Source organism: Tiliqua scincoides, chromosome 2 (genome assembly GCF_035046505.1).
Source record: "Tiliqua scincoides isolate rTilSci1 chromosome 2, rTilSci1.hap2, whole genome shotgun sequence".
NCBI lineage: Eukaryota > Metazoa > Chordata > Lepidosauria > Squamata > Scincidae > Tiliqua > Tiliqua scincoides.
In genome coordinates, this window is record NC_089822.1 from 270771479 (window position 1) to 270842634 (window position 71156).

The 71156-nt window shown below is 51.1% G+C and overlaps 1 long non-coding RNA gene and 3 pseudogenes across 1 annotated transcript; 2 read left to right on the forward strand and 2 right to left on the reverse strand.

The window, feature by feature from the left end:
• The first annotated feature begins 33940 nt into the window (after positions 1 to 33940).
• Positions 33941 to 34054, forward strand: LOC136643172 (5S ribosomal RNA; annotated as a pseudogene).
• A 7071-nt stretch (positions 34055 to 41125) lies between these two features.
• Positions 41126 to 41241, forward strand: LOC136642344 (5S ribosomal RNA; annotated as a pseudogene).
• A 12608-nt stretch (positions 41242 to 53849) lies between these two features.
• Positions 53850 to 59680, reverse strand: LOC136640537 (uncharacterized). Its single transcript, XR_010793794.1, has 2 exons — positions 59220 to 59680; positions 53850 to 54070 (listed from the first exon to the last, which is right to left on the reverse strand). It is a non-coding gene; the product is annotated as an uncharacterized lncRNA (long non-coding RNA).
• Positions 56885 to 58998, reverse strand: LOC136641481 (17S U2 SnRNP complex component HTATSF1 pseudogene; annotated as a pseudogene).
• Positions 59681 to 71156: the final 11476 nt, after the last annotated feature.

Sequence of the window (71156 nt, forward strand, 5' to 3'; positions counted from 1 at the left end):
AAAAGGAGGGGTTTCTTGTGGATTTCGCTGCCTCCAGCCAGGATGGTGGACATTTCTTGAATGGCTTTAAAGGGGGAATCCAGGAGGAGAGGCCTGTGACTGGCTTTTAGTCATGCTGGCCGTGGACTGCCCCTGGGTTCAGCAGCAGCCACCTGCCTCTGTATCCACTCGGGAGGAGCAGTGCTGTGAGAAAAGCCCCTTATTCTCTTGCCGGTGGGCTTCCCAGAGGCAGCTGCTGGGCCTTTATTTATCCAATGAGGACGAAAGGACACACACACCCTGCAACATGTTCCTCCCTCCACAGTACTGAGAGAAATCACCTGGTGGTTTTGTGTGTCTACGGGGCAACTGCTCATTTCCCTCCTGCCAACCTCCTTACCAGACCTCTCAACAATTTTGTTCATGAAGTATGTGCAAGTCTTCTCTGGGTAGCCCAGACCTCCTGCTGCCCAAGCCAGGGCGCTTCTATACTGCCTGAATTTGGGTGGAACACATGTACCCATGGGAAGGAGAACAAGCAGGCACACTGCAGTGAGGGGGGCGAGAGAAAGGGGTTGCAGGGTGGCTTTTAAAGTTTAGAGGGAATGCCACATTTGCAAGGGAAGGGAAGGGAGGAGGAGGACTTCTGGTCTGCCTGCCCTCCCTTCCCAACCCCAGATGGCCTGAGTCTTGCTCACTTGTAGTGGGGGAGGAAGAATGTGGCTTTTGGCTGCTGCAGGCTGGAGGGCAGTGGGGGGCCCAAGTTCCCACGCCTCCCCCCACCTGCCCTTTTGCAAGCTGCCTCATAGCACATTGCTGCTGGCTCAGCCATTCGCTCACCCGCCCACAAGAGGAGGGATGGGGACATCGGCTGGTTGGTGGTGGTGGGGGGCTGTCCTGAGTGTTGCAGCTGGAGTGTGCTGCATGGAGCAAGCAGAAAAGGCCTGGCAGGCCTCTTTGCAAGCACTGAGCAACACCCTTCAGCGGGGGGAGCAGTGCGATCAGGTGCATGCCCCACTCCGCTCCCCTGCACTGGGCTGCTGTCCTCACACTTTTTATGCACGGGGTCTGGGAGCCACTTTGGGACAGCCTTCTATTAAGTGTTTCCTCGGGGGTAAGTCCAGGATGGGTTTCCCCCTCGTGTCTGGGGCTGGCCTTTCCCCCTTTGCTTCTGGGGTTTGCAACCCTGAAAGGAGCCTGATCAGACCCTTAGCGGGTTGGCTGGCAACCTTCAGTCTCAAAAGCCTCTGGTAGAAGCCTACAGCACCCGGTATTCCCAGGCGGTCTCCCATCCAAGTACTAACCAGGCCTGACCCTGCTTAGCTTCCGGGAGCAGACGAGATCGGGCATGTGCAGGGTAACCCTTAACTCCGAACTGAATCTCTCAGTGTCGTAACCCACAAACGATCCAATTACAACAGAAACATCCCCTGTGAAATGCTTCTTCTTCTTCTTCTCTGCAAAGCAGAAGTGGCTTTCAGGAAGGACTGACTTCAACAAGGGAGGGGCAATTGGGGAGGCGGACAGGCAGCAGGGTGGGGAAAGACCTCTACTTGGAACCCTTGGGAGCCAGCCCCCCCCCCCCAGTTAGGGAGATGATATCAGCCTAGAGAGGTCACTGAACTGGTTGACAGTTGACTCCATCATGGTCAGGGATAACTAATGCAGGTTAATCATCTGTGACGTCATCCTCCTTCGGACATCAGGTGCGCCTGTCTTATACCCATCCAGAGGACTGTGAAATGGGGCCACCCAAAGATCAGGTGGGTCTTTCTGCACATGGGGAGGGGGGCCCTCCAGGTATGCAGTGTGTGGTTGTGCATTCAAATCCTGAAAGGCTTCTGGTGCTCCTTCCATTAAGTCTCACAAACAGGTTTTCTCCAGCACACACCTGCGCATGGAGCCGCATGGGGTCCAGGGTGTTGCACTATTGACTCTTCTCACTATAATTACCCAAATCATGGTGTTTTATTCTCCTCAAGGGTGTTTTTTCCCTTATAGATAATATTTTGCTTCAAAAACAGACTGTTCCTGAGGAGACTGATGCAGAAATAGTAGCCGCGGACCTCTGCAGCCCCATGGCGGGGGAAAAGCTCAGTGATGGCACCCCCCTGCAGGCTATCACCGCCCCCCACACAGATATCCACCCCTCCACTGACCAGAAGCTCACGGAGCTTTGCGGAACCACAGCCCACTCCAGAGAAACCTCTGTGAGGTTCCCCAGCGCTATAAACTGTGCTTCTGACAAACCAGAAGCAGTTTCTGCCCCCGTCGGGAGCCTCAGAGAGGTTTCCGCAGGGTCTGGGGCATTTGCCCCATCAAACCCCATGGTAGGCACACAATTGATAAATAGCTTCTGGTCTCCTGAGAGTTCAGAACAGGATTCTGGCCAGGCAGGGCCTCTGCTGCTGCAAGGGCTCAAGATCACCCCCCACAGAGTGAAGCCACTGTTGGATTCCATCCATGTCAGCAAAGTCACTGCAGCCTCAGTCTGGCCAGAGGGTCTTGGCCTGGAATCCATGGCTGGAAGCAGAGAAAACAGTCCCTGCCCTGGGATGTGGATGGCCAAATCCTGCCCGGGCAGCTACAGCACCTACAACGGTGTCCAGGCCATGGCTCACTCTGACATGCTGCATTTTCACTTGGGTCCATTCTGGTGGGGATGAAGCATGGAGGCCAGCTCTGGGTGCGAGTGCAGAACTCTCAAGGGAGGACAAATCCTGCAGCCACTTGGACACCGGGGGGGGGGGGGAGAAAGCCTGACCATCCTGCATCCAAACCACGGGAAGGGTTTGACCCTCCCCAGAGAGAGAGCGAGCGCTTTGGATGATCAGCTGGGATGCCAAGAACCTACATGGAGCTCTGTGAGCTGGACTTCCACCCCCTTCCTCGCACATCCTCCATACACAATATAGTGGAGATGGAGATAGTGGTGTCCCCAAAATGCCCAGCTCACAATACCAAAATACCCACAAGGCCTGGCTTCCTAAACCAGGCTTCTCTGGTTTAGGCCCTTCTCTGACCCTTGTTCAGGAATGCTACTAGTCAGCACCAACCACCCTCCTCTTCAGAGAAATCTGGCTACAAAAGATAAGCCAAATACACAAAATATGGGCCTCCAAGGAAGGACAGATGGTAAGAGACGAAGGGTGTGAGACCCCGAAAGGACTAGGGTAAAGTGGTGTGATTGATTACCAAACCTTTGGTAATGAACGTCCTGTGTGTAAACACCCTGTCAATACACATTCTACTGTGCTTCCTACAGAACATTCCAAACAGATAAGGATGCTGATTTTGCTCTCTGTCTGATTACTTGGTAATTTTACAAGGATGTTTACCCCTCTTTCTTTGTGCCCTTGTGTACCCCTCCTATATTCAGAAGGCTCTATAAAAACCGTATCATTGTAACCCATTCTTTTTCCATCACCCCCTTTGCGGTGGTCCTGTTTACAAATGTTGTAAAAGCTTTTTCAAAGCCCTTTGAATTATCCTGTCCTGTTTGTTTGCCTCTCCGCTATCCAACGTATACTGCGACTGTTTGGGAACAGTGGAGATGGAAAGGTGCAAAAGTGAGCGACTAGATGTTTACTGGGCTGGGGCACCTTCCCTATGAGGAAAGGCTACAGCGTTTGGGCCTCTTACCCTAGACAAGAGAAGCCTGAGGGGGGACATGAGAAATACAAAACCATGCAGGGGGCGGACAGAGTGGATAGAGAGACGCTCTTTTTCCTCTCACATAACACCAGAACCAGGGGACTTCCATGAAAGCTGAGTGTTGGGAGGGTTAGGTCAGACAGAAGAAAATATTTCTTTACCCAGCGTGTAATTAGTTTGTGAAACTCTTAGCCACAAGAAGTAGTGATGGCATCTTGTCTGGATGCCTTTAAGAGGGGCTTGGACAAATTTCTGGAAAGAAGTTCATTACGGGTTACAAGTCATAGTAGGTCTGTGCAAGCTCTTGGATTTAGAGGCAGGTTGCCTCTGATTGCCAGATGCGGAGAAGGGCACCAGGATGCAGGTTGTGTCTGTTGTGCCATGTGCTCCCTGGAGCATTTGGTGGGCCACTGTGAGATACAGGAAGCTGGACTAGATGGGCCTTTAGCCTGATCCAGCAGGGCTCTTCATACACCCCACAAGCCTCTTTCTGGAGTCATGGGGACAGTGACAAGTAAGGTATCAGAGCAGGTGCTGCAGCATGGCTGGGGGGTGGGGGGTGGGATTGGAAAACTAAAAGGAAGAAACAGACCACCCAGAAGCAGAACTGCCTGCAGCTCTCCAGATCCACCTTTCAACCTTCCAAGACAGTGTTTTTCAACATTTTTCATCTCATGGCACACTGACAAGGCACTAAAATGGTCAAGGCCACCACCAGGTTTTTGACAATTGAAAAGCCACACCATGCTGCCAGTGGGTGCTCACATCTCCCATTGGCCCTATTAATAAATGACCTTCCCCCAAATTAGTGTGGCACACCTGTGGACCACTCGCGGCACACCAGTGTGCCATGGCACAGTGGTTGAAAATGACTGTGATAAGACAAGGAGCAACTCCAGGCCACCCAGCCACATAAGGAGTAAGAGGAGGATTAGGAACGCCTGCTGGGTGAGGGGTCCAGAGCCAATGGGAGCTGTCTTTTGAAAGATACCAGGCTGAATACAGGGGAAGAGGAGGAGGCCAGGAAAGGGTCCCTTGGTCTGTACATGCGCGCGCTCTCTCTCTCCCTTCTACAATGTGGGGATAATACGTAATTCCCCATCCTTAGAGGGTGGACTTGCTGCATATAAAGTGTGTTGTTGTTGAGTTATAGGGTTGTCCTCTCCTGTGAGGTTCATCTACTGGAATCAGGGACTTTTCTGTGGTGGTGCCAACCTTGGGGGATGCCTTCCCCCCTCCCCGTGAAGGCTGTAGGTCCTTGTATGGCCTGGTCACGGTCTGGTCCTGCAAAGAGGGTTTTACGAACGGTCTGATTTAGTCATGATTGGCCGCTGGGGAGTGGGGGGGCAGTGAGGATGGGTGGGAAGAGATTTGCCTGCTCTGGGTTTCCCTGCACTGCTCTTGATTGATTTGAGATAAATCAATAAGCACCAGAACCTAAAGATCATTAGAACCAGCTTGGTGAGGCTGCTCTGAACTTCTCTCCGTTTTATCAAGGATTTCCTGGAAAGGCAGGAGGACAAAGAGAAACACAAAACATAAGGGGGAAGAAAGGTGACATGGAGAGCGCTTACTTGCAGGCGGTGGGATGGGAGTCACTGAAAGGGTTAGATTGAAAAAGAATATTAAACCCCTTTGAGGGGGGTCTTCAGAGGGTCAGACATACCCCCTGCTCCCCACATCCTGAACTGCCCCTCAAAGCACAAACTCTTCCAACTTCTCTCCAACTCTCCAGTTGTCCAACCACAGCCTTGTATTGTGGGAAGTTGCAAACTGTCAAATCAGCGGACTTCAGAACCTCCCCTCAGCCCCATAAAATTTACTGACTGGATGCCTGATGATGCACCAACTGCCCCTTCAAAGCTTGCTGTGACCCCTCTTGGACAGAGACAGTCTGGCCACATTCATTATTGATGTATTTCAGACATTTATGCTGCGTTTCCAAAAGCTCACTTACCAAAAGTAAGTGGATCACTTCTTTCCCAGATGACTGCAGCTCATTATACATGGGGCAGCCCTTGAAGGCTTCTCCACATTCCTACTGGTTCCAGTAACTGTGCTGGGTCAGTGACAGGAACCAGCTGTAAGGTGCTGCTCCTCAATGCTTTCAGGAACCATTCACAGTGATGGTCCCTGCCTAGGAAGCCCCTACTGGCCTAGGGCACCTGAAGGACTCTTTTCCCTCCCAGCATCTGCAGGAACCAGGCTGGGATCTGCCATTTCCAGGGATGCTGGATTTTGTCACCTGGGAGCGCCTGCTACTTCTGCGGTTTTCTGATGAGCTTCAAGGCTTACGGATTGTGGGTTGTTATCACATTATTTCCATACTTCACTGTGCCCTGAAATGTTTGTGCTGATGGGAAGCTCCAGATATAGGAATATTCTCCTCCTAGACGGGGGCTTCACTGACTTGTGACCCTCGTCCTCTGGACAACCACTCCCCCCTTCTCCCTGAACAATCCCATGCCTTTACAACAGCTGCCCCAGACCAAAAGACTGAGTCTCTTGAATTTCACAGGGAGTTAGAAAGAAGCTGTCAGTGTTGGGTTTGGCTTATATAATTATTATCTGTTGTTGCCTTGACTGAGGTGTGAGCTGTTTTATCCATTACTACATGATGGTTGTCTTACACAATGACCTATTATTGCTTTAATCAACTGCTGTGTTGCCTATTATCACTTCAATTGAAAATAGACAATACTGTCGCTTTAATTAGCAATATTTTGGGTTCAGGTACGAATGTGCGGAACGAGTGAGAGCTGCTGATGCTGGATTTGCTTCCAGAAGGCTGAACCAGGGACGGGCGCAGGGAGCTGCATGTCCTTGGAGGGATGGGGCAGGATGACCTCAGAGATCTTGGCTGGAGAGAAGAACTTCCTTGGATTAATGAGGAATAGTTGGGACTGATGTTGGGACTTTTCACGTTGAGGTGTTGACACTAAGAAACCTCCCTACGTGCAAGTCTCTGGCAGAGGAAGCACAGATGGAGCTGAGAGAGGGGACGACTCAAGGTCAGGCAGTGCTGTCACCGCCCAGAGCTAGGAAAAATCCCTATTCCTAAAATGGGGCTGCAAAGGATGATGAAAACAGCCAGTGGGGTCCAGGCCTGAGAGAGAAGCCAACCAGCCACCACAGGGAGGATGGTCACAATGCACCCCCAGCCATCCCTTGCATCTGCTGTCAACTCAAGCTGGACACAAACAGCCCAGTTGAATCACCACCTCATCTGCAAGTCAACATAGAGGAGGCAATTGTAGCCTTTAGAACAGCAGAGAGAGGTTGAAAGAGCAGAGCAGCACTGACTGAATGACTTCTGGGTAGAATTGAAAGGAGCGGAAAGAGCGAATCCTCAAAAAACAAGCCAGCAGGGAAGGCCTGTATTAAATAAGGTTGCATATAAAAGTCAGGCAGGAGGTCTGGTCTAGAGGGTAGAGCCTCCATTTGCCTGAAGATTAACATCCACAAGGTCGCCAGTTCGAGGCCACCGGCACCGTGCGACCTTGAAGCAGCTGACAAGCTGCAGCTGAGCTGTTCCATCTGCTCGGAGCGTGGGAGGATGGAGGCCAGAATGTTAAACCAGATCGGAGTGTAACAGCTTGAATGCGGTGGTTCTTGAAAGAGAGAACCTTCTTTCAATTTGTAAAAATCCCTATGTGGATTTAATAAGCCTGCCTGTGTAAACCGCCTTGAATAAAGTCTTGAATAAAGACCAAGAAAGGCGGTATATAAATACTGTATATTATATTATTATATTATTATATATATTATATTATTATTATTTAGACAGGAATACAGAACACAACAGACTAAAAATAATAAAAGCAGCTTCCTCAAACTTACCAAATCCCAGCACTCACCCAGGTAAGCATCTGTTTCGCCAAACTCCTGTTCTGAGTTTTGCCTAAATAACTTCTGCCCGCTTTGAACTAGTTCCCCCAGCTTAGCCACAGCTAGCTCTAGCGGCCTGCAAAAACTACCCCTGTACCCCAGCACCAAGCCAGAAGGAGACTGGGAGGTGGCTGGCTTGCCTGTGAGCCTGCAGGGTCCCTCCTTCAAGCAGCAGCCCTTTCGGATACAGCAGCACCACCTCAACTCTCCACCACTCAGCAGTCTCTGTTGGATTAGTCCGTTAGTCAGGGTGCCAGTTCGTGGCCCATCCTCCAGTCCATCAGTCAAGGTGCCAGTTCAGTGTTTGTCCGCCAGTCCGTGAGGTGTTCCAGGAAGTTGTTTGTTTGCCAGTCCGTGAGTTAGTGTGCCGGAAAGTCAGTTAGCCAGAGAGTCCGTCCGATAAGTAGAGCCGTAAGTCAGTCTGTGAGTCAACAGGCCAGTTTAGCCAGAAAGCCAGTCCATTCAGCCAGCAAGTCTCCCCTCCCTCCTCCACTCTGTCTCCAACTACAACCCACAAACTCTTCCTCCATCAGATGCTGCTTGTATCCCTGAAGACCTCATTGCCTCTAGTGGCTGCAGCTGTGCAGCACACCCTCTGCTGAAAGCCCAGGCATTAACCCCGTATTCTCCAGATTCACCACAGCAGAGGGCCGCTGCAGACACCACATCCAATCTCCTTGCCAGATCTTCTGTGATTCCAGTAAAGCATCTCTTACAGAATCTGGACCAGTCTTCCTCCTGTCTGGCTCAATTGGCATCCATGAGGGGAAGGATTAGGCAGTCACCCCCCTCCCACTTGGAGTACTGTTTTATACCTTTCTCCCAGCTAGCAAATAGGAGCTGCAATCCAGCTGAAGCTTGGAGAAGGTTGTGCAACTAGCTGGCAACTCACTCCTCCTCCCATATAGAAAGCACAGGAAGAGTCCATCAGCAATCAAGGTGTCCCTGAGGGAATTTAAACTGTGCAGAGCTAGGGGCCCATCCTATCCAACTCTCCAGCACTGATGTAGTCACAATGCAGCCAGGAGGTAAGGGAACAAATGTTCCCATATCTTGAGGAGGCCTCTGTGACTGCACCCCCTACGCAGGATGCAGTGCACACCCCTTTGGCCCAGCAGCACCAGCACTGGAAAATTGGAAAGGATTGGACCCCTAGTCTCTTTGCCAGCTGCTTCTTGGCACGGCCACAGTGATGCCAAGAGGGTTTGCATCACACGGTACGGGAGGCCAAAATATCAAGATTTTAAAAATTTGGGTGCCTAGTGGCACCCCCATGCACATCACCCGGTTCAGCCTGCACCCCCCAGTGAGGCCACTGCACAGCCATTCCCAACTCCAGATCACAAAGTCTTTTCTCAGCACGCTAATGAGCTGCTTTCCCACAGCGTAGAAAGTGGACACCGCAAGGCCCATCGGGCAGAGGCCTACTTTCTGCCCTTCCACCAGGTTGACACAGGGTGGGAGGGGGTAGGAGGGACTGAGTGAGAGCTGGGACAGAAGCAGTGAAAAGGTCACAAGCAGTAGCTGCAAGGCTTACGAGGTGACCCAATCCTTGGCAGCCCTACTCAGAATTAGTCCCACTGTAGCCAGTCATTCAATGAGGGTTGCCCCTCCCTGCTTGTCCTCCTATCCTCCTTCAGAGAACGCCAATGCTTTGTCCAATGATAATCCCTTCCTTCCTTCCTATCAGAGAGGGGAAAACAGAGCTCAGTCCTGTCTCCCCCTCCTGCTCACATTAACCCTTTCCTGCTGCACACCCTGTTGGAATGCTGGCCTCATGAGTTTCTTCACATCATGAAAACAGTAAGCGCCTCTAGTCACAGGCAGACTCAAGTCAGCAGGCATGGGAATGAGTGCCAAGTCAACCTGTGTCCCTGTTGCAGCTGCAATGGGTCCCTCCCCGTCGCTTGCAACTGCTCCCCCTCCAAATGGGACCAGAGCTATGCTCCGATCGCGTGTGGAGGGGGTTCTGAGAGCTGAGGAGGCTGCACACCTCTGATCTCTGGAAGGCTGACATCACTTCCAATATTGGGTCGAAAACCGGAAGCAACAATTTTCCATCTCCTGGAGGCATTCTGTGAGCCTCCCTGGCCCTCACGCAGCCTCCCTGGCCCTCAGAACCCCATCCAGTTTTGCCTGGAGTGCAGTTCCAGTCCCATTTGGAGGGACATCCCTGTAAGTTGTCCCCTGGGGTGGCACATCTTCCAGCCACACTGCTGGACAGTCCTGGTCTTCATGGGTCCCAGGTCTGGTTACATGAGTGTCCATCATCATTCCTTCTGGCGGGAGGTGTGGTTGACCAGAAGGACAGAGGATCGGGCTGCCCCCACACAAGGCCAGTATTTTTCCACTCTGGGGAACTCTCCAGGCATGCAGAAGAACATAAGAACAGCCCCACTGGATCACGGCATAGGTCACCTAGTTCAGCTTCCTGTATCTCACAGCGGCCCACCAAATGCCCCAGAAGATGCCCCTTCCAATGGCACAACAATACCCTGAACAGATCCAGTGCCTCTTCAGGCAGCTTTGCTAAGCTCAAGTGATGCCACTGCTGACCCCTGGCAGAGTCTGGAACTGCATTCTCGCAAACATGTTTTCTCCAGCTCACACCTGCGCATGGAGACACACAGGGAGTCCAGGTGTTGCACTGATGACTGCCCTCACTGTTATTACCCAAATCACGGTGTTCTATTCTCCAAAGACCAAGGAACTCTTTTTTCTTAAAGATCATCTTTAACTTCATCAACATAGATAGACTGTGTCTGAAGAAACAGCTGCAGAAATAGTTTCTGGTCCACAGAGAGCTCGGAATGGGATTTCAGCCAGGCAGGGCCTCTGCTGTGAAGCTTCATATCACCCCCTTCAGATGCAGCCACTGAAAGGACTTGCAGCCTCCACCTGGACTGCAGCCTCCGCCTGGCAAGATGGTCTTGGCTTCCAATCCACGACTGGTATTGGAGAGCAGATGCTGGGAGATGACTGCAGCAGGGGTGCCCAGACTGCTGCTGCTGCTCCTGGTCCCTGTGGCCTGGGGGGGCCTAAAGGCAAAATGCCCCCAGTCTGCGATCAGAGAGCAGAAGGAGCTGCTCAATTACTACAGGCCAGGAGACTACCTCCTCGGTGGGGCCGTTTCCACAACCCGTGTCTTCTTTCAGCCACGGCCCTTGACTGAGCATCCCTCAATCAGCTTTTCATGGTAAGTCAAGAGGGGCTGGTGATGAGGGCTTGGAGGCTGCTACAGCCCCTTCTGATGTCATGGCTTCCAGCCATCCTGAATTGGAGGGGGGCCTTTTCCTGATGTGTCATTGTCTTGAGTAAATCAGTAATCTTTCTGCATATGGGGGAAAATCTGGGAATGCATCCACACACTAAGGCACCATTTGGCGTGCAGTCTGCCACTTCACATCTGTAGTCCCCACACTTGGGGGGAGTCGATGTCGTCCCCACTGCTCAGTGGTGGTGGTTTGAAACTGCCTAGATCTGGGCTCCTTGTAGCAAGTCCACATCCCCACCACCTGCAGCCTGAGCAGTGAGTCAGGCAGTAGCAGTTCTCTGCAGTCCTGAACCCTCCTCTGCCCTCCCCTAAGAGGCTGCTTAGGGAAACCACATCACCAACTGACTCCCAATTTCTCCCCCTTCCCCCCAACCTCACAAGTCATGAGCCTGGCCAGGCAGAATGTTCAATGATGACTTAATTAATTCCCCTGCAGTCCTCAAGGTGCCACTTCAACACCTGAGCTGTCACCGAGCCCTGCAGGGCTTCGAAGTTGGGTGCAAATCCTTTGCACACAAGGCCATTGTGATGCCTGAGCTGGGCTCCCCTGACCACCATCCTGACCAATGAAATCTTCCCTCCAAAGGTGATGGCAAAAATCCCCCCACCCAGCCCCTAACAGAGAGAGCACCTGCTTTGCATGCCAGGTTCAATCCCTGGCAGTCCAGCCTTTGAAAGATCCCCACCTGACACCCTGAGGAGCTGCTGCCAGTCAGCGGGCAATGCAGATTTCAGGGGCCAAGGGACTGACTCAGTCCAGGCAGCCTTAGATGCTCACCTGTGCAGAGGATGGGGGTTGAAGAGGGGCCCTGCCCTGGCTTCCTTTTAGAGTGAAAAGGTTTGGTTACCTCACAGCATGGATGTCCAGCCTGACACACCTAAACCCACATATGGGAAACCCCTCATATTTTGGAACTAGACCTGGAGTAGCCACAGTTCTGACCCCCAGCAAAATCCAGACCTTTGCATCAAGAACCCAGCACAGTCCTTTTGTTTCAGGAAAGGATCCACACAGAACTGGCTCATCCTGTCCTTCCTGTTTGCCACTGAGAAGATCAACCGGGACCCCAGGCTCTTGCCCAATGTCACTCTGGGCTACAACATCTACAACACCTATTCTGATGCCCGAGTGACTTCCGATGCCCTTGTAGACCTGCTCTCCACTGGAGAGACCCGTGTTCCAAACTATAGCTGTGGAAGGCAGAGACGGCTGCTGGCAGTTCTTGAAGGGGCTGAAGCTGGCCTCTCCAGCCATATTTCAGCCATGTTGACTGCCTACAAAATTCCCCAGGTGAGAGTGGGTGGAGGGCACAGGCTGCGTCTCGTCCCACGTGGCTGCCTCCCATCCAAAAATGAGGTGGGGGCATGCAGTGTGCGAGAAGGCTGAACAGAGAAGCACTGCCTAGTTCCGTGGATGTGTCCTTGCAGTGGGTGGGGGCTTCCTTGCATCAGAATGAAAAAGGGTTTTGCTCACTGTTAACAAGCTGAGGCCACCAAATATGTGACCTGAAGATAAATCCAAACATCCATCTCTCCTTTCCCTCCCCAGGTCAGTTATGCTTTCACGTCTCGTGGTCTGAATGACAGAACTCGGGCCTCCTTTTTCTATCGGACGGTCCCCAAAGAGCCCCAGTACGTGGGGGTGGTCGGGCTGCTCCTGCACTTCCAGTGGTCCTGGGTCGCTCTGGTTGCTGCAGACACTGACAATGGAGAGCGGTTCATCAGGACCTTGACACCCGAGTTAACTCAGAGTGGCATTTGCGTCGCTTACTCCCAGAGCATTCCAGGGATAACTACACGTAATGTGGTGATCCTTAAGGAGTCATTCCTCAAGGAGAGACAAGTCAATGTGTTCCTTTACCATGCAGAGACCGATGCCTTCATAGATATAATATTAATTATACAACAGGCAGTTGCAATGTTAAAAAAACCCATAGTGGGGAAAATCTGGATCACAACAGCCTTTTGGGACATCAGCTTGGAGCTGAGGTTCAGTCGTTTATCTTTCCAGCACATTCAGGGTCTTTTTTCCTTCTGCATCCAGTCAATGAAAAGGACAAATTACAATGATTTCGAAAAGCTTCTCTTCACCTGGCAGCGGTTAGTGGAGGGGGATTTCACTGTGCCTTTCCGAAGCCTGTTCTGTCTGTGAAAGGCTGGACGAGGTGCAGAGAAAGACCGCAGCCCCTGCCTTGGGACGTGATGGAAAGAACCCTGGCCACGGACAGCTATGCCATCCACAGCGCTGTTCAGACCGTGGCGCAAGCCTTACATGCCGCGTCTTCGTCTCGACTCCGGCGGAGGGTGGTGGAGGCCGGAGGCAGCCTGGAGGTTCCGAGGGTGCAGCCGTGGCAGGTACTCCTCTCCCCACCCAGACAGTCAGGGCTACTGATGGGCCTTGGAACAAGGTCAGAAGGAAGTGCAATGGCACGTATCTTTCAGGGAAATCCAGTAGTGAATCTCCCTGCACAGGTCCTTCTCTCTGCCCCCTCCAAGTGGCTCCAGGGGACAGAGACCATCCAGCAGCAGCCCCCGGGCAGGGCCTAGGAGAGGGGATAAAGGGGGTAATTTGTACCCGGGTAAAAAGGGAGCCAAAGGAGGGGGCCCAGAAATTTCCTGGGATCAGACGTTTTCCAGTCTCAGCCAGACTCACTGTCCACATAGGATGCTGGGGGCATTGCCGTGGGCACGTGGCTGCAACTGTTGCCACAAGCCATACGCACCAGACTCAGGAACATTCCTGAACAGTGTCACATCTGCGAGGAAGCTGGCCTGCTACAGTGGATCCACTTCTCATGAAGGAGTGGAGAGGAGCTCAGGGACACGGCTGTGGGACTGCAGCTGCTGCAGAAGTCTGTTCTGGTGTAAACAGGACGCTTTTCTTTCTGGGGTGAGTCTGAACGCTCGTCTCCTGCAATGGTTTTCTGTATTGGAAGGATCTGAGAGAGACTTAGGAGGGGGTTTGGTTTTCCTTATTACTGTATCTAGTGGCCAATGCCGGGCAGGCAGGTAGACCTGAGTTCTGCTTCGGGAAGACTGGTAGACCTGGGCTCCAAAGACTGTTCTGTCTGTTGCCACTTTTCCCCTGACTGTTTGGCCCCCATTACCGCCCGCCACTCTTTTTCACTCTCTCTCTATCTCTCTCAGTCAAAGCCTGTGCCTGCATGGGAGTGTGTGTGTGGGGGGGAGGACTAGAGATCACACTTGTGGCCAGGATGCCTTTGCAATGATTCTCAAAATCCTTCCCTTGATCTGGGCAGACGGTGCTGCAGATCTACACATCTAGCTTAGCTCAGTTGCAGTGCAGGTCAGGCCGGCTTCATACAGGTTTCACACCTGAAGCAAAACATTCACATGCCTCTGTGAAGGAAAAATGGGGGGTGGGGCGGCCGGGGCATAGCTGTGCCTTGTGGAGAGCTCATAGTTCACTGCCCCTGCTTTCCGCTACCCTCTGTTTACTAGGGAAACTGGTAGTTGAGTCCACACCACAATCAAAGCCAGACAGAAAGAGAACACCTTGAGAAAGCCCCATTCATAAGAACGTAAGAAGAGCCCTGCTGGATCAGGCCGAAGGCCCACCTAGTCCAGCTTCCTGTATCTCACAGTGGCCCACCAGATGCCCCAGGGAGCACACAAGACAACAGGCACAACCTGCTTCCTGTTGACCTCCCCTGCATCTGGCCATCAGAGACAGACTGCCTCTAAAACCAAGAGCTTGCACAGACCTACTATGACTTGTAACCCGTAATGAACTTCTCCTCCAGAAATTGGCCCAGTCCCCTCTTAAAGGCATCCAGACAAGATGCCATCACTACTTCTTGTGGCAAAGAGTTCCATAAACCAATTACACGCTGGGTTAAGAAATATTTTCTTTGTCTGTCCTAACTCTCCCAACACTCAACCCTGGATGCCTGCTGGTGCAAGTAAGGCCACACAGGTGTTGGGAGGGAGGTGGGAAGAGGGTGAAACAAGTAGATGGCAGAACAGGAAGCACTTTCTAGACCCCATTTCCCTTCACCTGTCAAAGCAGTCATGCACCAGTGATATTGCTTACACAGGTCCAAGTTGACCCATGGCGACAGTGGGGGCTTACCCTGAAGGAGGGGAACAAATGTTCCTTTCCTCCAAGGAGGCCTCAGCATGCCCAAACTCCCTCCTCTCATGGGATTCAGCAAATGCCACGTTGGGGCTGCTCTGTTACCACATGGGGAGTTGCGGAGATCGAGTTGCCTGTGTCTCTCCTGGACTGAGTCAGGATTAAAGGCAGAGGCGTTCCTGGAGGGGGCAAGTGGGGTAGATCTGCCTCTGGGCAGCAGAATAGAAAACGGGGGTTAGAGAAACCAACCAATCAGCCGTTTTCATTGGCATCGTCCCTGACTCATAGGAGATTCAGTCTCTGTGAAGCACCCAACACGGTTCCCTGACCTCTGATGTTTCTCTTTTGTGCCAGCTCCATCCTTTCCTGAGGAACTTTGGGGTCTACAACACTTCCCTGGACGGCATGTATCTGGATAGGAACGGGGATCTGGCAGCCGACTTTGACATAGTGAACTGGGTGGTTTTTCCCAACAAGTCTGTTGTCAGAGTGGCAGTTGGGAGTCTGGCAAGACGACACAGCCCACCAGGCCTCCATGTCACCATAGGCCAGGGCGCCATTGAGTGGCCTGAACGGTTCAACCAGGTGGGGAAATCCATGATTTCTAACATCTAATAAAATATTAGATGCATCTTCTCAAGATTCAAAAAATGAGAGTCCTTTTCCTGCCCACATATTTTGCAAGACAAAACTTCTGACAGCAGGAGTAGAGCAAAGGCAGGAGCAGTGTGTGATAGGTAGGCAACAAGTGTGGGTTCTGGTGGCACCAAACAGGGCTAAACATGGCTGGGGCAGCCACAACTAAACCACAATGCAAAACAAGGCGGGGGGTCCCTGAGTTTGCAGTCAGTGACTTAAACTGGCAGCTGGAGAAGCTGACCTGCAACAAGTGGAAGAGCCTCCTCTGTTGACAGGGCAGAATGTCTTTAACAAAGTCTTAGACCCATATCAGTCCTGTTACAGTTTGGGTTGGGGAATGGAACTGCCTGGGTGTCCTTGGAGGACAACCCACAGCAGAATCTGGGTGGGCAAGTGTGTTCTGCAGTGGAATTCGGCACCATCAGCTATGATGCTATACGGCAGGGGTGCTCAATACTTCGATCGCGATTGACGGGTCGATTGCGAGGCAAAATGAGTCGATCGCAGGCTTCTCTCCTGTCCACGCATTCCTGGGAGTGAGCCCCTGGCAGGCTTGTGAGGCCAGGGAGTGAACCTAGGGAGTGAGCCCTGGGAGCCCAAGGAGTGAGCCCAGGGAGCCCAGGTAGTGAGCACCTGGCAGGCTCCTCCCTGGGAGAGGAGCCGCTGGCAGGCTTCTCTCCTGTCCACGCATCCCTGGGAGTGAGCCCCGTTGACTCTACTGGGGCTGACTTACCTTTCCCCTGTTTTTGCACTGGTATGTATGGAGATCTGCCCCCCCCCCCCAAATTCCATCTGTTGGTTCTGTGTGCAAGGGGTTTTGCACTGGTCTTGCTGTGATGTCTATATAGAGATCTTCCCTCCCCCACAACTTTCCCCTGTTTTTGCACTGGTCTGTATAGAGATCTGCCCCCCCACTTGTATTGGAAGGAGGGTGAGGAGGTAGATATGGTGTCAGCAGTGGCCCCTTTAAGTGTAAGGCCTGGGCATCCAGCAGAGTGTGCTGCATAGCTGCAGCCACTTGAAGGCAATAGGGCCCTCAGGGATATAAGAGCACCTGAGGCAGGAAGGGCTCCACTTATTTATGTGAGTCAGCCTTTTCCTACATGAAGATCATTAAGTCCAAGTACTGTTCCACCATGACTGATGAACATTTGGAAGTGTACTTGAGGCTGGCTGTCAGCAGCTACTGTCCGGACTATGCATCCTTGGCTGATTCACTTCAGTGCAAGTCATCAAAGTAAATTCAAGTAATTACAAAAATGTTTATAGTTAATTATGTTCTGTTGTGCAATATTGGCTCATGCGGTTATGCAAGGTACACCAACATACATTGTACACATAAATGTTATATGTTATGATGGCGCGAACATTGTAAAAAAACTTTGGTAGATCTCTGGGCCTTGCTGGGTTTCAAAGTAGCTCTCGAGCCAAAAAAGTGTGAGCACCCCTGCTGTACGGGACCACCTGGCCACTCTGGGGTTGGGGGCAGTGTGTGCTGCTGGTTCCAGACTTGCTGGAGAGTGGTCTGCATGTGGCAGCACTGGGGCTCTGTCCTTTGACCTCCTGAATCCCACAGGATCCTACCTTGTCAGGAGCCCATGCTGCTGAATGTCTTTGTGGAACTTCTGGGAGAGCCGGGATTTGGAGTGCAGCATCACCATGAGGATCAGGGAGGGGTCTTTTCCCAATTCTGCCCCCAAGCTCTGCCCTCAAGAACCGTCTTGGGTGCCTGCTAACCTCAGACTCAAGGTCCTGTTGGGTCCCCCCAACTGTGTGTCTCAATGCTACAGACAAACTGCTCCCCCACCACACAGATTCTCCTTGATGCGCCTTGTCTTCGTGCGTAGACCCTGCCTCAGTCGAGGTGTACCGCAAGCTGCCTCCCAGGATACAGCAAGCTGATTCAGGAAGGAAGGCCGCTGTGCTGCTACACGTGTGCTCGGTGCGCAGAAGGGACCGTCTCCTCCCATGAAGGTGGGGGGCTCCAGAGCGATGGGCTGTTCGTGGGGAGTGGGGCAAAGGTTGACTCAGACCCATTCTGTGGAGGTGTCCAGACAGTCCTTAAGTCAGAGCCCTTCTTGCTTTGTCTACCTTTAATAGCCATCATTTATCTCACAAAATGCTTAGCAAGAAATTACTCCGGACAGTAAACTGAGGCTGCAGGTGGGGGGGAGAAGTGGGGGCCGGACTGGACACAGCCAGCTGCAGGCTCTCCCTGTGGTTCAAACTGCATTACTGCCTGTTTGCGAAACCTTCCTAAATAAGTGACACGGCAGTAGGAGGTTGGTTGGGTTCTCTTTGGCCAGTACGTCAACCTGCCTCGGCCTGTCTGTCCATCCCCAGTGCTTTGTGCTCCAGCCCAGGGCCAGCCCGGACCCCCAGCCTCAGAGGCAGCCTGCCGAGTCCTGCCCTCCCACCTGATGCCCCACCCTCTGTGTGGTCCTCTGCAGCCCCACTTGCCCCTGCCTTTTCCAGGCCCTGGAGCGGGAGGAGAGGAGAGTGGGGAGCTTCAGTGTCTTCTCTGTTGTTCGCTCCTCCGCATTCCTCTTCCATTTCCTTCCTGCTTCTCAATCCCGGGAATGGAAGGAGGGGGAGGCAGAGCTGGTGACCCCTGCCCAGCTGTGCCTAGAGTGACTGCCTCGGTTGACATGCACAGACCAGCCCTGATCCCAGTCCTGAGGGTCGCTTTCAGGTACTGGTGACAATTGAACCTGCCTGTCTGCACTTCAGTCCCGTCTCCTTCCACGGAATGTCACCCTCCCTTCTCTCCTCTGCACGTTGTCGGAAGCCAAGGACTCCCCCAGCCTGGATCAGTTGAGGTCTCTTGCAAAAGTGCTCACCTGCAACAGTGTTCGTGGAATGAAGTCAGACACGAGGCTCAGTCCTGGGCCCAGCAGAATGTGTGTTCCACTTGTATGTTCCAGAATGTATGTTCCAGAATGTATGTTCATTATGTTTGTCATAATGAATGATGTGTGTGCACTTGTGTGTGTGTGTGTGGGGGGGGGGGAGCTGCATATTGCAAGGATCCCTTGATGGTGCACTGTATATTTTGGCATTCCTATCAATGGGGACCAGGCCACCTAGTGCCAGGGGCAAAAAATAACAGCATTGCACACTAAGCAAATTCATATTCCAAGCCAGAAAATTGCAGACTTCACAATGCTGTTATTTTTTGCCCCTGGCACTAGGTGGCCTGGTCCCCATTGATAGGAATGCCAAAATATACAGTGCACCATCAAGGGATCCTTGCAATATGCAGCTCCCCCCCCCCACACACACACACAAGTGCACACACATCATTCATTATGACAAACATTTGGTTAGTGAATAATAAACCCAACTCTCTCCATACTATTTTTCTATTGCAACAAAAGAGCAGAAACTAATCTGTGCAGGAAGGGCCCAGTTCTATCTCCGTTTATTGGTTTGCATGTGGCAGAGCAGCAGGGAAGTGAAAAAGTTTTGATGCTGAGCAGACTGTTGCTCCCCAAGGACGTTAGATTACATGAAGGAGCTTGGAATAGTTCCATTTGCAAATTCTCACTCCGGCAGTTAATTTGGCAATGACAGCTCCAAGAGGCCCACGAGCAGAAAAGAACAGAAATGAACATTGGCTTTGTGTTTGTCAGGAAAACCCGCTTCTTGAAACTGCACGGCCTCCAAAGCAACGGAATGTCATCACAAGTGGCAGTTCCACATGGTCAAAGTCCTCTTACCTGGGACACCTCCATGTGACTGCTGGTGACTGCTGGTGCGCCGAGTAGCGCATGGCCAGAGCACCTGTGGGAAGGCTGGAGCCTTCCTGTGTGTGTCGCTGACACCTGCTGGAGCAGGTCAGCCAGTGGGAGGGGGGAGCGGGCTAAGGGCAGGGAGGAATGGGGCCGGAGGGGGGAGCGAAGGGAGGGCAGAGTTATCGGACCCCCCCCGCTCAAGCTAGATGCATTGTGGGTGTTACTAGCATGGCTGTATTGGTGGGGGGGAGTTGATTGGGCTGACAGACTATTAGGGATGTAATGCAGATTAAATGATATTGGAGACACTGATTTTTTTCCATTTCAGATGCAGATCATTGTGAAAAGTGTCTGGAAGACCAGCATCCAAACAAGGCCCAGACTCAGTGTGTCCCCAAAGTCATAACTTACCTGTCCTACGAAGACCACCTGGGGGCCTCTCTGACGTCTTTCGCCCTGCTCTTCTCCCTAACCACGGGTTTTGTGTTAGGAGCCTTCATCAAACACCGTGAGACTCCGGTAGTCAAGGCCAACAACCGGGATCTCTCCTACGTCCTCCTCGCCTCCCTCCTGCTCTCCTTTTTGTCCTCCTTTCTGTTCATCGGCCGGCCAAGGAGGGTGACCTGCCTCCTCCGCCAAATGGCCTTCAGCATCATCTTCTCCCTGGCCCTCTCCTCTGTCTTGGCCAAAACCGTCACCGTGGTGGTGGCCTTCATGGCCACCAAACCAGGAAGCAGGATGCGGAGGTGGCTGGGGAAGGGCTTGGCCAACGCCATCATCCTCTCATGCTCCGCTGTCCAGCTCGGACTCTGCACCGCCTGGTTGGGGATCTCTCCACCCTTCCCAGAATCCGACAGGCACTCCCAGCCCGGCCAAATCATCCTGCAGTGCAACGCGGGGTCCGTCGCCCTGTTCTACGGCGCTTTGGGCTACCTGGGTTTCCTGGCCGCCATCTGCTTCACAGGGGCCTTCCTGGCCAGGCGGCTGCCTGGGGCCTTCAACGAGGCCAAGCTGCTCACCTTCAGCATGCTGGTCTTCTGCAGCGTCTGGGTGGCCTTTGTGCCCGCCTACCTGAGCACGAAGGGGAAGCACACGGTGGCTGTGCAGGTCTTCTCCATCCTGGCCTCCAGCGCCGGGCTGCTGGGCTGCCTCTTTTTCCCCAAATGCTACATTATTTTTCTGAGGCCAGATCTGAATAGAAAGGAACAGCTAATGATGAAAAGGAAAGATAGTGTCTAACTCACTGTTGGGCCAACTGCAACTTCCTAATGATCCCAAGCATAGAATTGGCCAATGTGCATAGACCACATTGGCCAATGTGCATGACTTTACACTTACTGACATTGAAGCGCATCTGTCATTTTGCTGCCCATTCTGCCAGTCTGGAGAGATCCTTCTGGAGCTCCTCACAATCACTTCTGGTCTTCAGCACTAGGAAAAGTTTGGTGTCATCTGCAAACTTAGCCACTTCACTGCTCAACCCTGTCTCCAGGTCATTTATGAAGAGGTTGAAAAGCACTGGTCCCAGGACAGATCCTTGGGGTACACCGCTTTTCACCTCTCTCCATTGTAAAAATTGCCCTTTGACACCCACTCTCTGCTTCCTGGCCTCCAACCAGTTCTCAATCCACGAGAGGACCTGTCCTCTAATTCCCTGACTGTGGAGCTTTTTCAGTAGCCTTTGGTGAGGGACCGTGTCAAACGCCTTCTGAAAGTCCAGATATATAATGTCCATGGGTTCTCCCGCATCCACATGCCTGTTGACCTTTTCAAAGAATTCTATAAGGTTCGTGAGGCAAGACTTACCCTTACAGAAGCCAGCCTGGTTCTCCCTCAGCAAGGCTTGTTCATCTACGCGTTTTTAAGATATTTTTTTCTCTTAATGTTTCTGGCCATAAACTCCTCAAGATCATCCTTGGCCCTGTTACAAGGCCAATCAGCCACTCAAATAAGCAACTCAGAATGACTCGGTACACAGGGATGAAGGTTCACAGGCTTTTATTTGAATTGTATACAGTTGGTCCACGGGACTCATGTCCAAATCATGGACCCCGTCTGAACGCTGGTCCTTAACTTTTATACCACACAATCCTTTGTCTGAAAATCTAGACTTCTCATTCACTGAAGGTTTGACTTCATAATTGGGGCTAATTCTTCATCGGATGCAGATAAGATACAATTTACATACAAGATGGAAAATAGGTGGGCAACTAGTGAGCAAAACCATTGATTGGCTCTTATTTACATACAGGTGTGGTTTCATCTTAACACTTTGCCAAAATTACACAATTTCCAAAAGTTTCCAAAACCAGTAGGGTTAGCTGTAACATTATTCCATCCAGCACTGACCCTCACTCACATTTATCAATCTAACTAGGGACCTCTTTGAGAAAATAGGTTTTCATACTATCCTCATTAAAGAGAACACACAAACACTTAAACATGGGTGTGAAGACCTTAATTTGACAGAACTTCTAACCCATTTATAATTCAAATTCTTCCTAATTCTATATAACTATTGTGATTAGTTACTTTGAGTACATGTATTGAGGGCTCTATAGTGGTGTATATAAGTGACTTTTCATATATTTTAACATAAAACAAGTCAAATAGTACTCTGCATATGTGATTTCTGTTTAACAAATTCTCAGACATTACATGTCAAGCAAACTGTTTGTGGCAACCCTCTTTCTCTTTGCACCTTAATAATAATAATAATAATAATAATGATCTTGGCAGACACCTGCAGAAACATTAGTTAGATAACCAGGACCATCCTTAAGAAAAAGTCCTTTGTATGAATGTCAAATTCATAATATAGGAATAATTAGGAATTATTATTGTATTTTTTTGTATTGGCAACCTTCAGTCTCGAAAGACTATGGTATCGCGCTCTGAAAGGTGGTTCTGGCACAGCGTCTAGTGTGGCTGAAAAGGCCAATCCGGGAGTGACAATCCCTTCCACACCGGGAGCAAGTGCAGTCTGTCCCTGGTCTGTCTCCCTGGCTATGGGCCTTCCTTCTTTTACTATTATTATTATTATTATTATTATTATTATTATTATTATTATTATTATTATTATTATTATTATTATTATTATGCCACCAGACATTCCAGTTCCCCCATCTTAGCTTCGAGACTGGGCATTTGCCTGCATGGGATCCTATTCTATAGTCCCAGGAGACCCACAGGACTTCAGGCGGCCTACAAAGAGGTAGGGAAACATATTACCTCAAGGCCCGCCTGATCATGCCCACCACCAATGGATATAGGATGTCCAGGGTGCAGCTACATCCGTACCAGTGGTGAGGTATAGGATCAGGACATCAAACTAAAGAATTAATGGCTATGGCAAGCCCAGTGCCATTGTACATTCGCTATTGCCGATCCTATCTATTTCATGACATCAGGAAAGAGAGGTTTGTTCTAACAGTATCTAAGCTGCTACGTTCCTAAGACAAATTCCCAACACAGTGTTCAGTGTGCCGATCTTTGATGGTCAGACCTGAAATAAAATGCTCAGGCACTATCTTTTGCTTTCATTATTAGCTGCTCCTTGGTGTTCAGATCTGGCCTCAGTGCTGCATGGCGAATCAGGGTTCAAAACAATCTCAGCAGACTTAGAATTGTGGTTATCTTCAAGCTTTATTCATTGCCAGCAATGGGCTTCTCTTGGTGGTTCAAAATGGGGAACACAGAGAGCTGTGGTCTCTCAGTGTCCCAGAGAAAAAGCAAACTTCCCATAGGTGTACATTGTTTAAATAGTAATTTGACTTCTTTGTCTCTAAATCTCACACTCTCATTCACTAGAAATTAATTAGCTCGTTTTACAGACATTTGGTTGGCTAGGTTGAGCTGACCAATAAGAAAAATAGAAATTTGCATAAACATGTCCAGAGGCGGCACTGTTCACCCAATTATTACTGTCTTTGCCTGTCTCTGCTTATTCTTCTATTGGCCTGACCTTGACCATCTCTTTAACATTCTTAGTACCAGGCTTCATAGGGGCTGTGTGCCAGCATTGTTTAAACTAAGTTTTCTCTTATATGTGTACTTTAGGAGATGTTAGCAAGGTATAGTAGTAAACATATATTTATTCTGTACAGGGAAACTAACTTTTAAATAAAGATTTCCTTTTTAGAACTCTTTTCCTATTTATTTTAATTAAACTTAACTTTTTCTGTCAGCTTTTAGGAGCTTCATTAATGTTTTGCTGACCAGTGGACTTTCAAGAATGTTGGCCAATTAAACAACTTCATAGACAATTTATTACTCATTATGCAGGTGTTTCTCTTATCTTAGAGACACAATGTTAGTTAGCTGGACTTGATTTACAAATGTCCTCATTAGTGAGACTAGATTAATGGCTGCTTAGCTCAAACTTTCTTAAAATGATTTGAGTTATGTCTCTTTCATGGTACTAAGAGATAAGTTCTTTAAATTATCTCATTTCCTGGCCGGTGCATCTTTGACTTCTCATTATTTTCAAATCTCCTTATGAGTTATGTTTCAGTTAAAACATCAAACAAGACTTTGAATCTTACAGAATTGGAATGTACTCCAACTAACTTTTATTCTTAACCTATTAAATTCACTTAAAATACCATACTTGTACTTTAAAGAATAGCTTCAGTAATTATTAAAGCTATTTTCCTGGTTTAATTATGTCCAAATTGCTCCTTTTGTCCAGTTTGACTTCCAAGCTTTTGGGGGGGTGTTCTCTGTTCAGCCTGGCTCCATTTATCAATTCAATTAACTTCTTGACAACTGGATCATTCTGAACTCATCATTCTGGCAGGCTGCCAAGAGCAACACCCTTCAGGACTGCCTGACCAGCTTCCACTCTCTGTCCTCTGAGCATACCCCTAAATTTGCCTTTGTTTATTTGTGAAATGCTTAAAACACTCAAGCTTATAGCATTTGATATGTTCTTAAGCATTATTGTGTACTTTATTTGTTTATTTGGCTAAAAAGGGAATCTTGTTGAATCACATTCTAACATTCACCTTAGCTTGTCCTATTGCATACTATTAAAACTGTACAAAATACAACTTTTGCTAATTAGCCACTCATCTTGACATATCAGTTCCTTTGGCAGTTTGCCTGGACATTCCTTAAAACTGGATATTCCTTTAGCTGGGGTCCTCTCTAATTATTTGCTAGCTGTCAAATAGCACTTTAATTGGACTGATTTATTGGACTAGCCAATAATTTCACCTACTTCCAACTGTCTCAAACAGAGAGAGGGCAGAAATGTATCCTGCTGTTTGTCTTATGGGATCATATATATAAACCTAACTAATTTACTCATAACATTGCATGAACAAGCATTTGCATAAATGATTAGTTTCAGCATTAGTAAACATGAGTAAACATTTAGCATTAAGTTACTTACAGTGGCCTGTTGCACAAACAGACCCTCTCAGAAAGAAATAGAGCAAAGTTGCTTCTCTGGGCCTGCTTGAGCAGAAGGCTGCTTCTGAGCAAACATATATTTTCTCCTTACATAACATAACATTTGGTTCATAAGCACTATTCAGCATTGATACATCTTGGCATCATACATACATTTGAACAAAACATCATGACATTTTACTGTATTTCCTTCTGGCCTAAGTTTGGCTTCTCCCTTTGGCCTTGCCTTATCAGCACAATGATGTAGCATTTGGGGAAAAAGCTACAGCCCAGCAGGCCAGCACTAGAGGCCAGGATGGAGAAGACCTGCACAGCCACCGTGTGCTTCCCCTTCGTGCTCAGGTAGGCGGGCACAAAGGCCACCCAGACGCTGCAGAAGACCAGCATGCTGAAGGTGAGCAGCTTGGCCTCATTGAAGGCCCCAGGCAGCCGCCTGGCCAGGAAGACCCCTGTGAAGCAGACGGCGGCCAGGAAGCCCAGGTAGCCCAAAGCGCCGTAGAACAGGGAGACGGACCCCGCGTTGCACTGCAGGACGATTTGGCCGGGCTGGGAGTGCCTGTCGGAGTCTGGGAAGGGTGGAGAGATTCCCAGCCAGGCGGTGCAGAGGCCGAGCTGGACAGCGGAGCACGAGAGGATGATGGCGTTGGCCAAGCCCTTCCCCAGCCACCTCCGCATCCTGCTTCCTGGTTTGGTGGCCATGAAGGCCACCACCACGGTGACGGTTTTGGCCAAGACAGAGGAGAGGGCCAGGGAGAAGATGATGCTGAAGGCCGTTTGGCGGAGGAGGCAGGTCACCCTCCTTGGCCGGCCGATGAACAGAAAGGAGGACAGAAAGGAGAGCAGGAGGGAGGCGAGGAGGACGTAGGAGAGGTCCCGGTTGTTGGCCTTGACTACTGGAGTCTCATGGTGCTTGATGAAGGCTCCTAACACAAAACCCGTGGTTAGGGAGAAGACCAGGGCAGAAGACGCCAGAAGGGCCCCCAGATAGTCTTCGTAGGACAGGAAAGTTATGGCCTTGGGGACACACTGAGTCTGGGCCTTGTTTGGATGCTGGTCTTCCGGACACTTGTCGCAATGATCTGCATCTGAAATGGAAAAAAAAATAGTGTCTCCAATATAATCTAATCTGCCTTACATCCCATAATAGTCTGTCAGCCCAATCCTCTCTTCCCCCCCCATTGGTACAGCCATGCCAGAAACACCCATAATGTATTTAGCTTGAGCGGGGGGGGGGGGTCCGATAACTCTGCCCTCTCTTTGCTCTGTCCTCCGGCCCCATTCCTCCCTGCCCTTACCCCCTCCCCCCTCCCACTGGCTGACCTGCTCCAGCAGGCCTCAGCCACACACACAGGAAGGCTCCATCCTTCCCACAGGTGCTCTGGCCATGCGCTACTCGGCGCACCAGCAGTCACCAGTGGAACACACATTCTGCTGGGCCCAGGACTGAGCCTCGTGTCTGACTTCATTCCGTGAACACTGTTGCGGGTGAGCACTTCTGCAAGAGACTTCAACTGATCCAGGCTGGGGGAGTCCTTGGCTTCCGACAACGTGCAGTGGAGAGAAGGGAGGGTGACATTCCGTGGAAGGAGACGGGACTGAAGTGCAGACAGGCAGGTTCAATTGTCACCAGTGCCTGAAAGCGACCCTCAGGACTGGGATCAGGGCTGGTCTGTGCATGTCAACCGAGGCAGTCACTCTAGGCACAGCTGGGCAGGGGTCACCACCTCTGCCTCCCCCTCCTTCCATTCCCGGGATTGAGAAGCAGGAAGGAAATGGAAGAGGAATGCGGAGGAGCGAACAACAGAGAAGGCTCTGAAGCTCCCCACTCTCCTCTCCTCCCGCTCCAAGGTCTGGAAAAGGCAGGGGCAAGTGGGGCTGCAGAGGACCACACAGAGGGTGGGGCATTAGGTGGGAGGGCAGCACTCGGCAGGCTGCCTCTGAGGCTGGGGGTCCGGGTTGGCCCTGGTCTGGAGCACAAAGCACTGGGGATGGACGGACAGGCCGAGGCAGGTTGACGTACTGGCCAAAGAGAACCCAACCAACCTCCTACTGCCGTGTCACTTATTTAGGAAGGTTTCGCGGACAGACAGTAAAGCAGTTTGAACCACAGGGAGAGCCTGCAGCTGGCTGTGTCCAGTCTTGCCCCCACTTCTCCCCCCCCCATACCTGCAGACACAGTTTATTGTCCGGAGTAATTTCTCGCTCAGCATTTTGTGAGATAAATGATGGGTATTAAACTTAGCAAAAGCAAGAAAGGCTCTGACTTAAGGACTGTCTGGACACCTCCTCAGAATGGGTCTGAGTCAACCTTTGCCCCACTCCCCACCAACAGCCCACCTTCATGGGAGGAGACGGTCCCTTCTGCACACCGAGCACACACATAGCAGCACAGTGGCCTTCCTTCCTGAATCATCTTGCTGTATCCCGGGCGGCAGCTGGCGGTACACCTCAACTGAGGCAGGGTCTAAGCTGGAAGACAAGGTGCGTCAAGGAGAGTCTGTGTGGTGGGGGAGCAGTTTGTCTGTAGCATTGAGTCACACAGTTGGGGGGACCCAACAGGACCTCGAGTCTGAGGTTAGCAGGCACCCCAAGATGGTTCTTGAGGCCAGAGCTTGGGGGCAGAATTGGGAAAAGACCCCTCCCTGATCCTCATGGTGATGCTGCACTCCAAATCCTGGCTCTCCCAGAAGTTCCACAGAGACATTCAGCAGCATGGGCTCCTGACAAGGTAGGATCCTGTGGGACTCAGGAGGTCAAAGGATAGAGCCCCAGTGCTGCCACATGACGGACGGGGCAGCAGGGGAGCGAGTAAAGAGAACTCCAACACACACACACCCCTCAGCAGCAGCTCCATTTTTTCCTCAGCGGGCGTTTTAAAGGGGGCAACTCGACTTGTCCATTAGAGTACTCAAGTGTGACACGGAGGCTTTATGAGACTTTATGAGACTTTTTCACAGGGGTAGGGTGGTGACTCGTCGACTCGACTTGAGTCAAGCCGCACTGGGTTTTCCCATCCCTGCAGTCCGTACCTTAGAAAATCCATGTGACACAGAAAAGTGTCACTCTGGTGGAAGGGCGGAAAGTAGGCCTCTGCCCGATGCCATCTGGGGCCTGGCGGTGTCCGTTTTCTATGCTGTGGGAAAGCAGCTCATTAGCGTGCTGAGAAAAGACTTTGTGATCTGGAGTTGGGAATGGCTGTGCAGTGGCCTCACTGGGGGGTGCAGGCTGAAGCGGGTGATGTGCAGGGGGGGTAGCACCACTAGGCACCCAAATTTTTAAAATCTTGATATTTTGGCCTCCTGTACCGTGTGATGCAAACCCTCGTGGCGTCACTATGGCCGTGCCAAGAACCAGCTGGCAAAGAAACTAGGGGTCCAATCCTTTCCAATTTTCCAGTGCTGGTGCTGCTGGGCCAAAGGGATGTGCACTGCTTCCTGCGTAGGGGGAGCAGTCACAGAGGCCTCCTTAAGGTATGGGAACATTTGTTCCCTTACCTCGGGGCTGCACTGCGACTGCACCAGTGCTGGAGAGTTGGATAGGATGGGGCCCTAGCTCTGCACAGTTTAAATTCCCTCAGGGACACCTTGATTGCTGAGGGACTTTTCCTGTGCTTTCTATATGGGAGGAGGAGTGAGTTGCCAGCTAGTTGCACAACCTTCTCCAAGCTTCAGCTGGATTGCAGCTCCTGCTGGGAGAAAGGTATAAAACAGTACTCCAAGCGGGAGGGGGTGTGACTGCCTAATCCTTCCCCTCATGGATGCCAATTGAGCCAGACAGAAGGAAGACTTTTGCAGATTCTGTAAGAGATGCTGTACTGGAATCACAGGAGATCTGGTGAGGAGATAGGATGTGGTGTCTGCAGCGGCCCTCTGCTGTGGTGAATCTGGAGAATACGGGGTTAAGGTCTGGGCTTTCAGCAGAGGGTGTGCTGCACAGCTGCAGCCACTAGAGGCAATGTGGTCTTCAGGGATACAAACAGCACCTGATGCAGGAAGAGTTTGTGAGTTGTAGTTGAAGACAGAGTGGAGGAGGGAGAGGAGACTTGCTGGCTGAATGGACTGGCTTTCTGGCTAAACTGGCCTGTTGACTCACAGACTGACTTACGGCTCTACTTATAGGACAGACTCTCTGGCTAACTGACTTTCCGGCACACTAACTCACGGACTGGCAAACAAGCAACTTCCTGGAACACCTCACGGACTGGCGGACAAACACTGAACTGGCACCCTGACTAACGGACTAATCCAACAGAGACTGCTGAGTGGTGGAGAGCTGAGGCGGTGCTGCTTGAAGGAAGGACCCTGCAGACTCACAGGCAAGCCAGCCACCTCCTAGTCTCCTTCTGGCTTGGTGCTGGGGTACAGGGGTAGTTTTTGCAGGCCGCTAGATCTAGCTGTGGCTAAGCTGGGGGAACTAACTAGTTCTTTAGGCAAAACTCAGAACAGGAGTTTGGCGAAGCAGATGCTTACCTGGGTGAGTGCTGGGATTTAGTAAGTTTGAGGAAGCTGCTTTTATTATTTTTATTCTGCTGTGTTCTGTATTCCTGTCTAAATGCCTGACTTTTATATGCAACCTGATTTAATACAGGCATTCCCTGCTTTCTGATGGCTTGTTTTTTGACGATTCACTCTTTCCGCTCATTTCAATTCTACCCAGAAGTCATTCAGTCAGTGCCTGCTCTGCTCTTTCAGCCTCTCTCTGCTGTTCTGAAGGCTAAAATTGCCTCCTCCATGTTGGTTTGCAGATGACGTGGTGATTCAACTGGGCTGTTTGTGTACAGCTTGAGTTGCTAGCAGATGCAAGGGACGGCTGGGGGTGCGTTGTGACCATCCTCCCTATGGTGGCTGGTTGGCTTCTCTCTCAGGCCCGGAACCCACTGGCTGTTTTCATCCTCCTTTGTGGCCCCATTTTAGGAATAGGGATTTTTCCTAGCACTGGGCGGTGACAGCACTGCCTGACCTTGGGTCGTCCCCTCTCCCAGCTCCATCTGTGCTTCCTCTGCCAGAGACTTGTACGTAGGGAGGTTTCTTAGTGTCAACACCTCAACATGAAAAGATCTCTCTGTCCCAACTATTCCTCATCAATCCAAGGACGTTCTTCAATATTGTATATTGTCAATTGAAGTGATAATAGGCAACACAGCAGTTGATTAAAGCAATAATAGGTAATTGTATAAGACAAGGATCATGCAGTAATGGATAAAACAGCTCACACCTCAATCAAGGCAAAAACAGATAATAATTATAAAAGCCAAACCCAACACTGACAGCTTCTTTCTAACTCCCTGTGAAATTCAAGAGACTCAGTCCTTTGGTCCTGGGTAGCTGTTGTAAAGGCATGGGATTGTTCTGGGGGGAGGGGGGAGTGGTTGTCCAGAGGACGAGGGTCACAAGTCAGTGAAGCCCCCGTCTAGGAGGAGAATATTCCTATATCTGGAGCTTCCCATCAGCACAAACATTTCAGGGCACAGTGAAGTATGGAAATAATGTGATGACAACCCACAATCCGTAAGCCTTGAAGCTCATCAGAAAACCGCAGAAGTAGCAGGCGCTCCCAGGTGACAAAATCCAGCATCCCTGGAAAAGGCCAGATCCCAGCCTGGTTCCTGCAGATGCTGGGAGGGAAAAGAGTCCTTCAGGTGCCCTGGGCCAGTAGGGGCTTCCTAGGCAGGGACCATCACTGTGAATGGTTCCTGAAAGCAGTGAGGAGCTGCACTTTACAGCTGGTTCCTGTCACTGACCCAGCAGAGTTCCTGGAACCAGTAGGAATGCTGAGAAGCCTTCAAGGGCCGCCCCATGTATAATGAGCTGCAGTCATCTGGGAAAGAAGTGATCCACTTACTTTTGGTAAGTGAGCTTTTGGAAACGCAGCATAAATGTCTGAAATACACAAATAATGAATGTGGCCAGACTGTCTCTGTCCAAGAGGGGCCACAGCAAGCTTTGAAGGGGCAGATGGTGCACCATCAGGCATTCAGTCAGTAAATTTTATGGGGCTGAGGGGAGGTTCTGAAGTCTGCTGATTTGACATTTTGCAACTTCCCACAATACAAGGCTGTGGTTGGACAACTGGAAGAGTTTGTGCTTGGAGGGGCAGTTCAGGATGTGGGGAGCAGGGGGTATGTCTGACCCTCTGAAGACCCCCCTCAAAGGGGTTTAATATTCTTTCTCAATCTAACCCTTTCAGTGACTCCCATCCCACCGCCTGCAAATAATCGCTCTCCATGTCACCTTTCTTCCCCCTTATGTTTTGTGTTTCTCTTTGTCCTCCTGTCTTTCCAGGAAATCTTTGATAAAACTGAGAGAAGTTCAGAGCAGCCTCACCAAGCTGGTTCTAATGATCTTTAAGTTCTGGTGCTTATTGATTCATCTCAAAGACATGTGTTTTGTCTCTCTCTTGAGAAGCTTGAAGTGGCTTCCAGGGAGCAAATAGGTTGAAAACAGCAGCAGGTCAATCAAGAGCAGTGCAGGGAAACCCAGAGCAGGCAAATCTCTCTCTTCCCACCCATCCGCACTGCCCGCCCCCCACTCCCCAGCAGCCAATCATGACTAAATCAGACAGTTTGTAAAACCCTCTTTGCAGGACCAGACCATGACCAGGCCATACAAGGACCTTGGCCTTGGCCATACTACAGCCTTCACGGGGAGGGGGGAAGTCATCCCCCAAGGTTGGCACCACCACAGAAAAGTCCCTGATTCCAGCAGATGAACCTCACAGGAGAGGACAACCCTATAACTCAACAACAACACACGTTATACGCAGCAATCCCACCCTCTAAGGATGGGGAATTATTATCCCTACATTGTAGATGGGAGGGAGAGAGTGCACGCATGTACAGACCAAGGGACCCTTTCCTGGCCTCCTCCTCTTCTCCTGTATTCAGCCTGGTATCTTTCAAAAGACAGCTCCCATTGGCTCTGGACCCCTCACCCAGCAGGCGTTCCCAATCCTCCTCTTACCCCGTATGTGGCTGGGTGGCCTGGAGTTGCTCCTTGTCTTATCACAGCCATTTTCAACCACTGTGCCATGGCACACTGGTGTGCCGTGTGTGGTCCACAGGTGTGCCACACGAATTTGGGGGAAGGTCATTTATTAATAGGGCCAATGGGAGATGTGAGCACCCACTGGCAGCACGGTGTGCCTTGTCAATTGTCAAAAACCTGGCGGTGGACTTGACCATTTTAGTGCCTTGTCACTTCCCTGCATCTGGCAATCAGAGGCAGCCTGCCTCTAAAACCAAGAGCTTGCACATATCTACTATGACTTGTAACCCGTAATGAACTTTTCCTCCAGAAATTTGTCCAATCCCCTCTTAAAGGCAGACAAGATGCCATCACTACTTCTTGTGGCAAAGAGTTCCACAAACTAATTACATGCTGGGTAAAGAAATATTTTATTTTGTCTGTCCTAACCCTCCCAACACTCAGCTTTTGTGGAAGTCAACCGGTTCTGGTGTTATGTGAGAGGGAAAAGAGCGTCTCCCTATCCACTCTGTCCATCCCCTGCATGGTTTTGTGTGTCTCAATCATGTCCCCCCTCAGGCGCCTCTTTTCTAGGCTGAAGAGGCCCAAGCGCTGTAGCCTTTCCTCATAGGGAAGGTGCCCCAGCCCGGTAATCATTTTGGTTGCTCTCTTTTGCACCTTTTGGTTGCTCTCTTTTGCACCTTTCCATCTCCACTGTTCCCAAACGGGCACAGTATATGTTGGATAGTAGAGAGGCAAACAAACAGGACAGGATAATTCAAAAAAGCTTTTACTATGTTTGTAACCAATATTTTTTTACTTTTGAACATGTCCACCACATGTGTTAAAAGGTTCCCTCTTGTTTCTTACATTTCCAACAACTACTGGACATACTTTTGTCGTACCCCTGCCCAGAAGGGCAGCGCCAGTTTGGTAGACAGGGTGGATTCTGTCCAGTGCCACTGAGGCCGAATAAGCAGACACTGAAAGGTGGAAGGCTTTGAAGGTTCTTTATTTAACAAGACATGTCTGTGACCTTTGAGAGCTTGCACACTCAAATTCAAAGGCAGTTCTTTGGGCTTTTGATGCCCCTTTTATACATTTCAGTTGTTATTCAAAACACAATCCCCCCAAAAGGGTGTTAACCTTCCCTGGTAACATTCCACTGACCTTCTCATGCACTCAGCGCCCGCCCCTCTTCACTGTCCTCCCCATGGCTCTTGACCCCCACCTTCCAACAGGGAAGTAGTCTGGTTTCGGTCTGCCTGTTGAACATGTCCTGCTATTTCTGTTTTTAGCTATGATGATGCTATTGTCTGCGGTTTTTGTTAGTTGTCAGCAAAGGGTCTTTTAATAATAAAATTTGCAAGGCAGCAAGTCTGGAGCTTTTCTCTTAAGCTCATACTTTGCCTGTCTTCGTTCTGCCCCCTCCCTCTGTCCTGTATTGATGGTTGTTACAGGTTACTTTGGGAGGAAAGAAGGGGGTCCAAGACAGGTAATTAGGTAACAGTTTCATACATTTTGGCTAATTTACTTGGTGTCACATACCAGTGATAAATCATCTTATATATATTTTCCTTAATGTTAACATTCAAGAGTAAATTTTATTTGTTTTATCCATAGTTTCTCCCATCTGTCCACTGAGAGTTCATGGCCCACATTTTTCTCCCACTGGATAATGCATTCTTTGACCTGTTCATGTTCTGTTTCAAATTTCAAAAGCAATTTATATATTTTAGATATTACTTGCTCATCTGAGCGACACACACTTGCGCAGGTGTGTGCTGGAGAAAACCTGTTTGTGAGACTTAATGGAAGGAGCACCAGAAGCCTTTCAGGATTTGAATGCACAACCACACACTGCATACCTGGAGGGACCCCCTCCCCATGTGCAGAAAGACCCACCTGATCTTTGGGTGGCCCCATTTCACAGTCCTCTGGATGGGTATAAGACAGGCGCACCTGATGTCCGAAGGAGGATGACGTCACAGATGATTAACCTGCATTAGTTATCCCTGACCATGATGGAGTCAACTGTCAACCAGTTCAGTGACCTCTCTAGGCTGACATCAGCTCCCTAACTGGGGGGGGGGGGCTGGCTCCCAAGGGTTCCAAGTAGAGGTCTTTCCCCACCCTGCTGCCTGTCCGCCTCCCCAATTGCCCCTCCCTTGTTGAAGTCAGTCCTTCCTGAAAGCCACTTCTGCTTTGCAGAGAAGAAGAAGAAGAAGCATTTCACAGGGGATGTTTCTGTTGTAATTGGATCATTTGTGGGTTACGACACTGAGAGATTCAGTTCCGAGTTAAGGGTTACCCTGCACATGCCCGATCTCGTCTGATCTCGGAAACTAAGCAGGGTCAGGCCTGGTTAGTACTTGGATGGGAGACCGCCTGGGAATACCGGGTGCTGTAGGCTAATACCATAGTCTTTGGAGACTGAAGGTTGCCAGCCAACCCGCTAAGGGTCTGATCAGGCTCCCTGCAGGGTTGCAAACCCCAGAAGCAAAGGGGGAAAGGCCAGCCCCAGACACGAGGGGGAAACCCATCCTGGACTTACCCCCGAGGAAACACTTAATAGAAGCCTGTCCCAAAGTGGCTCCCAGACCCCGTGCATAAAAAGTGTGAGGACAGCAGCCCAGTGCAGGGGAGGGGAGTGGGGCATGCACCTGATCGCACTGCTCCCCCCGCTGAAGGGTGTTGCTCAGTGCTTGCAAAGAGGCCTGCCAGGCCTTTTCTGCTTGCTCCATGCAGCACGCTCCAGCTGCAACACTCATGACAGCCCCCCCCCACCAACCAGCCGGTGTATCCATCCCTCCTCTTGTGGGGGGGTGAGCGAATGGCTGAGCCAGCAGCAATGTGCTATGAGGCAGCTTGCAAAAGGGCAGGTGGGGGGAGGCGTGGGAACTTGGGCCCCCCACTGCCCTCCAGCCTGCAGCAGCCAAAAGCCACATTCTTCCTCCCCCACTACAAGTGAGCAAGACTCAGGCCATCTGGGGTTGGGAAGGGAGGGCAGGCAGACCAGAAGTCCTCCTCCTCCCTTCCCTTCCCTTGCAAGTGTGGCATTCCCTCTAAACTTTAAAAGCCACCCTGCAACCCCTTCCTCTCGCCCCCCTCACTGCAGTGTGCCTGCTTGTTCTCCTTCCCATGGGTACATGTGTACCACCCAAATTCAGGCAGTATAGAAGCGCCCTGGCTTGGGCAGCAGGAGGTCTGGGCTACACAGAGAAGACTTGCACATACTTCATGAACAAAATTGTTGAGAGGTCTGGTAAGGAGGTTGGCAGGAGGGAAATGAGCAGTTGCCCCGTAGACACACAAAACCACAAGGTTATTTCTCTCAGTACTGTGGAGGGAGGAACATGTTACAGGGTGTGTGTGTCCTTTCGTCCTCATTGGATAAATAAAGGCCCAGCAGCTGCCTCTGGGAAGCCCACCGGCAAGAGAATAAGGGGCTTTTCTCTCAGCACTGCTCCTCACGAGTGGATACAGAGGCAGGTGGCTGCTGCTGAACCCAGGGGGAGTCCACGGCCAGCATGACTAAAAGCCAGTCACAGGCCTCTCCTCCCCGACTCCCCCTTTAAAGCCATTCAAGAAATGTCCACCATCCTGGCTGGAGGCAGCGAAATCCACAAGAAACCCCTCCTTTTGTCCATTCTAAATCTCTCACCCCTCAGCCTCACTGGATGAGCCAGCCTGGTTCTGGTATCGCGAGAGAAGAAAAGCTTCTCTCTCCACCAGACGTAACTGCAGGAGTCTCAATCATGTTGTCCCCCAACCCCAAAAGCACATAAGGAAAGTCCTCCAGCTCTCTAATCACGTGGGTAGCACTCTCTGGCACCTTTTCCAGATCCCCTTCCTCAGCCTCATTCTGCTCAAAGAGCGAGTGAAAAGGTAGACCGTGCGATATTGTTTCCTCCAGTGACCCTTGCAAGAGTGGACAGAGGTCAGGCAGATGAAAGAGGCTCTCAGAGGCTCTCTGGCCAACAAAACACCCCTGGAGCAGGACATTCTGCACATGCCTCTATCTTCATAGCCATTTTGATTCGTACTGTTGCAGGGAGGGAAGCAGGAATTCATCACAGGGGTTCAGACAAGAGCCCACTTTCAAGACACGTTAAGATGTTGGCTCCAACGGAGGAAGCTTCCTGTCAGTTTTTGCACATTTATAGAGTTGATCTTTGAAAGAATGCCTTGATTTAAAAATGCACTTCCTCTTACATGTGAGTCCTTCAGCATAGAGGTCTATGTGCCATTGGAAGGTCTTCCAAAGTTCCAGGCATTTTATTCATCACATTCATCCTTGTGAAGGTCCTTCAGTGAGACCCAAGAACTGCCTGAAGTACCTTCCAGATTCCAGATACTTATATGGCTTTGGCCCTGCATGGATTCTTTGATGCAAAATAAGACTTGTGCCGCGTCTGAAACTCTTTCCACACTCCAAGCACTGATGCAGCTTCTCTCCTGTGCACAGTCTTGGATGCCATTTAAGGTCTGGGCTGTGACTGAACGGCTGCCCACACTCAGAGCATCTGCAGGTCTTCTCATTTGGGTGGCTTCCCTCACGTGATTTAAGGCATGTGCTATGCTTGAAGTTTTTTCCACATTCCAAGCACGTATGTCGTCTCTCCCCTGTATGAATTCTTTGATGTAAAGTAAAGCTTATGCCATGACCGAAACTCTTTCCGCACTCAGAGCATTTATATGGCATCTCTTCTGTGTGGCTTCTTCGATGCGCTTTAAGCTGCACGCTGTGACTGAAGCTCTTCCCACACTCTGAGCATGCATGTAGCGGTATTGTCTGTCTATGGATTCTCTGATGCAGTGTAAGATTTATGCTCCGACTGAAGCTCTTTCCACACTCTGAGCATATAAAAGGTTTGTCATCAGCACGGACCCTTGGGTGCCATTCAAGGTCTGGGCTGTGACTGAACTGTTTCCCACTCCTGGAGTTTGTGTAGGACTTCTCTTCATTGTGGATTCTTTGATATGAGCCAAGATCTTCCCTCTGACTGAAGTTCTCTCCATACTCAGTGCATTCTGAAAGTCTCTCCTCCTCTGGAACTTCACGATGGCCACTCGGGCATTCTTGATTGCTAAAGAGTTTTGCAGTTAGGGGGGAGTTTGCTGCGGGGCAGTCTTCTTGGACTGGAATTCCATGGAATGCAGAAGAAATGGATGTCTCCCTCCTCCTCTGTCTTGATTCAGCTTCACTGTTCTGCTGTTCCCCCTCTTTCTCTCTCCCCTCCTCACCACCTGAAGGAACAAAGCAATAAACAGATGAGGGATGAACAATGCGGGGTACAAGCCATGATGTGTATGCGCAACCTCCTGATTTTAGAAATGGGTTATGTCAGAATGCCAGATGCAAGGGAGGGCACCAGGATGAGGTCTCTTGTTATCTGGTGTGCTCCCTGGGGCATTTGGTGGGCCGCTGCGAGATACAGGGAGCTGGACTAGATGGGCCTGTGGCCTGATCCAGTGGGGTTGTTCTTTTGTTCTTAAACTACAATTCCCAGGAGGCCTTGCAGGTCTCTTGTTATCTGGTGTGCTCCCTGGGGCATTTGGTGGGCCGCTGCGAGATACAGGGAGCTAGACTAGATGGGCCTATGGTCTGATCCAGTGGGGTTGTTCTTTTGTTCTTAAACTACAATTCCCAGGAGGCCTTGCAGGTCTCTTGTTATCTGGTGTGCTCCCTGGGGCATTTGGTGAGCCGCTGTGAGATACAGGGAGCTGGACTAGATGGGCCTGTGGCCTGATCCAGTGGGGCTGTTCTTACGTTCTTAATGCCTCGTACAGGGGAACAAGATCAATTCACTGCAGTGTGAACAGAAGAGTCTGTAGGGAAGCAGATACCAAAAATGACTGGTGTTACTTGATAGCCAATGTGGTGAAGTATAAAGAGCTCTGGATGCACGGCCTGGAAACAGATGCCCATGTCCCCCGTCCCCCCCGGCACTTCCTGTTGAAGGAGCTCAACACCAAGGCTGAAAAAGAGCTCTGCATGAGGCCTTGATGGGCTGCTCCCAGTTAAAATGGAGAATACCAAGCAAGGTGGACCATAAGAACAGCCCCACTGGATCAGGCCATAGGCCCATCTAGTCCAGCTTCCTGTATCTCACAGCAGCCCACCAAATGCCCCAAGGAGCACACCAGATAACCAGAGACCTCATCCTGGTGCCCTCCCTAATTTTGGGTGCCCTCCCAATACCTTATTTTGTGGTATGTGTAGGTTGGACCCAGCAGTAAGGATCTGGTTTCAAGTCAGAGTGGCATCTTTCATGGAAAATAAATCTTGAGCTCTTGCTGAAGCTCCCCCCCCCCCCAAACACACTCAGTATTCATCTGGTTTCTCCCTAAGGTGCATTCTTCAATGCATATTCACAATTTGTAGTTGCACTTCCCAGCATAAGAACCTAAGAAGAGCCCCACTGGATCAGGCCATAGGCCCATCTAATCCAGCTTCCTGCATCTCAGAGTGGCCCACCAAATGCCCCAGGGAGCACACCAGCTAACAAGAGACCTCATCCTGGTGCCCTCCCTTGCATCTGGCCTTCTGACATAGCCCATTTACCGGGTGCTGTAGGCTTCTACCAGAGTCTTTCGAGACTGAAGGCTGCCAACCAGTGAAATTGACTGGCAGGTGTTCTAGGATGACAAAGGAGGGACTTCTTCACACTGCACAACACAGGCCTGACCTGTGGAATTTGCTGCCGCAAGATGTGGGGAAGACCACTAATTCTGAAGACTTTCAGAGGTATTGGCAATCTTCAGTCTCGAAAGACTATGGTATCGCGCTCTGAAAGGTGGTTCTGGCACAGCGTCTAGTGTGGCTGAAAAGGCCAATCCGGGAGTGACAATCCCTTCCACACCGGGAGCAAGTGCAGTCTGTCCCTGGTCTGTCTCCCTGGCTATGGGCCTTCCTTCTTTGCCTCTTAGCCTCAGACTGTTGGCAAAGTGTCTCTTCAAACTGGGAAAGGCCATGCTGCACAGCCTGCCTCCAAGCAGGCCGCTCAGAGGCCAGGGTTTCCCACTTGTTGAGGTCCATCCCTAAGGCCTTCAGATCCCTCTTGCAGATGTCCTTGTATCGCAGCTGTGGTCTACCTGTAGGGCGCTTTCCTTGCACGAGTTCTCCATAGAGGAGATCCTTTGGGATCCGGCCATCATCCATTCTCACAACATGACCAAGCCAACACAGGTGTCTCTGTTTCAGCAGTGAATACATGCTAGGGATTCCAGCACGTTCCAGGACTGTGTTGTTTGGAACTTTGTCCTGCCAGGTGATGCCGAGGATGCGTCGGAGGCAGCGCATGTGGAAAGCGCTCAGTTTCCTCTCCTGTTGTGAGCAAAGAGTCCATGACTCGCTGCAGTACAGAAGTGTACTCAGGACGCAAGCTCTGTAGACCTGGATCTTGGTAAACACAACACTGGACTGGATGTGCCCCCCAGGGCTACTCTTCCATTCTTTCAGAGGTGACTGCGCACATTCGGGGAGGAGCAGAGGCCTATCACTGGGTGCCAGGCATGAGGGCAAAATGCTCTCTCCAGGCTCAGTGGCAGCTGATCCCCTGAAGCCCAGCAGTGGTGGGCGAGGGACTGCCTCTCTCCCTGCTTGTAGGTCTCCTGCTGGAGCACCTGATCGCCTCTGTGGGAAACACAACCCTGGACTGGATGTGCCCCCCAGGGCTGCTATTCCATTCTTACCAAGGCTCTCAACACATGACTGAGTGGAACCTGACGATTGCTGTCCTTCCTCAGAGTTCGGGGCGTGGGGATCTCTGGCCACTTCTGCCAGCCAGGAGACCAGGTCCATTTGGGGAGCCAGAAGTCCTTCTTTGGAGAGAAGAGAGAGAGAGTTGCCCCGGGCACTTTCTCAATACCTGTTATTGACAGAACTGCAAACCAAGCGTTATGCCCTCCTCTCTTCTCTGATCTGAGAAAAGGAGGGACGAGGAGAGCTCTGAACTCCTGCCTCTGATCTGACCTGATGATTCCTCCCCAGCCTGGCTGCTCTCTAGCCCATTTGGATGAGGAGACAGGCAGCCACTCTCAGAGAAGCTGCTGCAGCCACCGGAAGAAGGAGAGGGAGGGGCTGTGGCCACTGCTCCCAGCAGCTCCAGGCTTCCTCCCTTTGCCAGCTGCAATTCCTCCCCCTGCTCCAACTGACCAGCACAGCTCGGAGCAGCCACTGCCCAGGCAAGCAAGAGGCTGCTGCTGCTCACCCAGGCCGGCCGGCTGAAGACAGGCTGGGGGGAAGGAGAGCAGAAGGCGGGCCTTGCTCCTGGCACCCTTGCCGTTCACCCACCTGCCGCTTCCGGCTTGAGCTCATGATCTGCCAGGGTAGCAGGAAGCAGGAGCTGCCCAGAAGAGCAAGTCGGAGCAACTGCTCCAGGCTGTGACGTTCTCTGCACTGGTGAAGTCAATGCAAGTGGGGTTAGGGGGCGATAAAGAGGTCTGGCAAATGGGACCCACCAAAGGGCTCTCCCAAAGGTGCAGCCAGTCCTACAAGCACACTCCGAAATCCCACCAGGAACACAGTCCCAAGAGGGAAGCCAGCCCTGCACTTCCCAGTCACTGTGCTGGGGAGAGGAGTCCCGTTCCGGGAGGGAGGTTCCTTCTTAGGTCAGCCCAGTTCCCCCGCAGGGCCACCTCTGACATCGCAGTCTGACACCACCTTACGCAGCTCTGAGAAAGGGCCACCAAGAAGCTGTAGGACCCCACAATCCTGCCAGCCTCAAAAATGGAGCTGCAAGTTGTTAGATGTCTCACTGCTATTTCTTTGGGGTGTCACATACAGTGCCTTGTGTGTGCTGCTCAGAATAGCAGCTAACTTGGGTGTTAGAACCACCAGTAAGTGACTAGAGAAATACAATCCAACCTCCAGGAGGAATCCCTGCAGCACACAGACAGTAAGTGACAGGAAAGGGTCAGACAGTTGCTTTGAGCACTTAGTTGTAATGCGCTCGACGTGGGGCTGCCCCTGAAGATGGTCCAGAATCCACAGCTACTGCAGAATGCAGCGGCTCGTGCAGTTACTGGAGGTCAGCGGTTTGACTCTGTCACGCCGCTGCTCCGGCAGCTGCACTGGCTGCCTATTCGTTTCCAGGCTGAATTCAAGGCGCTGGTTTTGACCTTTAAAGCCCTAAACGGCTTGGGACCAGCATATCTGAGAGACCGCCTTCTCCCACTTAGTCTGGTTCGTTCTCTGAGGTCATCAGAGGGGGCCCTGTTGACTGTGCCGCCAGTAAGAGAGGCGAAGGGGACGGCGGCCAGAAACAGGGCCTTTTCGGTGGTGGCACCTGCACTATGGAATTCCCTCCCCTTTGAATTGAGGACAGTCTCCTCACTATTAACTTTCCTACGAGGCCCGAAGACTTTTTTATTTACGAAAGCCTTTGAGGCCTTATGTTGGCTGCTTTTATTAATTTAATGTTTTTACTGTGCATTTTACTGCTGACTGTGTATAGTTCGTATTGTTTGTTTTTAATTGTTTTATAATGTTACCCTGCACATGCCTGATCTCATCTGATCTTGGAAGCTAAGCAGGGTCAGGCCTGGTTAGTACTTGGATGGGAGACCGCCTGGGAATGCCAGGTGCTGTAGGCTTATACCATAGCCTTTCGAGATTGAAGGTTGCCAACCATACAATCTGTTGATTGTTAGCCGCCTTGGGTGCCCTTCGGGGAGAAAGGCGGAGTATAAATCAAATAAATAAAGGAAGGAAGGAAGAAAGGAAGCAGCCTCACCCACAGAGGCCACAATCCCAAAGGTCTCCAGCATGACCTCCCTGTACAGGAATCTTTGGTCTGGGTCTAGCAGAGCCCACTCCTCTTTGGTGAAAGACACGGCTACATCCATGAAGGTCACTGGGCCCTGAGCGGAGAAGGAGGAGAAGAAGAGAACTTTAGCCCCTCACAGGTAACATCAGGTCCCAGGGGACGGGAGGCGGCTGGAAGTCCTCCAACAGAATCCAAAGCATCACCAGTGGCCTTTGCGGCCTTCCTAGTGGGCGGCTTTGAGGGACCCAGAGGGAAAGAGGTAGGTTCACTCAGGCCTAGAGAGATGCACCAGCACTAGCAGGGGAAGAGGGTGGGCACCACCCCCACCCCCACTGCGTCTAGCCAGTCTTCTCCTACCTGCTCCTGCCGAGCAGTCTCCGTTTCTGCTTCACCACAAAGAGAAGGTCCACAGTGGCTTAATCCACGGCCTGCGGGGGAAACACAGGAGCTGGGAAGCTGACTGTATCTCGACTGCTGCTGCCAGGCCCTCTTCGAGGCATGGGTCCCTTCCTTTGCAGCTCGAAGCCACTCACTTCCTCCTCACAGACCTCTCTGATCACTACAGTCACCTGAGGAAGACCTGCTTCATCTTCCTCCACCGACTATGGCGAAAGCTGAGAGGATCCTGCACTGGGACGGCTCACATCCTTCACGCTGCCCACCTCGTTGCCAGGAGTCTGAGCGGCCAGTTAAGACTTCCTGGACTCAAATCTCTCCTCTGCCCTGAATTTCTCAGGCAAGCTCCTCCCTCCCATTCTCACTCCGCCCCATCAGCAATATGGGAGTAATAGAACATAAGAACATAAGAACAGCCCCACTGGATCAGGCCATAGGCCCATCTAGTCCAGCTTCCTGGATCTCACAGAGGCCCACCAAATGCCCCAGGGAGCACACCAGATAGCAAGAGACCTCATCCTGGTGCCCTCCCTTGCATCTGGCATTCTGACATAACCCATTTCTAAAATCAGGAGGTTGCACATGCACATTATGGCTTGCATTAAGCCAGTCTAGATGAGCAGAAATGCAGCCGCCCTGCCCTTCTTCCCCAAAATAAAACTGTGTCAGTGAAAGCCAGCAAAGACCCACAGACACAGACGCACCACACAGCCCTGCTTTGCTCATGTTGCTTTGAGCACTTAGTTGCTGCGGAAGATCATGCAATGCAATAAAATACGAATAAAAACATTCTTCATACAGATTGTGCATCTCATCCACTTGTGTGAATGCCTTCGCTCTCCACATGAGCTCTCGGGCAAATTCAGAATGCCTGGATGGCACCCTAACTCGTTTTTAAGGGGGGGAGGGAAGCGTGTTCTCTCAGAGGCTAGAGCAGAAATTTTCAACCAATGCGCCATGCGCTTTGGTACACTGGTGTGCTGTGAAAGCTCCCCAGATGTGCTGCAGGGGTTTGAAGCACAGCAGCTGATTCTGGGTTCTGTGGCTCTGTTTCTAGGGCACCTGTCTGTAGTCATGACTGGCCTGTCTCTGAGCCAGCAGGGGAAGAGGCTCAGGCAGTTCATCACTACAGACAGTTGGCCTAGAGACAGAGCTGCAGAACCTGGAAGAGTCTCTTGGAAGCCAGAAGAGACATCACAAGAGGCAAAGACCGCAGAGCAGACCATAGAGGTCAGTGTGCAGTGGGAAGAAAAGCGGTGAAAATCTCCGGGTTCAAGAGTGAAAGGGAATTGGTCTCCATTTTCCGGCACCGTTGAGAGAGCAAGTCCAGGTTGAGACACTCCCTCATTCCTTACCCAGTGAAGGGGCTCGTCTGTCCTCATCCTGCACAATCCATCTGAACAGCGGCCTCTGCGTGGTGCTCAAAGAAGCCTTCTCTCTTGCAGTAAAATCTGCATCCTGTTCTGCTTCTGCCAGCCCCTGCAACTGGAAGAGCAGCAAGGAGCCCAGGGAGGCAGTGGAGGGGGAAGAGATGGAATGGAAGTAGGAAGGGGGCTGGTTACGTCACCAACACAAACACAACACCAGGATCCACCATCCCCGCCACCAGCCAAGGGAGCCTTGATGCAGCGGCATGGAGACTATGGAACTGCCACTTCCGGGGGGGGGGGGTGTCAGGTCTCCTCTTTTGGCCTTCACTGCCTCCCAGGTATACAAGAATGCCAGATGCAAGGGAGGGCACCAGGATGAGGTCTCTTGCTATCTGGTGTGCTCCCTGGGGCATGCAGGAAGCTGGACTAGATGGGCCTATGGCCTGTTCCAGTGGGGCTGTTCTTATGTTCTTAAGAAAAGAACAGTTTTGTTTCAGGGAGGGAGGGAGGGGGAGAGGAGATCAATACCCCTGCTAATAGGGAAAGAGGCACTTTTTCAAGTGGGTGCTCCTTTTTTTAGCAGGGGGAGAGTAACTGGCCCTCCTCACCCCAGCAGTGTCTTTTCGAGTGGCTGTCTGCTGGTGTTGTTTTGCATCTTTTTAGATTGTGAGCCCTTTTGGGACAGGGAGCCATTTAGTTATTTGATTTTTCTGTCTGTGACAGATCAGGAGAGAGATCTCGGGGTTCTTGTGGACAGCTCGATGGAAGTGTCGACCCCAAAAGTGTTCAGGGAGAGGGTCCCGGGGAACCCTGTACGTGTTCTCAGCTCCTGGGGAAACCAGCAAGGAAACAAGTGACCAGTTCCCACCTGCTGCCCTTCCTGCTGCTGGTCCTCGGCCCCGCTCAGGAGGAAGTCTTCTGCCAGAGCCGCTGCCTGGGAGCTGGTCACCGGCTTGCGTCCTCTGACCCAGCCTGCCACTTCCGGAGACAGGACGGCCAGGAACTGCTCCAGGACCACCAGGTCCACCACCTGCTCCTTGCTGTGCTGCTCTGGCTTCAGCCACTGATGGCAAAGGGCCTGGAGGCGGCTGCAGACCTCGCGGGGCCCCTTGGCATCCTGGTAGCGGAACTGCCTGAAGCGCTGGCGCTGGGCATCTGAGCTGGCTGCGTCCCCACCCAGGATCTCCTCCTGCGCAGACCCTTCGCAGACTGTCTTGCCTTTGCCACCCTGGACATCGGCGGTGGGACCCTGTTCCGCGACAGCCTCTTGTTCTTCCATCCTTGGCTCCCTCTTCCGGACCAGGATCCTGCAAAGGTTCCTTCACCTGCGGAGCAGAGAACGAGACGATTCAGCCCCCCCCCCCCCGGCAGTGACAACCAGTGGCGTAGCTAGAGGGGGGCAAAGTACTCAGTCTTGCAGGAAGCCTCCCCGCAGCGTGCAAGCGGCGCTTCCCCTTCGGAGCCATTGGGGGGAGCAAAAGGGAGGTGTGCGCTTGCACGCCTCGGTGTGGGTCCCTGCAAGACTGAGTGCTTTGCCCCCTCTAGCTACGCCACTGGTGACACGCCCCCCCCGCCCGGCGCCCCTACCTGCTGCCACTCCCGCTTCTCTGCCCTCCGCAGCGAGGCTGCCCCCACCGCCCCCCGGAGACGCGGAGCCCGCACGTGGGAAGGGGCTGGCCAGGAAGTGCGCGGGCGCAGCGCCAGGCGGAGGCTTCTCTAGGGCTCGGCGTCCCTCGCCTTGACCCCTGGGCTGCTCGTCGGGTTCGCTCGCACGCCCCCTGCCCGGACCCTGGCAGCCCCTCCGTGCACGCCCTCCTCCTGCGGGGGTCGGGGGAGTGCAGGAGGGGGGCAAAGGCAGGGAGAAGGGGGCGGGGCTTCGGAAGGGGAGAGGAGGATGCGCGGGCAGCAGTGGCGTAGCTGGAGGGGGCGCAGAGCGCTGAGTTTGGCAGGGAGTCTCACCGCAGCGTGCAAAGCACTAAGTTTCGCTGGGGCCTCACCTGCAGAACTTAGCGCTTTGCCCCCCTCTAGCTACGCCACTGAGAGTGCGTGTCAGTTCACAGTGACCCCCTGCAAGCAGCAGCAATTTAAAAGTGGTGGCAATAAAAATCAGGAGGAGAGCACAAAAATCAGGCTAACTCTGCAGAGTTGCTGCTACACGCAGCAAAAATCCTGGTGTGGCTTCTCTCCCTGCGAGTTCTCCTCTGGAAAGCAAAGCTTGTACTGCACATCACCTGAAGTCCTTTCCGTGCTTCTCTTTTATCTTGCTCCCCCCACAGCCCCTATTCCTTGGCGCATAAGAAAGTTTTCCATTCCAGTTCTTGCTGCACTCCGAGTAATTCCAGAGTTTTTCTCCTGCCTGAATTCAGGCTGGAGCTTCTGGTGATACCCCAAGCATTTCTAAGCTTCTCCGCTGGGTAAAGACTTCAAGGCCACAATCCTAACCAATTTTCCAGCACTGACATAAGGGCATTGCAACTCTGAGGTAAGGTAAGAGAACAAACATTGCCCTACCTTGAGGCCTCCCTGAGTGCCACCCAACTGCAGGATGCAGCACATGCTCCACTGGTACAGCTATGCCAGTGCTGGAAGGTTGGCTAGGACTGCACCCTAACAGACACTCAGGACCAAACTGCATCTGGCCCCAAGCCTGCCATCTGCAGACGGAGCTGTGGCCATCTTCGGACAGGACATGGCCAGGAAACGTCTCTGCTGAAATGAAGCTGCAAAGGGAACCAGGTTGGCTGGGGCTGTGGGATCCCAAGAGGGGGAGGTTCCAAAGGCTTCCTCCTTGTCATAGTCCCACTCCCAAATTCTTTCTTGAAACAGCTGTTTGCTCCCAGAGTGCTCAGGCCAGCCAGCCAGCCCACCCACCCCCACAGCTCCAAGATTCCCTTCTCAGCTGTCTTTGGGCAAGCAAGAGACACCTCCACCCCCTTCTTCGGGCCCACTGATTGCCTTAAAGTCATGTGCAATTTGACCCTCAGCTATGAGCACCAGTTGAAACACCCCCTCTGTGCCCAGCACTGATGTGGTTTGTCTCATAAATGATGCGCCTTAACTTATCACAAAAGGATCTGCTCCACGATGGCTGTTCTTAAGTTCTTTCTGAAGTTCTTTCCGTACTTGGATCACTGATTTGGTTTCAAGCCGGGGGGCATCTTTCGTGGAAAATAAATCTTGAGCTCTTGCTGAAGCTTCCCCAGACACTCACACACACACACACACACACACACACACACACACACACACACACACACACACACACTCAGTATTCATCTGGTTTCTCCCTAAGGTGCATTCTTCAATGGATATTCACAATTTGCGGTTGCACTTCCCAGCATAAGAACCTAAGAAGAGCCCCACTCGATCAGGCCAAGGTGCATCTAATCCAGCTTCCTGCATCTCACAGTGGCCACCAGGTGCCTCAGGTAGCACCCAAAATGACAACATATCTGCATCCTGGTGCCACTCCTTTCCATGTGGCAGTCAAAGAGGCTACCTCTAAAGCCCAGAAGTTGCAGTCATGACTTGTGGCCTGTGATGGACTTTTCATCCTTAAATCTGTCCAGTTCCCTTTTAAAGACATCTAGTTCAGGTCCCAAAGCCTGGTGTGAAGCCCAATTGAGAGAGATCCAGGTGTGAGCTTAGCAGAGCTTTAGGGGGATCCCTGATTTTTGTTTAAAAGTAAAATCCTTAAATAAAAGCCCTTCAGCCTACTGCCACGGAGGAGGAGGCTGGGCTAGAAGCTGAGGGCTGCTCATGGCTGGGTCTCCGATGGAAGCACGTAATGTCACCTCTTCTCAACGGTGTGCAGTGAAATGGGACAAGGCTTGGGGAATCTCTTTCTCTCTCCCCCTCCTTTGTTTGTTCCCTGCCTAGGAGTGACTATCCCCCCAGATCATAAGAGCAGCCCCGCTGGATCAGGCCATAGGCCCATCTAGTCCAGCTTCCTGTATCTCACAGGAGAAGATTAAAGATCAAGCCCAGCCTCTCTGAAGAATTGCAAGGGCCATGCTGGACTGGAAGCTGCCTCAGCCGTTCATCCCAGTAGGGCATGATCATAAGACCATGGCAGTTCTCAAGAGCTCAGCAAGGTGAACGTGCATCCCTTGGAAAAGATGAGCTTAGTTAGAACTGCAGGTCAGAGATCTGAAGTGCTTTCCCTGCACTGTATAGATTTCATATGAAAAAGACACAACATTCAAGCACCAGGGAAACACAGAGATGATGCCAGCTGACTGACCAGACTCAGCGAGGCACAGAACATACACTCTGGAGGAGGAGAAGCCAAGAAACAGGAGGGATCCTCTTCTTCTCATCTCAGTCAGCAGCAACCAGCAGGGAATGAAGCTGGCCTTAGAATCTGACTGATCCCTAAGTGACTCAGAGCCTAATCCTAGGCACTCACCTAGGCATGTCTACTCAGAAGTAAGTCCCATTAAAGCCAATAGGGCTTACTGCCAGATGTGTGTGCAAAGGACTGCGGCCACAGTCTGACTTAGAAAGTTTCTCCCTGAGATAAGGTTAAAACTCTTTATGAAACGCTTTTGATGGAGAAATTATCACCTGTGTTACCTGTATCTGGCAACTGTGACAGTAAGGGCGCAGTCCGAACCTTGCCATTAAGCGCGTTTGCGCCTCCTCGAGGGGAAGCCAGGCCTGTGCTCCGAGAAGTTTTGTATGATTTTATTATGAACTGACAAGCACGTTTGTGCCTCCTCGGGAGGAAGCTGCGCCAGCACACAGAGGTGTGCTGGGGCATGGAGTCTGCATCCCGCCTCCTTGCAAGACCTTCAGTCATTCATATAAGTTCCATCTCTAATATATTCATTTATGTAAATTGTTCTAATTTGAAATGTAAATTAATTCTCTCTTTTTTCCCGGCCCCCGACACAGTGTCAGAGGGATAATGTGGCCCTCCTGCCAAGAAGTATGGACACCCCTGGCCAAGAGTGAAGGGTTTGGTACGTTTTGTGTCCTTCCTCCCCCCTCCCCCGCCATTTACCACATTTATAGGCCACCTTTCCGCCTTGATGTGCCTGTCAGTGAATACGTGGAAAATGGCAATCCAAACCTTGCCATTAAGCGCGTTTGTGCCTCCTCGAGGGGAAGCCAGGCCGGTGCTCAAAGAAGTTTTGTGTGATCCCAACTGGGATCTCTCCAAACTTGGAGACTGCGCAGCAAAATGGCAGATGCGTTTCAATGTCAGTAAGTGTAAAGTCCTGCACATGGGGCAAAGAATCAAAACTTCACATATAGGCTGATGGGTTCTGAGCTGTCTGTGACAGATCGGGAGAGAGATCCTGGGGTCCTTGTGGACAGCTTGATGAAAGTGTCGACCCAATGTGCGGCTGCAGTGAAGAGGGCGAATTCCATGCTTGGGATCATTAGGAAAGGCATTGAAATCAAGACAGCTAATATTATAATGCCGCTGTACAAATCGATGGTGAGGCCACACCTAGAGTATTGTGTCCAGTTCTGGTTGCCGCATCTCAGAAAGGATATACTGGAGATGGAAAAGGTGCAAAAGAGAGCGACTAGGATGATTCCTGGGCTGGGGCACCTTCCTTATGAGGAAAGGCTATGGCGTTTCGGCCTCTTCAGCCTAGAAAAGAGTTGCCTGAGGGGGGACATGATTGAGACTTACAAAATTATACATGGGAACAATAGAGAGGATAGAGAGATGCTCTCTCTCACAACACCAGAACCAGGGGACAGCCACTAAAATTGAGTGTTGGGAGAGTTAGAACAGACAAAAGAAAATATTTCTTTACTCAGCGTGTGGTCGGTCTGTGGAACTCCTTGCCACAGGATGTGGTGACGGCATCTGGCCTGCATGCCTTTAAAAGGGGATTGAACAGATTTCTGGAGGAAAAAGCCATGTGTCTGTGCAACCCCCTGAGTTTAGAAATGGGCTATGTCAGATGCAAGGAAGGGCACCAGGAAGCAGGTCATTTTCCAGTGCCAATGCTGCTGATGAGGTCTCTTGTTATCTGGTGTGCTCCCTGGGGCATTTGGTGGGCTGCTGTGAGATACAGGAAGCTGGACTAGATGGGCCTATAGCCTGATCTAGTGGGGCTGTTCTTATGACCATTCTGGTGTCCTTGGATTTCTCTCAGTCTGCCCTTTCAGAAGGAGTAAGGCAACTTCACTTACTCACGAGTAAATGCGCGGTAGGGATCTGTTTCTCTTTCCATAGGGCTCCATGCATTTTTTGTTTTCTGTTTTTTTGGCCATAACTGACAGAATGGAGACATTTCACTCTGGTTTTTTTCATTGCAATCTGCTGTAAATTTCGCATCCCAGTGGCGTAGCTAATGATCGTGTAGCCTGGTGCCAAGCTCAAGATGTTGCCCCAGAAGTGATGTCACAACCGGAACTGACATCACACGCAGGCTTTTTCAAAGTGAAAACTGGGAGGAACCCACCTCCTCCCCCAGCAGCTCACCACCCACTTGCTCTGCTGCCTCCCCCCAGTCAAGCGGCACAGCTAAGGCATCTATCTACAACCTGGGGTCAAATTAACTAGCTTGAAACATTGGCAATGTGTCTTTCCGAGACTGAACTGGGGAGGGGTTTGTTTTTGCTATAAACACACAAGAACTAATCTTGATTTTGCTTTTCTTCCCAGTGCGGAAGTACAAAGACTTGTTGCCATCAGTTAAACAAAACACCCTGCTGGCACTGGGAAAGCACAGATGAAACTGGCTTTGTGAAAGGGGAGAGGGGAGCCTTCGCTTCAGGTCGCAGGAATGGTCGGGCCAGCCTTGTGTATGTTCAGAGCACAGCAATAGAGGCAAACAGCTCCCATACCAGAGAAAGTTGTGCTTCCACTGATTCTGTGACAAGGCCCATAATGAACTTCTGACTGGACTGAAACACCCACTGCTCAGATGTCTGGGGCAGCCATGAAGTAGCAACACTTACTCTTTGCAGGAGAAAAACATATCCTTCCAAACAAAGGCCCAAAGTATGGTAGTGAGGAAATCCAACTGCACCCTGCACATGCTCAGAGGTGCTCAGGTTTTATTCTGATATCCTTAAAAAGCTGTTTCCTGTAAGGCAAAACGAAGAAAGGAAATTGGGAAGGAAACAGCAGGACGTATCTGCACAATACATTTTGCCCTCACGGCCCTTCTTTCAAGACAAACTTAGTTCCCCTCAAGGAGGGAGGGTGCTGTACATATGCGCAAGGCCCTCCATTTACGAGCAAAACCCAGGAAGGCAGGGAAGATGTGACGCTGCACAGATAGTTTCTCAGAACCAGCCAAATCTTGACTTTGAGAATCCTTGAGGCGCCTGAAGGGGGACATGATTGAGACATACAGAATCATGCAGGGGATGGACAGAGTGGACAGAGAGACTCTTTTCCCTCTCGCATAACACCAGAATCAGGGGACATCCACGAAAACTGAGTGTTGGGAGAGTTGGGACAGACAGAAGAAAATATTTCTTTACCCAGCATGTAGTTAGTTTGTGGAACTCTTTGCCACAGGAAGTAGTGATGGCATCTTGTCTGGATGCCTTTAAGAGGGGATTGGACAAATTTCTGGAGAAGTTCATTACGTGTTACAAGTCACAGTAGGTACGTGCAAGCTCTTGGTTTTAGAGGCAGGTTGCAGATGCAACCGGAATGCAGATTGTCAGCCCAATCCTATGCATGTCTACTCAGAAGTAAGTCCCCATCAATGGGGCTTGCTTCCACTTACTTACCTAAGTGTGGATAGGATTAGGCTGTGTGCCTGTTGTCTTGTGGGCTCCCTGGGGCATTTCATGGGTCTCTGTGTGATACCGGAAGCTGGACTAGATGGGCCTGATCCAGCAGGGCTCTTCTTGAGCTCTTAAGGCCCTTGTCCTGTCCAAGGAGCTGCTTCACCTCCACCTGGGCATGCCCACCTGCCCTCTGACCAGGCACTTCCAGGTTTATAATTTTATGTTACAAATAAAAAAGCCCTGATGTGTGAAAAGGCCAGCAGCTCTCCCAGTCTGAGAGGCTTGAATGGCTTCCATTGTTTGATCACATGGGGGGGGGACAATATGACTGCAAGCATGACCCTAACCTGGCTGGGGGGGTGGGGACATGAGGGGTTTCCACAGCATCCCAGCAGGGGAACTTCAGAGAAAGATGGGTGGCTGTTTTTCATGCTCAAGCCAGAAGAGAGAAGGCGCATGGGAAAGGGAGTCTTACTACTTTACTGACATGTAGTTGTGGACAGAGTTATATTTGAAGAAGATATTCACAGCAAGAGGTAAAACTGAAAGAACGGCACATTCATTTATTACTGAAATTCTGTCCTGCCAGTGGTGTAGCTAAGGGGGTGCAGGGGGTAGCAACTGAACTGGGCAACAAGCTTTAGGAGGGCAACAACCTGAGCTTGACACTATTGTTAACAGTATTTATATACCGCTTTTCAACGAAAAGCTCACAAAGCGGTTTACAGAGAAAATCAAACTGAGGGCTCCCTGTCCCGAAAGGGCTCACAATCTAAAAGGATGCAAAAGAACACCAGCAGGCAGCCACTAGAAAAGACAGTGCTGGGGTGAGGAGGGCCAGTTACTCTTCCTCTGCTAAGAAGAGGAGCACCACCCACACCCAAAGTGCCTCTTACCCAGTGAGCAGGGGTGAGTGGCTGAAATTGTGGCTAAAACTAGTGAAAACCTTGGCATTTTTGAGTAATACCTCTGCAGGGACATGTGGTGGGTGGGTGGCAGATGAGGCAGAGCGCCTGGGCTGTGGGTGCTTGGGCGCATCACACGGCGGCGGCGCTTTTCGAAGGACTCTAGTGGGGAGGCTCTGCCTCACCTGCCAACCCACCCACCGCACATCCCTGGCAGGACCCTTCCATTTCCCCAGAGGGGCTCCTGTGCTTTCAGCAGGCAGAAATTCAGCCAGCATTGCTTTCCCTTGAGAAAAGCTGCACCACTCGAACTTCTGCCTGCCTCCCCCCTTAAAGCAGGGGGAAGTTGGCCAGCCACGCAGCTGCTGTGGAAACGCCTTCCTGGCCACGGATGTTGCAGCGGGAGAGCCAGCCCTGGTTTCAGGAAGGGCGATGATGCCTCCCCCACTCAGGGCAGGGAGTCCGCGGCAGGCACCGCCTCTTCGGGGAAATCAAGTGAGAAGAAGCCGGTGGGCCTTTCGGACAGCAGGGGGCGCTCCTGCTCCAGCCTAGCCCCCAGTCTGGGGCGATTGACAGTGAATGTAGCTGGCGCCAGTGGTGTAGCTAGAGGGGTGCAAGCACTAAGGCCACAAGCCTATCCACATTTTCCTGGGAGTAAGCCCCATTGAACTAAAATGGGACTTACTTCTGAGTAGACATGCATAGGCTTGAGCTCTAAGTCCCTTGCACGCTGCGGTGAGCCCCCCTGCAAACCTAATGCTTTGCACCCCCCCAGCTACGCCACTGCTCTGCGCCCCTGCTTTGATTTCCCATGGCAGGGCTGGAGTGGCTGGGGGGGGCCATGTTGCACATTGCACCCCTCCTCATCTGGCGGGAGGGCTGCAACAGGTGACTCCAGCAGGTGAAGCTTCTCCTCCCAGCAGGGAGACGCAGTGGTGGGAAAGCTGCACCTGGGGGATTTCTGCCCATCGTGTTACTCATTCAAGTCCTTGTCCATTCCTTGCGTATCGTGTGACTCGTACTGGACTTTTCTGCCAAGGAAAAGGGGGCAGCTCGTTCCTGTGGCTGCCGGCCTGGGAGGGAGGCAAACTTTGCACATGCGCAGGAGCACTCGGCCTTTCACGTCCTTGATGGATTGCAGTGCTGTCTCTGAGTTCCACAGACCAACCACATGCTGGGTAAAGAAATATTTTCTTTTGTCTGTTCTAACTCTCCCAACACTCAATTTTAGCGAATGTCCCCTGGTTCTGGTGTTCTGTGAGAGTGTAAAGAGCATTTCTATCCACTCTGTCCATCCCCTGCATAATTTTGTTATTGTTTCACAATATTGTTTTAAATTTCTGATCTATTCTGGTATTTTTCAATCTTGCAAGCCACCTTGAGTACCCTTCAGTGTGGGAGAAAGGCAGGCTATAAATCCTTTAAAAAAATCCTTTAGAACCCTTTAAAAAATAACTAATTAAAAAATTTATTTGCCCCCTTATTTGGGAGTCAACCCCATTGAGCTCGGGGGGGGGGGGGGCACACTTCTGAATGAACTTGCATTGCATTCCACTGGAAGGCCAGAGCAGTGGCATTGCTAAGGGGGTGTGGGGTGTACGGGCCGCACTGGGTGAAGCGCACGGGGGGGTGACACCACTACTGGCCAAAATTTTAAAATCTTGGTATCTTCAAATAATACCATCATGTTATGGAGGTCCATCAAACCCTAGTGGTGCTACTGGGCCAGAGTATAATTCAGCTTGTGCTCCCCGGAGCGGAGCAGGAGCGCGCAACTGGGGTATTAAGCCAGGGATACTGGTTCTTCTAGACTTCCTGTGCAATTTGCCACCTAGTGGTGTGGAAAGAGAATTGCACTTCAAGCCTGCCTCCTCCGCACTTCCTTTCTGCCTTGAACTAGAGCTCCTTATTGGGACATGCCTTTGGGAGGAAAGGTTTTGGAACGTCTCTACGGCTGGCTCGCAGCGAAAAACAAGCCACCCAAAAAGAACCCCAGTTCCATTCAGACATACAGGGGCAGACAATCCTAAAAACTAAGTAGCTTCTGGAGATCCTGGAGAGAATTATTTTTATTTAAAGCCACCGTGTGGATTCTTGTAGGGTACCAGCCAATGGTGTATCCTTACTCCTATTTTGTATCCTTTTGAAAAAAATCGTTGTAAGTCATGCAGAGGGCAGTAAGGAAGCCCGTGTACTCCTTGAAGTTATTCTCGTCATCTTTGTTCTTGTCCAGGGTTCCCATCAGCTTGTCAATACCTTCTTCCTTCATTTTCTGCAAGGGAAAAGAGTATGAGTGGAAGAGAAGGAGAGAGAGAGAGAGAGAGAGAGAGAGAGAGAGAGAGAGAGAGAGAGCGCTTTGGGGAGTCATGCCGGAGCCAAAATCTACACTGCTAAGTGGAAACCTCTTTAAAAAGGGGTTAACTCTCAGAGCCTCCGTGAAAGAAATAGGAATGGCTTGGGGAGGGGATCTTGCCAGCTCTTTGTATAAGAAGAGCCCTTCTGGATCAGGCCCAGGGCCCATCTAGTTGAACTTCCTGTGTCTCCCAGTGGCCCACCAGATACCTCCAGGAGCGCAAAAGACCACAAGATAGTTGCATCACAGGAATTGCAGTGGTTCTTGCTTCCTGCCTGCAAGGTAGGCCACTAACAATTCTCTTTCCCCCCCCCCCACCAAACACACAACTTAACAGAGATACTAACCACTTATGTAAGCCCCCCTTATGAATTCACAGCAACAGCAAACCAGGAGAGCCCAATTGACAGCTCTGGGCCAAGCCTCGATGGAGAGTGGATCAAAACAGGGACTGCTCCCCCTCTTCCTCACTCTCATGGTTCTCAACCATCTCAGTGCCACGGCACTGTCGGACCCAGACTTGCAAGGCCCCTATCCTTGCACTCCAGAGGTGCAGAGAGTTCTTGGGGTGGGGGCACCTTCCAATATTTGCACCGTAGCCATCTAAGCTCCTCTACATTGGACAACATCAGTGCCACCAAGCTCTACAGCTCCCTTCTCGTCCCCCCTCCTCCCGAGCAAGCTCAGTTACAATCCCACAGCTGTGTGAGTTTTGGCAGCACTTAACTGTTTTAAAACAAAAGCTTTTCTGGACACAGGATGGAAATCTAGTGGCCACAGCCAACTACTCTCTCTCTCTCTCTCTCTCTCTCTCTCTCTCTCTCTCTCTCTCTTGCTTGAATGTTCATTTGGCCACCAAGAACCCCCTTCTCTGCTTCCTATTAAACCCCTTAAAAGATCTCACTTAATTATTTGGGGAATGAGAGACCTGATGTTGCAAAAAATAATTGAAAAATAAGAATCTCTCCTTATTCCTTGCAAATAAGAGTCCTTGCCACCAATGAAATCCAGCTGAACTCAAGGCTTGCAGCTCTAGTAAGTGCCAATAATCCCCCCCATTTCTTTTGCTCTATTGTTGCCTTCCATTGACCCCTCCCCCTTTAAAAAAAAACATTCTAGGGGGGAAATATATATAATCATGAATCTTTGCTCTTTTCTGACCCACAAAGCAGGCAAAATCCCAGCCAAAACAAGAACCCCGTCTCAGAAATCGACTCTCCAGGCTCAAGCTCATTCTTTCCGCCCCACTCCCTTGTGCCAGAAGTTTCAAGCCAAACACAACACAACTGTACACAGACACAGGAATCCAGCAGCCAGGGTAAGAGGGAAAAGCAAAGCCCTTTCTTGGAAGATAAGAACATAAGAACAGCCCCACTGGATCAGGCCATAGGCCCATCCAGTCCAGCTTCCTGTATCTCACAGCGGCCCACCAAATGCCCCAGGGAGCACACCAGATAACAAGAGACCTCATCCTGGTGCCCTCCCCTGCATCTGGCATTCTGACATAACCCATTTCTAAAATCAGGAGGTTGCGCATACACATCATGGCTTGTAACCCATAATGGATTTTTCCTCCAGAAACTTGTCCAATCCCCTTTTAAAGGCATCTAGGCTAGACGCCAGCACAACATCCTGTGGCAAGGAGTTCCACAGACCGACCACACGCTGAGTAAAGAAATATTTTCTTTTGTCTGTCCTAACCCGCCCAACACTCAATTTTAGTGGATGTTCCCTGGTTCTGGTTTTATGTGAGAGTGTAAAGAGCATCTCCCTATCCACTCTGTCCATCCCCTGCATAATTTTGTATGTCTCAATCATGTCCCCCCTCAGGCGTCTCTTTTCTAGGCTGAAGAGGCCGAAACGCCGTAGCCTTTCCTCATAAGGAAGGTGCCCCAGCCCCGTAATCATCTTAGTCGCTCTCTTTTGCACCTTTTCCATTTCCACTATGTCTTTTTTGAGATGCGGCAACCAGAACTGGACACAATACTCCAGGTGTGGCCTTACCATAGATTTGTACAACGGCATTATAATACTAGCCGTTTTGTTCTCAATACCCTTCCTAATGATCCCAAGCATAGAATTGGCCTTCTTCACTGCTGCCGCACATTGGGTCGACACTTTCATCGACCTGTCCACCACCACCCCAAGATCTCTCTCCTGATCTGTTACAGACAGCTCAGAACCCATCATCCTATATGTGAAGTTTTGATTTTTTGCCCCAATGTGCATGACTTTACACTTACTGACATTGAAGCGCATCTGCCATTTTGCTGCCCATTCTGCCAGTCTGGAGAGATCTTTCTGGAGCTCCTCACAATCACTTCTGGTCTTCACCACTCGGAAAAGTTTGGTGTCGTCTGCAAACATAGCCACCTTTAAAAAAGGTGAACAAAGCAAAGGGGAAAGCAAAGCCCTTTCTTGGAACTCCTGTAATTGACCAGCTGAACCAGGTGGCCAAGGCCACCCTGGGGCTCAGTCGGGTCCAGTGGACCCAAAATGGACCAACATTTCCTTAGTTCAAAACAATGACCCGCAAGGAGAAAGAGTTTTTTTTTTGGGGGGGGGGAACTAAACCCCTAATTAAAAGGGTCTAGAGAAATAATAAAGAGTCAAATGGAACTGACCAGGATTAGAGTTGAAATTCACCAGGATGTTTGCACAGATTGGGAAAAATGGGGTGATTGTCATTGATCATGGTTTGGAGAGGATGTCCCCCCCCCCCCAAAAGGTGTCTTTGTTGGTGGGGGTGTGAATCTCAAAACAAATTTTATTAACAGAATCTCCTGTCGTCGATCCAGGTATAAAAAGAACAGGCTTCATATACTCATCACCCTTGAAACTTAACTACATTTGAACATGGTAATACAAAAAAAAGATCACATGTCTCCAACACACAAGCGCTCTGCATATTTCCAGTACGAATTCATCCACAAAATTTTAGAAACAAAGATTAGAGTTAATCTTATTTACACCTATTCCCCCTTTGTCATCTAGTCTCCAGCATGATCAACTCACAGCAAAGCTAATTAAAAGGGGGATTGAGCTATAAGGAACTTCACATACCTGGATGTCACTAGCGAGATGTTGTTCTTCTCCCACGCCCTCGCTCATGCATTCAGAGCACCAACACTGCATTCTCAATGATGTGTTATTAATTTAAATATAAATGTGTTATATTTTAACATCAGGGAAATTGGCTGATCCAGCTATATACTAGTGGATCCAAGGATGGTCAAGAATCATACCATACAGGAGGAGTACCAGCTGAATTGGGCATGGAGGGGATTAAAGCAAACACTGAAAAGCATCCACACTTCTGTATTTCTAAAGGTCTGTGGGTAACTAATGTGACCTGCAAGTTGGTACCTACTTACTTGATGGACTTTGAACACTGACAAGCAAAGAGACAACGCAAAATGGCCGGTCAGTTCACAGCTTGAACAGCAGTCAGATATGAATATATACATTAAATACTGCTTTTAATGAAATACCTCAAAGCACACGTTGATGACATCCTAACAAGGTAAAGGTTCTATTCATTTCAGTGCTGCCTACAGTTGCTCTGAAGCACAGGATAACGGAGGTCTAAAGGTTACCCTACATGACATGCTTTGACAAATGAGTTAAACCATGTTATGTCTCCGCTTCCTCATCGCTGCCCGCCACACTGCTGTCCATGGAGGCTGCCACATCTTCCTTGGTTTCTTCTCTCCCAGCAGCGACGCCCTCAGATGCACCATTATCTTCAGAAAGCTGAACTCCTTCGGGTAACTGGACACTGGTTACTGAAGAATCTGCATCCGAGGCGGTTTTTGTGCATCAGGATCGCCTATGAACGCCTGCCAGCCCTTCAGTCTCTCTTCCCGTTCTCTGGAAGTCTCTTCAACCTGATAATCTGTGACACCATCCCACGTTTCGACACATAGCTGACGTCCACCAAACCATCGCCCATCAAGTGCCTGTTTGCAGACATCACCCTCTTCTGCCTCTTGAAAGGACACAGATGCAACACCATCTGGGTGCCTATCAAATATGATGACTCTCTTTACTTGTCCAAATTTTTCACATTCTGTTCGAAGATCTTCTCTGATCTCATTCAGCACTAAAGGGTCCTCCTCAAAGTCTTCCGGGTGGAACATGATCCTGATGATGATGACACGCTCCTGCCGTAGGCGAACACTTCCCTCTTTCTTCTCCGGCCTCCAATCCAGCTGTTTCTGTTGCTGAGAGTTTCTTCTTATAGTCTTTGCATTTCTTCTTCTTCTTGCTGGCGTCGAACTCCCCCTTCCGTTGAAACTGTGCAACTTCCACCTGCAGTTGGTAGCCTCTAATGTCGTTTTCATCCAGAAGTGTCAAAGCAAGCTCCACAGATTCTCTCTTTAAGTAGCAACAGAGTCCGTCTCCTTTAAGGTTTCCTTCTTTGTCTTTGTAAAGCTTAATTTTAGGTTCTTCTGTCTGAGGATCGCGCATAATGATGCCACATTTGGACATCACCTGCGCAAACTCCTCTTTTGTGGTGTCTGGTGCTAAACCGGTCACATAGACATGAGTGTTTTTCTGGTCCTGCTTCCGGCTTCCTTTTCTTGGAGATCTGGGGAGGGCGGCGCTTTCGGCTCTACCGGCTGCTGGAGCCTGGCTGTCTTCGGGTCTGCAGAGGGCTTCGCTTCAGGCTCTGGGACAGAGTCATCGGGAAAGCCACAGCGAGCCTGCTACGCGGCCAGAAAGCCTTCCGTGATCTGGGGGAGCCAGGCCTTCCTCTCGGCGCGGCCGCCGTCGCCCTCCCTCTTCCCGTACAGCTCCTGGAGCCGCAGCTGCTGCTGGAACTCCGAGCCGCCGCCCACACTCATGGCGCCGGTGCCGCCCCCCCCCGCAGACCCCGGCCTCCCACTACAGGTCCCCCCCCAAAAAAAAGGTGTCTTTGTCGCTGGGGGTGAAATGAACCTGGCTTCGAGTTTGGAAGGAAGAGCTCGACGGACGCCCAAATCAGAGCCCCCCAAAGAGGGCTGGAAGGGCGCTCTCCGCGGCGCCACCCCAGAAGCGGTGGGGGGTCTTCCAAGGGGTGCCTTACCTCGGGAGCGACAGGCTCTGGTGGCCTCTGCAGAGGAGATGCTGAAGGGTCCAAGGAGGTGGTGGGGGGTGGCGTCGGCGGGGGGTGGCGATCGGTCCAGCCACCCACCCCCTACCCTCCCAGAGCCAGCCCCGGACTGGGGCGCTGTCCAAGCTGGTGGCGCCAGGCTCCAGGATGAAACCCCCTCCAACTCCGCTCTGGCTGCCGAGGAGGAGGAGGAGGAAGGTGGGAAGGAGAAGCTTCCAAAGGAAGCCGCCGGCAGGCAAAGGCCCGTCACTCCACGCCCAGCCTGGGCGCACCTCCCCTTGCAGCAGCCCTCTCCAATCTGGGCGCGCTCCGCCTCCCCAGCCAGGTCCGCCTCCTTGCCTCTCCTTCCCCCTGCATCTCCCCAGCGGAGCCAGGATCGGGGCCCTCGCCCCGCTCCCCAATGCCGCAGGCACTCCACAAGAGAGGAGGTCACCTTCCAGCTCTCCTGGACCAGGGCGCACAGAAGGAGAGCCTGGAGGGCCAGCCTGGAGGAGAAAGGAGTGGCCACTGTGCCGGACGGAGGTCCAGCCGAGCTGCTCTGGGGCTCTTGGGTTGCTAGGCAGCCAGCCTGACCCCCCCCTTCCCCAGCTTGGTCCTGAAGTCCCACCAGGCAGCCTTCCCTCTCGGCCTCAGTCTTCCCCATCTGGAATATGGGCATAGCTGAACTGTGCAGGGGTCGCCAGGCCCCTCACCCTGCAGAATCCTGGAGGGCACCAGGATGAGGTCTCTTGTCATCTGGTGTGCTCCCTGGGGCATTTGGTGGGCCGCTGTGAGATACAGGAAGCTGGACTAGACGGGCCTATGGCCTGATCCAGTGGGGCTGTTCTTATGTTCTTATGTTCTTAATCTCAGCAGCTGCAGCAGCCACCCCACCCCCAGGAGCAGGCGGGCGTTTTCACCCCACAGGGCTGTGTTGAAATATCTCTAGCCTATTGAAAGTTATAGCCCAAAAAACCAGAGTGGGGAGGGGGAGGGCAATAGTACATCACCTTGCCCACTGCCCCGGGGTGTTGCCCCGCCCACTGCATGGGAGGAGGTCCATCAAAGGGGTGAGGTGCTGGCCTTCTGCACCAGGTGACCCAAACCCTAGTGACACCACTGGCCATGAGCTCAATAGGTCACCTTCACTAGCCCCTTCTGCTCAGTCACAAAGCTACTTCCCTTGCTATACCCCCTACCCAAAAGGCACAGCAAAGCTGCCTTTTCTTCACATACTTGTACTGGTCCCCACCCCCTGATGAGTAGCTCATTCCAACCCCAGTGAAGGGCCTGGACCCAAATCCTCAGAGCCTGGGCTACCCACCGGCCACCTGCCTGACAAGGGCCGGGTTTGCTCATCCCCGTCACCTACGCTATTATAAAAGAAGCAGGCAGCTTAAGATCTCAACCCAAATCCTTGCCCAAAGTCTGAGCCAATACAGCAGAGAGCTAGCGCAACCCCCCCCCCAGCTAAATGGAGCCTCCCAGTTCCCAAGCAGTCTACCTGTGAGGACCAACTGTGGAAGAGGGTTTGTGGTGTGTCCTGGAAGTGCCAGCTGGCGTGCCCTTGAAAGTAGGATGCTGAATGAGAGGGAGTCTAAATCCTTGTCTTGCCTATGAACCCCCCTCCCCCGCATGTCATATATTTTGTAACTTGAGCAGCACGCTTGATATGATGACTCTGGGGATTTCTAGATCTGGTTGTTTCTTGGTCGCCTGGCTGGACAAGCTCTGGAATAATTAGTTGCACAGCTGGCTTGCGGTGACAGGCCTCTCTATTTCAGGGCTGCTTTGTTCAAAGGATCAGCCCCAGATGAAGCCCGGGGTGGCCTCCCCTCTCAGCAGATCTGACTGTACAGACCCATCTCGAGATACCTCCGGGTATCGGACAGCGAACCGGCACAGCAAAGCTGCCTTTTCTTCACATATGTGAACTGTTCCCCATCCCCAACAGGACTCTCCGAATAGTGCTCCCTGCTGTGTACGTTGCTGTGGGGCAGAAATGGCTTAATTCCCACGAGCTTCCAGCTTGAATGACTTGCTAAAAGAGGTTGGGTAGATGCAGGGAGCTCTCTCAATGGCTCGCACAACCACACTTGCTACATGGAGCCTCCATGTTCCCAAGCAGTCTACCTCTGAGAGCCAAGTGTGGGTGACAGTTGTTTATATGTATTTTTATATCTATCTATAAGAACATCAGGCCCCGCTGGATCAGGCCAAAGGCCCATCGAGTCCAGCTTCCTGTATCTCACAGTGGCCCACCAAATGCCCCAGGGAGCACACAAAACCAGGCACAACCTTCGAACACCAGGGAGCACACAAGACAACAGACAAAATAGATCTATCTATCTATCTATTAATAGATAATATCCCCTATTAATCTATCCCCATATCTGTCTGTCTGTCCCTCCCATATCTATCTAAAAATGAAAATTAACAGCACATGTCTCCAGTTCTTCTTCATTAGGTGATAAGACTTAAACCCAATTTGCAAACTTGTTCAAAAAATCTTCAATTTCTAGTCAGCCTCCCATTTCACTTGCATTGGGGGGGGGGGGAGAATAACCTAGAGGAACTTTTCTGCTAGAGAAGGAGCAATGCTAAGCACACTTACCTGGGAATAGCAGCCCAATCCTATGCAAGCCTACACAGGAGTAAATCACATTATATAGTCAATTGGGCTTGCTTCCCAGGTGTGAGTAGGATTGCAGCTTAAGGGCTATCCAACTTTCCAGAGCCAATGCATCCACATTGCAGTCCCGAGGCAAGGGAACAAACATTCCCTTGTCACAAGGAGACCTCCAGGACTTGGTGCTGGAAAGTTACAGTTAAGAGGACTTAGGACCCAATCCTATCCAATTTTCCAGTGCCAGTGCAGCTGTACCAATAGCGCATGCACTGCATCCTGTGGGGGGGGGGCAGGGAACATTTGTTCCCTTACCTCAGGGCTGCATTGTGACTGCACAGGTGCTAGAAGAAAGCCTCACTGAGCACAATAGAACGTAAGAACAGCCCCACTGGATCAGGCCGTAGGCCCATCTAGTCCAGCTTCCTGTATCTCACAGCATATCTTCCTAAATCTTCCTGTATCTTCCTAAATCATAGGATTTACTTCTGAGTAGGCATGCATAGGATTGTGCCCTAAGGCTGCAATCCTACTTCCAATTTCCTGGGAATAAGCCCCATTGGCTATAATAAGAATTACTTCTGAGTAGATATGCATAGGATTCTACTCAAAGGTCAATAGGCATGTGGATTTGGGAGAACCCGTGGACATTATATATCTGGACGTTCAGAAGGCATTTGACACGGTCCCTCACCAAAGGCTACTGAAAAAAACTCCACAGTCAGGGAATTAGAGGACAGGTCCTCTCATGGATTGAGAACTGGTTGGAGGCCAGGAAGCAGAGAGTGGGTGTCAATGGGCAATTTTCACAATGGAGAGAGGTGAAAAGCAGTGTGCCCCAATGATCTGTCCTGGGACCGGTGCTTTTCAACCTCTTCATAAATGACCTGGAGACAGGGTTGAGCAGTGAAGTGGCTAAGTTTGCAGACGACACCAAACTTTTCCGAGTGGTGAAGACCAGAAGTGATTGTGAGGAGCTCCAGAAGGATCTCTCCAGACTGGCAGAATGGGCAGCAAAATGGCAGATGCGCTTCAATGTCAGTAAGTGTAAAGTCATGCACATTGGGGCAAAAAATCAAAACTTTAGCTATAGGCTGATGGGTTAGGAAGGGTATTGAGAACAAAACGGCTAGTATTATAATGCCGTTGTACAAATCTATGGTAAGGCCACACCTGGAGTATTGTGTCCAGTTCTGGTCGCCGCATCTCAAAAAAGACATAGTGGAAATGGAAAAGGTGCAAAAGAGAGCGACTAAGATGATTACGGGGCTGGGGCACCTTCCTTATGAGGAAAGGCTATGGCGTTTGGTCCTCTTCAGCCTAGAAAAGAGACGTCTGAGGGGGGACATGATTGAGACATACAAAATTATGCAGGGGATGGACAGAGTGGATAGGGAGATGCTCTTTACACTCTCACATAATACCAGAACCAGGGGACATCCACTAAAATTGAGTGTTGGGCGGGTTAGGACAGACAAAAGAAAATATTTCTTTACTCAGCGTGTGGTCGGTCTGTGGAACTCCTTGCCACAGGATGTTGTGCTGGCGTCTAGCCTAGACGCCTTTAAAAGGGGATTGGACAAGTTTCTGGAGGAAAAATCCATTACGGGGTACAAGCCATGATGTGTATGCGCAACCTCCTGATTTTAGAAATGGGTTATGTCAGAATGCCAGATGCAAGGGAGGGCACCAGGATGAGGTCTCTTTTTGTCTGGTGTGCTCCCTGGGGCATTTGGTGGGCCGCTGTGAGATACAGGAAGCTGGACTAGATGGGTCTATGGCCTGATTCAGTGGGGCTGTTCTTATGTTCTTATGTTCTTATGTAAAGGCTGCAATCCTATCCGCACTTTCCTGGGAGTAAGACCCATTGAACACAATAGGACTTATTTCTGAGATGACCTGCATAGGATTGTACCCTTAATGAAGTAATGTTTTGTGCCACATTCCTGCCTTTTTTTTAACCTGAGGGATTTCAGCTGTGGGAGCATTGCCTCTATGTGTCTGATAGTGTATTATACAATAGGTTGTATTGCAATGAAAAGATTTAAAGGAGATTTTTAAGGTTTACCTGTATTGATATATCTTCTTATATAAACTTATGTACTTGTAGAACTTAAGTAATGTATATTGTTCTCTGAAACTTGTTTTCGGGCCTGCAAATATGGATGCAGACTTTGGTTGTGCAGTTCTCTGCTTACGCAGATAAGAAGGAATGTGTTTTTCAGCTTTTGACTGTGGCTGACATCCAGGGACTTTTGCAAGGGAACAGGTGTATCAGGATAATGAGAAGACCATGTCAAAAAGTTCTAGGGTGGTTAGTTGGTTGCATAACCTAATAAGGACTTTGGTTGTCTTTATCTGTATTCTGTTACTGATATATGTTTTAGTAAAATGTACTTGTTGCATGGGTAAGATAATCGTGTCTAAAGCATGTACAACACCTGAACCCAAGAGAGTATATTAATGCTAGCAAAGGTATTTACAAGAAATGACAGTTAATGGAATATACAATCATATTTCGCATATATCAACTTATATTATCATGTATCAATATATACAGAATAAGAGATTATGGTGGTGGCTCAGATTCACTAGTTCCTCTGTGCCAAGAGGAGGCACTAAAGGAGATTTTTAAGGTTTACCTGTATTGATATATCTTCTTATATAAACTTATGTACTTGTAGAACTTAAGTAATGTATATTGTTCTCTGAAACCGGTTCTTGGGCCTGCAAATATGGATGCAGACTTTGGTTGTGCAGTTCTCTGCTTACGCAGATAAGAAGGAATGTGTTTTTCAGCTTTTGACTGTGGCTGACATCCACGGACTTTTGCAAGGGAACAGATATAGCAGGATAATGAGAAGACCATGTCAAAAAGTTCTAGGGCGCAATGACCTGTGTTTATGAATTCTGGAAAGTTTAGAAAGTCCCGAGAAGCCAAAATGTGTTATGGTTGTTATGCACAGTTGTTTTTCTACTGTTATAAAAGTGATCACAAAAGGGGAGGTACAAGGGGTATGGTCTTGTCTTTGACAAGTCTGTCTGAGCCTGTTAGCTAATAAACTCTCTGAAAGAGAGCAACTCTTGACTTTTGATTTCGGCTCCTAATTGGAAAACAAAGAAATCCAAATTCTTTCTATCAGATTCCAGGCACAAAACTGCATTCCCAAACCCCAAGGATGAAAACCAACCCCATGGTGCAGTCCTGTGCTTGTGGGAAGTAAGGGCACAATCCCTATGCCCCTCTACTCAGAAGTAAGTCCCATTATAGTCAACAGAGCTTACTGCAGCATGAGAGCCCAAGCCTATGCGTGTCTACTCATTATAGAGTCTCATTATAGCCAAAGGGGCTTACTCGCAGGAAAGTGTGGCTAGGACTGCAGCCTTTGAGCACAATCCTATGCATGTCTACTCAGGAGTAAGTCATTATAGCCAAAGGGACTTACTCCCAGGAAAGTGTGGATAGGATCGCAGCCTCAGTGACTAGGATGAGGTGCTTCCTTCCTTCGCCTTCTGATTGACAGTGGCTGCAATCCTAACCACACTTTCCTGAGAGTAAGCCCCATTGAACAAAACAGGAGTTACTTCTGAGTAGACCTGGTTAGAATAGTGCTCAGTGCCTACCCAGAGGTAACTTCCATTGTGTGTCCATGGACATGTGGCTGCTTCTCTCGCCCTCGTCAGCAGGCTGCATCTGCGGGCGCGCCGGCCGTTCACACCCTTTCGAAGGAGTTGCGAAAGCGAGCTCGCAAGGGCTGGTGAGCGGCAGCCGCGTCGCGGAAGACTCCAGTTGGCCGCGTCTGGCTCTCCCCTTCAGCCCCAGCAGCCTCGGCACCCGCTGGGAGTGACCCCCTTTCCCCCCGGGACAGGTTGGCCCCGCACGGCCGCTGCCCCCAGGAGGGTTAGCCCTGACATTTCAAGGCACGAGCTTCCTGGCCAGCAAACAGTTCTTAGAACCAACAGCTGGATTAGGTAGGGGTTCTGTAGAATAGGTGAGAACCTGCTGAATCCCACCACTGCCTTTAACCTTGGAATAGAGGACGGAATTTTGGCATGTGCAGCTCAACATGAAAGGGTTTAAAAAGCTGCAGCTATCAAAATTCCCTCTGCTATCCAGTGGTTAGAGGAGCAGGCATGCTGTCCTCCCTTGTGTCTGGCTACCCTGCCCGGAGAAAGCCCGTGCCATGTGGTGATCTCCGTGGGTGGCCCTTGCTCCAGGGATAACAGGGCCTCCAAGGGGACGGAAGGGATCCGTGGGCTTTGCCTCCCCTCCGTGCCCCAGGAACATGCACAGACTCACTTGCACTTCTGCCAAAGTGGTTTAATCGTGTGAGCCAGGGGTTCTCAGACTGGGGCACTAGGATGCCCCAAACAGGGAAGCTGTGTCTCTGCCCCCTTAAGGGGGGTGGCAGTGGTGCAACGGAAAGTGGGTTACAATAACTACTTTTAGCTTTTCTGAGGCACAGGGAGCCCCGGAGAGGGGGCTGCAGGCTCCCCACACCACCCCTCCCCCCAGAGGTTGATACAGGCAGTGCTCAGTAAAAAAAAGACCCTTTGTCCCCTGCAGCGGTGCAATTGTGTTGCCACCACCTGCTTTACACCCGCAAACACTTAGATAGGCCCAAGATTTCTGAGAGTTTGGAAACCACTGGCGTAAGCACTTGACTTTCATTACCTTGCTACCTTATTACATCACAGGTCATTGTTACAACCATCTAACATGAGTTCCTGCTGCTTTTCTCTCCAGATGTGACAGTATCCTGGCCTTCAGCTGGTCGATGACAGTCTGGTGGTATGGCAGTCTCCACCACTGCAGTGGCCTCAGGTAAGTGATGAGGGATTTCTCCTGGGCTGGGGCTGGAGCCAGGGCTCGGGGCCCTTCGAGTTGGCACCACTGCACTGCTACAGGTTGTCCCACAGTGTTTCCTGGGGTCTGCTGGTAAGAGGAGGATCCCATTTGCCCTGCCCCGGAGCGTGAAGAGGAGAGGCTCTGGGGCTCTTACGGGCGGGCTCCAGCTGGGATCCAGGGTGGTCACTCATGGGGCCAGCTCCTCTGCTTTTTCAGATTAAGGAGAAGACTGGGACTTCTTCTAAAGAGAGCGACTAAGATGATTACGGGGCTGGGGCACCTTCCTTATGAGGAAAGGCTACGGCGTTTGGGCCTCTTCAGCCTAGAAAAGAGACGCTTGAGGGGGGACATGATTGAGACATACAAAATTATGCAGGGGATGGACAGAGTGGATAGGGAGATGCTCTTTACACTCTCACATAATACCAGAACCAGGGGACATCCACTAAAATTGATTGTTGGGCGGGTTAGGACAGACAAAAGAAAATATTTCTTTACTCAGCGTGTGGTCGGTCTGTGGCACTCCTTGCCACAGGATGTGGTGCTGGTACAGCCATGATGTGTATGCGGAACCTCCTGATTTTAGAAATGGGTTATGTCAGAATGCCAGATGCAAGGGAGGGCACTAGGATGAGGTCTCTTTTTATCTGGTGTGCTCCCTGGGGCATTTGGTGGGCCGCTGTGAGATACAGGAAGCTGGACTAGATGGGCCTATGGCCTGATCCAGTGGGGCTGTTCTTATGTTCTTATGGGACTTCTCACCCCTCTTCAGTCCTCCTGTAGGCTGCTGCTCCCAGGAGCGTGTCCTGAGAAGCTGGCCAGCAGCACAGTTAGACCTGCCCTCTCAGGGGTGGCGCTGAGGTTCAGTCCAACCCTGTAGCAGACCACAGACCTCCGGCACAAGGTTGCTGACAGCCCTGCCAATGTGGGCTGTGCCACCACCACCCACTCCAGAAACATCCTGTCGGCCCTGCAGACCATTCAGGAGCTGCAGCAGGGTGACACGTGCATCTTTCTATGGCACCTGCCTGTTGCAGGTGGCTTCAGAGTACAATGCTATCCCGGCCAACAATGTGAAGATTGCAGATGGTTCACACAAACATGTCTCCACTTCATGCAGTTTGAGGCACTTGCTTGGACTGAAATGATTTGTGTGTACCTGGCATTAGTCTGGCTTTTGCCTCCTGTGTAGGCTTTGATGTGAACGGTGGTTTGTCGTTGCACTGAAGGTCTTTCTGAAGCAGAGCTGTGTACTTGCGCCGGCCTTGTTTGGGATTTTCTTCGCTGTGCTGCTGAAGCAGGCCTTGGGAACTGCAACAGAACACATCTATCAGGATGGTACTCCTTGCCACAGGAAGTAGTGATGGCACCTTGCCTGGGTGCCTTTAAGAGGGGATTGGACAAATTTCTGGAGGAGAAGCTCATTACGGGTTACAAGTCATAGTAGGACTGTGCAAGCTCTTGGTTTTAGAGGCAGGCTACCTTTGATTGCCAGATGCAGGGCAGGGCACCGGGACACAGGTTGTGTCTGTTGTCTTGTGTTCTCCCTGGGGCATTGGCGGGCCACTGTGAGATACAGGAAGCTGGACTAGATGGGCCTTTGTCCTAATCCAGCAGGGCTCTTCTTATGTTCTTATGAATGGGGCTTTTTCAAGGTGTTCTCTTTCTGTCTGGCTTTGATCATGGTGTGGACTCAATTACCAGTTTCCCTAGTAAACAGAGGGTAGCGGAAAGCAGGGGCAGTGAACTATGAGCTCTCCACAAGGCACAGCTATGCCCCGGCCAGCCCCCCCCCCCCCATTTTTCCTTCACAGAGGCATGTGAATGTTTTGCTCCAGTGTGAAATCTGTATGAAGCCGGCCTGACCTGTACTGCATCTGAGCTATGCTAAGCTAGATGTGTAGATCTGCAGCACAGTCTGCCCAGAACAAGGGAAGGGCTTTGATGCTATCATTGCAAAGGCATCCTGGCTGCAAGAGTGATCTCTAGTCCTCCCCCCCACACACACCCCCATGCAGGCACAGGCTTTGACTGAGAGAGAGAGATATGCCAGTGGGGCCGATGGTGGCCAGTGTGACAGTCCAGGCTGGTGGGGGGGCAGCAGGAAGGGGCAGGCAGAGCTAGCCAAGTGTCCCCCAAGTGATAGTGGCACCTCGGGGCAGGACCACTGAGAGGAATCTTCTCAGGGGGTACAAAGATTCTTTTGGGCCCCTTCCGAGAGACAGAGGGGATGAAACTGGGTGGCAGGTGGCAATGGGGGCCAAACAGTCAGGGGGAAAGTGGCAACAGCCAGAACTGTCTTTGGAGCCCAGGTCTAGCAGTCTTCCCAATGCAGAACTCAGGTCTACCTGCCTGTCTGGCATTGGCCGCTAGATACAGAAAATAATACGGAAAACCAAACCCACAACTAAGTCTCTCTCAGATTTTTCCAATACAGAAAACCATTGCAGGAGATGAGCGTTCAGACTCACCCGAGAATGAAAAGCGTACTGTTTGCACCAGAACAGACTTCTGCAGCAGCTGCAGTCCCACAGCCGTGTCCCTGAGCTCCTCTACACTCCAGGGAGGGCACCAGGATGAGGTCTCTTGTTATCTGGTGTGCTCCCTGGGGCATTTGGTGGGCCGCTGTGAGATACAGGAATCTGGACTAGGTGGGCCTACGGCCTGATCCAGTGGGGCTGTTCTTATGTTCTTCTGCGTGCCTGGAGAGTTACCCAGAGTGGAAAAATACTGGCCTTGTGTGGGGGCAGCCTGATCCTCTGTCCTTTTGGTCAGCCACACCTCCCGCTAGAAGGAATGATGATGGACACTCACGTAACCAGACCTGGGACCCATCCAGACTAGGACTGTCCAGCAGTGTGGCTGGAAGATGTGCCACCCCAGGGGACACCTTACAGGGCTGTCCCTCCAAACGGGACTGGAACTGCACTCCAGTCACAACTGGAGGGGTTTTAAGGGCCAGGGAGGCTGCGTGAGGGCCAGGGAGGCTCACAGAATGCCTCCAGGAGATGGAAAATTGTTCCTTCTGGTTTCTGACCAAAAACCGGATGTCAGCCTTCCAGAGGCCAGAGGCGTGCAGCCTCCTCAGCCCTCAGAACCCCCTCCGTACATGATCGGAGAAAAGCTCTGGTCACATTTGGAGGGGGAGTGGTTGCAAGCGACGGGGGCGGGACCATGGCGGCTGCAACAGGGTTGCATTGCCACCCCCATGGCACGGAGTGCCACCCAGGTCTCCAGCTGAGAACATTCCCCTCCCTGCTGCCATCTCTCTCTCTCTCTCTCTCTCTCTCTCTCTCTCTTACCTCGCCTTTTGTGTGTTGTGAAAATGTGTGATTTCAGGTGGCTTCGCGAATCATGAGTTGCACTTGTGGAAGACGCTGAAAGTGCTATGTCAGGGCCCCCGTGACTTGGCACTCATCCCCATGCCTGCTGACTTGAGTCTGCCTGTGACCAGAGGTGTTACTGTTTTCATGATGTGAAGAACCTCATGGGGCCAGCATTCCAACAGGGTGAGCAGCAGGAAAGGGTTAATGTGAGCAGGAGGGGGAGACAGGACTGAGCTCTCTTTTCCCTTCTCTGATAGGAAGGAAGGAAGGGATTATCAAGGGTCAAAGGGTCGCTATTCTCATATTTCCATTGGCTGAGGTAGGGCAGGAGGACAAGAGGGGAGGGGCAACACTCATTGAATGACTGGCTACAGTGGGACTCCTTCTGTGTAGGGCTGCCAAGGATCCGGTCATCTCGTAAGCCTTGCAGCTACTGATGTGACCCTTCTCCTTTTCACCTCTTCTGTCCAGGCTCTCACTCAGTCCCTCCTACCAGTGGCATTACTAGGGGGTGTGGGGTGTGCAGGCTGCACCAGGTGATGCACTGGGGGGGGGGTTGACGCGCCTACTACCCTGCCCTTCCAAGGAAACCCCTGCCTTAAAGTGCTGCTGGAGGCTTCTAAGGTGAGCCTCGCACCCGCGTGATGCTGCAGGAGCCTCCAGCCTGAGTCTGGAGGCTTTTGAGGCTCTGCACGCATGTGCAAGCCTCACACATGCGTGCAGTGCAATGCATGGCAACCTCCAGGTCTATCTCGGTGGGGCTTGCCCCTGCAAAGGAAGGGCTGGAGGTTGCTGGGATGTCGTGCTCTTGTACCCTCACTGGAGCAGCCTGGGAGCACCAAAGACTGCCCTCCTCCCTCTCTGTGCGCAGCTAAGGGGAGTTGCTGCTGCTCCTCTGTCTGCCTGATTCCCACATGTCTGGCATTTGCTTTGCAAACAGGCAACTAGCTGTGCTTGCAAGAAGCAGGCTTTGTGATTAGAGACAGCAGCCCTTCCAGCCCAAGCCTCTGCATGTCTACTCACAAGTAAATCCCATCACAGTCAATGGGGCTTACTCCCAGTAAGGCATGGATACGATTGCAGCCTTAGAGCCCAGTCCTCTGCATGTCTGCTCAGGAGTAAGTCACATT